This window comes from Thalia democratica, chromosome 4 (assembly GCF_965202585.1).
Source record: "Thalia democratica chromosome 4, ktThaDemo2.hap1.1, whole genome shotgun sequence".
In the NCBI taxonomy this organism is placed as follows: domain Eukaryota; kingdom Metazoa; phylum Chordata; class Thaliacea; order Salpida; family Salpidae; genus Thalia; species Thalia democratica.
Genome location: NC_139168.1, coordinates 47,533,423 through 47,605,511, shown reverse-complemented (window position 1 = coordinate 47,605,511; position 72,089 = coordinate 47,533,423). Strand labels below are relative to the sequence as shown.

General features: G+C 25.0%; 2 protein-coding genes across 2 annotated transcripts; both read left to right on the top strand.

Annotated features, from left to right (window-relative positions):
• The first annotated feature begins 29,020 nt into the window (after positions 1–29,020).
• LOC145833408 (uncharacterized) lies at positions 29,021–30,196 on the top strand. The gene is made up of 2 exons (XM_082940586.1): positions 29,021–29,769; positions 29,928–30,196. The coding sequence occupies exons 1-2, from the start codon at positions 29,199–29,201 to the stop codon at positions 30,194–30,196; spliced, it is 840 nt and encodes a 279-aa protein (XP_082796712.1). The 5' UTR covers positions 29,021–29,198.
• Positions 30,197–36,153: 5,957 nt separating this feature from the next.
• LOC145834177 (ubiquitin carboxyl-terminal hydrolase calypso-like) lies at positions 36,154–49,161 on the top strand. Its single transcript, XM_082941550.1, has 2 exons — positions 36,154–36,619; positions 47,218–49,161. Exons 1-2 carry the CDS (start codon positions 36,260–36,262, stop codon positions 48,172–48,174), a joined length of 1,317 nt encoding a protein of 438 aa, XP_082797676.1. The 5' UTR covers positions 36,154–36,259; the 3' UTR covers positions 48,175–49,161.
• The last annotated feature ends 22,928 nt before the right edge of the window (positions 49,162–72,089 follow it).

Sequence of the window (72,089 nt, the reverse complement as noted above, 5' to 3'; positions counted from 1 at the left end):
GATTCAAGTGTTTGATTATATATTTTAGAATAAGTTTAAATTAAGAGTTTGATTTAGAAAAGTCAGATGGTTTTCTCAGCTTGATCTGTGGTAACTCTCTGTATTTAAAATGTTCAATAAAAAGCCACGCTTTGTTAATTTTAGATTTAGTTTTGTTATTGTTCATCTTCATCAGAAGCCTAATAACTGTTTACTTTAAAATAAATTTTTAACTTAAAACATATGACTTTTAATTTTGTATATGGCTACAAGTTTTTTCCTCTGTTACTAGGACTAATGAATAATATTTCAGACCAGGACTAATTTAGTACGTGTTGATAAACTCTTTCAAATCGTCTATGATCAACAGGAAGACTACTGTACTAAATTTAGAGGAACCTTTCTCAAGACAAGTAACTTTGAATTGTTTCCTCATCAAAATATTCATAATTTTTATTTAGTTTTTGATGAGTACATAGCTAGTGTAACAGTTAGCCTTGATATTTTACTATGTTAAAGTTTTATTATACATCAGTTCAAAGTTTAGGTCAATACTTGCGGACTAAGAGAGAGGGTATCAGTCATTTGTTATTAGTATTATGAATACTGCACTAAAACTTGCTAAACACACTTTACATGTGAAATACTTTATTGAACTGTATATACTTAACTAGGTAAAGAAATAGTTTTTACCCTCTTCATTAGTTGTTGTCTTTTTTTTCCTATGTGCCATCTGATGTAGCTTAGTTCTGTAAAAAAAGTAGTTTGTAATTATTAAAAAACTAAAAAGCTTATATTTGTAGCTCGATCAATATTTAAAAAGGTATATATTTCTTTTTTAGAATGTATTGTTTAAATAAACTAAGTAGTAATTTAATTAAAAAATCTGCATAACTACCTTAAATTAAATAACTAAAGCAGTTTAAGTTGAATTTCTTCATCATACTAACACATGTACTTTGTGATTCTTAAATTGTAGTTAAGTGCAAAAATTTGACTTTTCTTAAGTTTATACTTTTTAACGTTTTAAATGCAAGTTATCAGTTATATTTATTAAAAAAATGTTGAAACGAAGCAACTTTCTCGGAGTATAAAAATTCAGTTCAATACTTAAATAAGTTTAATAATTCAAAGTGTAAATATTTTAACATATAAAAATTAAAAGACACTTTACGTTTAATTGTAGAAAAAATATTAATTAAGTACTAATATGACGAAGTATTATTAAAAGCAAGTTTGTAATTTCTGAAAAGTTTTGCTTAAAGTAAATAAAATCAACAGTTCAATAATCTGAAAAATAGAAAATGTTAATTTGTTACAAATGCTTTAAATATTTGTAATACAAGCAAATTTGGTAAAAAAAAAAATTCAGGATATTAAAAAAAATTAAAAGTGTTTCTATTTTAATTGAAAACTATTAAATAACTTAGCGGGTAGATAACTGCAAAAATAATTAGACATCAATAGCTCTATTTCTTAATATTTAAATATTAATGAGTCACTTTATTATTTAATTACCTTCATTCAATAGCATATTAACTGTTATTTGACTTTAAGCATGAAAAACATTACAACGAATATGAAAGTTTTTTTTTTTTAAATCGGTTTGTTTAGATAAGATAAATTTATTTTTTCATAACCGTCCATTTCAAACCAATTTTAAATTACAAAAGACACCAACTTGGTCATTAGTTTTCTTCTCAGAGGTGGAACATCTACCACTAAATGAATTCTCATCTCTTCTGTTTTTTTCTTTCGCAGTAGTTTATCTTCTATTTCAATCACTAATCTTTGACGACGTTTCTACACAAATCATTTTAATAAAACGTGTCTACTATTGAAATTCAATCACAATACTGTTACATTAATTTTTAATAAGTTAAAAAATTATACTTACTTAGTAGTTTTATTTGACAAATAGTCAATATGATTTATTTTTTGAAAAAAAGTCATTAAATACTTAGTTTTAACATAAAAAACAAAAGTTCAAGTATATTAGTATCTAAATAAAAATTATATGAGGCATTCATTAATTTTTAAAGTATTATATAAATTAAAAAAAAACTAATAATTTACTTTATTTAATAGGTGCTATTTTAATTTAATTACATGTAACATTACAAAGCATAAACAACACGATAGTATGTTAAGAACAGAGTTACCAAAAAACCTGGAATTTAAAAATTTTGGCAAAAAAACCTTGAATTTGAGAAGTTATAAAAAACCTAGAGTTTCTAACAATTTTAAATTGCAAAATTTCGATTTGACCCAAAAAATATACCAAAAAGATAAAAAAAATTGTTATCATCTAATATTTTTCATTTAAAGTAGCTTTAGAGTATTTGAAACAGTTTCTTACCTTAAACTAAACTCTAAACTAAAAATAGACCCAAAAATGTGACTTTTAAAAACCTGGAGGAAATTTTGAAAACCTGTAAGAACTAAACTAAAAAACTAAGTTTTTGACAAGCTTTGAGTATTTTTTTGTTTAGTCATTTTTTTATAAAACTAAGCCTAATGACATTTAAAAACTCCTTTTTTTAAAGTATGTCGTAATATAAAAGTACAACTACCATGAAGAACTTGTAAACAGCCTTATGTTTATAAGTATTATGCTTCCGTTTTATTAACTTAACTGGGTCGTACAAAATCTTCTGCTACACAGAGTAAAATATAAGAGCTAATTTTGTAAGATTTTAAAGCTATAACAAGTTGAACTTACTAAAAGCAAAAAAAAAAGTAGTTAATTTATAGACCTTATGATAAACATTAGTTATAACCACGGATACTGTAACATGCCGCGTAATTCCGCAAGTTGAACAAAGAGCGAAGGTGAACATTAGGAGTGAAGAACAGTGGCAGGTTTTATTTTAGAAATAAGACTAATGTTCACTAGTAATAATCACTATGAATTTACGTACGTACAGATTTAATTTGCACAGACACACAATCAAAATAAATATTTTAGTAGGTAAACATTAAGTAACTGAATGTTTAACTAGTTGTATGTACATTATACAATGACTTTTTAAATGGATTTTAGCATAAATATTAAATTATAACATTGAAGTTTTTTTTGTTTAAAATATCAAAAACACTTTTTATAAACTTCAGTTAAAACATAACCTTTTGTGTAGAAAAAATAGTTAAGTGTTAAACTTAATGTGCAAAGTAAAACAATAGGAAATATTGTGTTAAGAGACTACTGTACATTTATAATCTTACAAAGTTTAACAAATATAGCATTTTGTTTAGTTAAACAACTATAGAGCTGTAAATTTAAAAATATGTTTGTTGCTAAAATAAAGTTTAACAAATTATAAAACTTACCCTTTCAAGTGTCTTAACTACTTTTAAAAGATGTTTCTCACTCAAATCGTCAAGCCAGTCAAACATTTCCATGCAAACTGTTTCAACTTGCAGAAGAAGTGTAAGGTGGGATCTTCGCAGTGTTGTCTTTTCACAAACGTCATTGTGAATCTGTATTTGTTTTAAGCTAAACCATCATATTTTCAATTTACTGACCTATTAAAGGTTTCATAGTAGTTAGTTTGTAGAAAGCTGTTTTTTAAAGAAATAGAAATAGCATAAATTAAAAAGTAGACTTTTTTTCAATCTTGCACGGAAAAAATAACTTTGCTTTTATTTAACTGCTAAACTAAAAAAAAATTCAATATTTTGGTAGCTGATTGTAACATAACTTTAACAAGTGTATATGCTATTTGTATACAAAAAAAATTGTTTTTGTATTATTACCTCTTCAATTTTTTCTAAAATTCCATTCTCACTGTGACTACCTTTACTGTTTAAATTTTTCTCTAAGGTTAAGCATTCCTTCTTTATTTCAATGACATTTTCTTCCCAATAACAACACTGTTCTTTCAGCTCTTTTATTTTTTCCCGTTTTTTTATTGCTAAATCACCTAATGTTTTTTCTTGTTGCTTCATATGATCCTTAAAATTAATACTGTATCTAGGTAGCTGAATGATTAAAAAAATATCCTAATAACTCAATAGTTGTATAATACTTACAGAAATATGCAAACGTTTTTATTTTTTGATAATGTAAGGTAGAATCTCGATATTATTATTATATTGTTTATTGTGCAATGTTGGACTCAGGCATCAAAGTATGTGCTACTTAAACAGAAAATACAAGAAGAAAAAGAGAAAATTAAAATAAGCTCATATTTAACATTTTAATATAAAAAATTAAATATTTTTATTTGTAAATTATTAAATTAAAAGTTTAATCATATTTTTTTAAAATAAAAAGCGATAACTTAGTAAATACATTTTTTTTAGTCAGTACATATTTATATAAAAGTGTAACTCATAATTATAAACAAAAATTCATAGTAATTTAATTAAATTTATAAAAAAATACAGCTAAATGGATGATTTTCTAAGAGCGTTGTTCATAAGGCATAACACATTTGTATTAAATAATACGCTACTCTATTTCTGAAAAAATAAATTACTGTTATTAGAGTAACAAAAGCTTGTTTTCTTTTAAATTTTTTAGCCAATGTAATAATATTAAAAACAAGTATTTTTTTAAATCCGGTAAAATAAAAAGGAAGTATTTAAGAAGTAGAAGTTGATTATACCATAATTATAAGTTTGTTGATTTGATAAAAGTATAACAAAACTATGTGGACGATTTTTTATATAATTAGATTCATAGTTTATTAAAACCTAAAATCTATTAAGTAGTTTCAATGAAGTGTTATTCATTAGTTTAAGTTCAAAAAAGATCATATTAATTTTTACAATGGAAACGTTACATCAAAGTTTAACTTTATTTTGCTAATAACTTTAATTTTACCTTCAATGAGCTAAAAACTTCATCAGTAGTTTGAAATTTTACAACCAAGTTCAAGTTATTAGCTTCGAGTTCCTCCAGGCAGTTTGATATCCAATTTGCATCCTCAAATACTGACTTTGCTTTTACTGATTCTATAAAATTTTCTTATGTTTGTTGTAAGTTGTACAAATAGCAAGTATTACTCAATAAAGTTTTCATTTTATTATGTATCTGTATAAACTCATCTTTAAAACCTTGTGATTTTGTAAATATAAGGAAATTGATTTTAAACTGTGGGATTCACAAGGATAAGTATCAGACTTAAACTGGTTGAAAATTTTTAGATTTTATTTCGTATAATTATACTTTAATATTTATTATATATACTGATGTTAAGCTTGTTTGAAATATTAAAAAGTTGTGTACATTTTTTTTTATGAATAACCAAAAGTTGAAAAGTATATGAAGCATAGAAACAAGTGATTTCTGTTCGATGTGAGTTACTTATATGGTGGATATAAGACCGTTGTAATAAAATATCGCGATTAATAAAAGATCACAATAAAAGATGAGAATAAAACTTTCAAAAATATTTCAATTCCCTTCTTCAATATAGTTACAAGGTATTAATATTGTAAAAATGTTGAAATAGTATTTTGGTGTTTTAGTATGGTTAGGCACAATTTTCACAAAAGACCAATGACTTAATAATCTCACTAGCAATTTTTTAGAAATTCTAAAGCTTATTTAGATTTTGTATATGACAACTCGTACAAATAGTTATCTAGCTGTTTTTTGCTTAATTTTATTAGTCTAAAAAAAGCGGACCATTTAAGTTGTTGTCAATATTAGGCTTTAATAAAAAAAATATATAATGATATTTATTTTTATCCAAAATGAATTCCCATGAAAATAAATAGGTTTTAGACTTTATAATGCGATGGTGCTTTTTTCTATTAGTACCAGTTGATTTTGAATTTTTTTCATTGTATTCTATTAAATTTTAAATTTTATAAAATATTCTTATACTATAAAACTAATATTTCATAATTGATTGGTTTAGTGACGTAGATCACTGTATAAACAAACAAAAGTATTTCAGACTTTTGTTCTTATTCTGTTTTACAGGTGTAAACAAAGGTTTGTGCATAAATTACCTACCAGTTAAACAAAAAAAAGCTAATACGTCTGCTTGATACCCTTTTAATCGCTATTTATACAAAGAAGAATGAAAACTATAGATAAACTCAAATAAAAAACCAAACTAATCTTACGTACCTTGGTCAGTGTATGATGATTTAAGTACCCATTCTTCTGGAAACTGTACTTTGGTTGATGTAACATCATCGTACAACCATTTAAGAACCATTGGAGTTTCTGGCTCTGGAGTTTCTGGTTCAGGAGATGGGGAAGGTAGTGGTGATCTTTTGTTGGTGTGTTTTGATCTTCTTTGACTTATTTTAGAGCCAGTTTGAGTGGAAAAATGAAGATGCTGACTAATATTAATTTTTTTGTCTTTAGTTTAAACCACTTTTTGCTAATCTGAAGTATGTTATGTCTATAAGTATTTTTGTGTAATAACTATTTTAGCTCTTAAAGATTTTAATTATTCGTAAATACTATTTTTTTATAAGTAGGTTATTTGAAATACAAACTATTTTAGACAAAGTTGTTCAACAAAGTTAATTTTCTGTTCGCATGTTAAACTTTAAATACAGTTGTACTAAATATATTGTAGTTAAGACGTTTATTACTACATATCGTTTTTTGTATTCTTATTGCTTGATATATTTAAAAATCTAACTAAAATAGTTATAACTGTTACTTTATTTTGAAACGCATGGTTTTAAGCTAATAATGTAAACCTTCTTTTAGTTGATATCCTGCTAGTGTTTGCGTTTTTTTTCTGTTTACCCTCTTTCATCGATTGCTTGCTCGTAGAGCCGCGGATAATTGAAGTTTGGCTTATTGTTGTTTTACTGGCTACAACCATACTTATCCGTGGTGGTTTGAATTTTGGCTGTAAATTTTTGTTGTAGTGAATCACTTCTTGTGCTGAAGGTTTTTCAATCGGATACAAGATTTTAGGGTAGCTTTTGAGCTTGGTGTACTCAGTCAACTTTCGAAAGTCTTGCCAAGTTTCTGACGTTTGCATTTTGTTTTTTTCGCAGCTAGCATTGTATAGTGTCATCAGAATGAAACTTTTCAAGCTGTCGTTTTACTTAAAATTTATTATTTAGAAATATTACTCCAATTATTGGTTTAAACATTAAGAAATTTAATTAACGTAAAAAAATTATAGACCATAAAAAACTCTTAAAAATTTGAAAAAATCTTTTAAAGTTGAGAAAACTTAAGAATATAAAAATAACAACCTCAATTAAAAATTATTATTTTTTTAAATAAAAGGTATTTTATATCTGAATGAAACAAACAATTTTTTTAGGTTTAACAACAATGTTTTAAAATTTTAGGATTTCAAGCAAGTTGAACATGTTGGTTAAATGTTAAAAACAAGTTGAAAATGATTTATTCTTTTAGGAAACAAATTAGAATAAATTAAAGTGAGGTTTAAAAAACTAGTTTTTAGTTGTAAGTAAAATAAATCTTTTTAAAGGTAAAATTTTTTTTAAACTGTTGTTTAAAAGTTTTTTTAGTTTAATGTTTCCAAAGTGTTAAATTACATGTAATTAACTATATGGAAGCATAGTACTTATTTATTACTATACTAATTTAGTTTGATTCATGTTGTTTGAAAAACCTAAAAAAAATTATATCGTTTTTAATATATGCTACTTCAATTATAATTAAAGTTAGTATCTAGACCAGGGTCTGCAAACTACGACCTGCTGGCCAAATCCGTCAAAACAAGCAGAATTATATAGCCAGTGAAATACTTTTAGATTGAAAACATTATGTGCAAAGTATGCAAAAATAAGGTTTTTGTATTAACATTTCAAAATGAGCTGTTACATTTTAAAGTAGTAAATAGTAAAGCTTTATAAAGGTAGTTTTACTATAAGTTTGATTTTAACAATTGTTCGACTCTTTTTATATATAATTACGGTTGCCCACGAAGAAGTCTTCTTAAATGCGGCCCGCGTAAGGCTTTTTATCGTAAATTTTGTTATAAAGTGCTACCGTCCTCTGACCTAGACTAACTAAACCTGGTAGACTTTTACATTGTATTTCAGTTATCTAAATATCTAGTTTTGTTTATAAATTAAATAAGGTCACAATTTAAAAAAGATTTCAGTTGTACTAAAAACTAGTAATACTTTTAATTTCATTTAAATTAAAGCTTATAGTATGCTAATTGTAACTTGTAATGTTTTTAAGTAAAATAATATTGACTGAGTTTTCTAATTTATTTTATTTTAAATTTTCAAGACATTTTTTGAGTAGCTTAATAATATTAGATTGAAATTATTAAAAAAAAAATTCCTAAAGGTAAAATCAGTTACGAATTAAGTTCTTCTTAAAACTAAAAAGTTTAAGTAGATTACTTCAAAAGCTGGCCCAACAGTTCGTCTTGGTAAGCTACTTTGTTCTTGGCATCAATCATTGTATTCTTTAGAACTTTTAATTCTTTTTTCTAAATAAAACCAAAAATAAATCATTTGAAGTTGACAAATAATATTTAACTGTTTTTATTTGTTCTTAATTTATATAATATTTTCGTAATATATAAAACTGTGGTTGTTAAGCAGAAGGAAAGTTTAATAATTGAGAACTTTGTTATAAATTTAAGAACTCTGTGCAAATTCAGTTAATTATGTGTTTACTTAATACTGTTTTTATCTCATTAGTATTAAATAACTATTAATTTTATTCAAATATAGTTGTTCGATAAAAAAAAGTTTTGTTTTAAATTCTCTAATACCGATAGAGGGTTTTAATTATACTTCTTATTAACTTTAACAATTAAAATACCACTTATCAATGTTTTTACTTACCGTATATGGAGGTTTTAGACTTAATGTATATTTTTTTAATTTTAAGGACCAATATTAAAAAGTATAACTTAAACTTTAATAAAAATAAAACTTTAAAAACAAGCTATAAAACTATTTTTACTAATTGTAAATTGAATTGTTTTAGTTTTTTTATTATGCATACCTATTAACCTTAAGTTTTTTTTGTTTAATTCAAATAGTCTTTTGAATTTAAGTAAAAATTTTATTAAGAATTATAATGCTACTATTTTTGTATACTAAACTGACCGCATTTTGATGGATTTCTTGTTCATTGGTCCATTCTTTTACAGCTTTTTTTACGGAAGCAGAGGTTTCGTTAAGAAACTCACTAAAATTGTTTATGTCTCTATCAACTTGATCAGATCTCTGGTTTAGCTGTTTAGTTTGAATAAATATTTAACTGCATACCGTGTTGCGATGTGTATCTTTAAGTATAACCTAACTTAAATTTCTTATATAAAAACTTTAAACGGTAACATTATAAAAAAATATACACAACAATATAGACAACAATATAGAAGCAAGTAAATATTAGTGATCAATAATTTAAGACAAGTTGTCAAGACCTATATGATTAAACTGTTTTAATTCCATCTTGAATTAAACATACCTTTAAAAATTAAAAAAAAACATATACTAAACTAATTGAAGTGACGTACTACTTTGTTTACAAATTATTACATATTGTACTTCTATAATTCGATATTTTCACAAAACACAATATTAAAGTAAGTATAGAAAGTTTTAAATAAAAACTATTAACAAACTTTTTCTTCCTCTTCTGTTAGTTTTTCTTCCAAATGCACCATTTCGCGTTTCATTTCTTCAGTGTAAAAGTTTTTAAAAAATCGTTTACGACAATCCTCTATAACCCTCTTTTTGTCAGCTAGTGCTAATTTTTTTGGCAAGTACTTTTCGTTACCAAATTTGGCTTGCTTTACTTCGTTTAGTTCCTATAGATTAAATAAAGTACTTAGTCTAAACAAAAACTTTAATAGAAAATTGAAAGTTTTTTTTGAAAGTACACTCATTTACTTCAGGATAATGGTAAGGATCAAATGAATTAAAATATAATAAAAAGTATAATCTTAAATATATAGTCTTACGTTGAAAGTTTTTTTAGAACTTCTCATAAATATAATTCACTTAAAGTTCTCATAGTTTTATTTGTTCCAGTTTTCAATCGAACGGTAAATAAATGATAACATGAAACTTAACTATCTAAAATAAAGATTATTTAAAATTAACAAAACGTTACTAGTTTAACAAGATATATGAGTTAAAGTAATTATATTTAAAAAAAAATTAAAGCTTTTTTGGATACTAATACAGGTTTCAAAAACTATCTTACCTAGGTATTATTGTATTCTTATATCGTTTAAAACAGTTTTGCTTTAATTTAAAACACTAACTTATTCTTTACTTATTGAACTTATACGTCCAACAAAGCTATTTCTAAAAGTTTCATTTAAAAGAAGAAGAAGAAGAAAAAATAGTTTAGTTTTTAAAAACTAGTATAAAGTTTGCAGTTATATGTTTTTAGGCTAATAAGCTTGGTGCAGGGTTTTCCGAACTTATTTTCATAATCGCCCTTTTTTGCACAAATTTAAAAAATATCGTTCTCTACTATTTATTTCCCATTTACATTTTCGCTTTTACTAGTTATTGCCTCTGTTGGCCAAAATCGTTTATTTTTGAAAACCCAGGTTTAATCTGACATAATCTTTTATAAAAAACATAAAACAAGTAGATTTATATAAACTGTTGATGAATAAGAATGATATATCATATTTTTAAACAACCACAATTTTCTACCTTTTCTAGTTCTTTATCAATTTCTTGCATACTTTCTTTAAACCTCTGTCGAGAGCACTTGTAAATTTTTCCAGTATAGTTAAGTTTTTCGTGAATTCTTAAAGTTTTAATTTCTTCCTGGTGATTAAAGTAACATTTTAAAAGCTTTTAAAAGCTAATAAACAATAGACTTTTTACCTTCAATTTTTCAACAATTTCTCGTGGCCTTCTCATATGTTTTTTACCAGTAAAAAATGTGACTGTTTTGATATAGTTTTGGCCTAATGTTGCAGTTCTTTTAATAGCTGGTAACCTTGGTATCTTGTTACAAAAAAAGTTATAAAAAGTTATTTAAAAAAAACTGTAATATGTTATAGCTAGACAAGCGTATAGATAATGTATTACAATTACATGGTTTTTAACAAAAGCTCATAAGTTAAGTCACTAAAACAAAAGTATTCTTTTCAAAAACATTATCATGATAATTGAGTAATTATGAACATCATTATTGTTGCTTTTACAAAATAATAAATAATAGACTAAAACTCGACTTCGGAATTTTAAATATTTAAATATCTTAATAGAAATCTTATCATAAAAGAAATGCATATTCTAAACTAATACTAGTTAAGTTAAACTTTCTTAAGTGTAAATTTGATTAACTTTTGTTTGCGTAATTCTAGCTTTAAATACATTTTTACTTTAAAAACTAATTAAGATATGAAAGTTCAACAAATTCTGTTTTGAGTGTTTTAGTTATGATTTTAGCTTTAACAAATGCTAAAAATATAAGCGATTGAATTTTTAGTTTTATGAAGTTTTCTTACAAAGTATCCGAATAAAACTTTTTTTTTGATTATAATAACAACAATTTTCAAAGTATTTTAATTATAATCAAGTTACTGATAAAATTATTTTTTTGTATTTTGCTAAAATTTCCCAACTTCAACATCGAGTATCTTTCTTGCTCTTTTAGCTATGTCAATAACCATTTTTTATTTGTTAAACTGCATTTATTTGTCTTTAATATTACATTTTTAACTTATTATATATATTATATTATATATATTATTATTATATTTTAATATTTTTTTTTTTTTACCTTAAAACTCGGTTTCTAACATTTTCTAAATGAAAAGTTTATCAAGTTTTTTTCTTACATTAATTCTCTCTGTTTTTAAAACTTATATACAATAAGCGTTATTCTTAAGGTTTATCTATTATATTCAACCTGTTTACTTGATTTACAAATGATTAGTGCGATAAAAAAAACTAAGATTTTCTATTCACAACATAAGATTTTTGTCAACTCTAGTTTTAAAAATACAATAAAGTAACATTCTAAACAGTTATTTTATAACTATATTTTTAAAAAGTGTAATATTTTTGAAAACTAGTAAGTAACATTTAAGCAAAAAATACCTTGCTTTCACCGAAATTGTGTTTAAACTTATGTTGTACTTGAACATCTTCTGATGTTTGATTTTTTTCACTCATTATATTTTTACTCTTAATTGGGCTTATTGACAACTTCACGATAAAATTTTAATTCATATTGCTATAACTTTAAACAAAACAATTTTTATCATCGTGCATTGGCTTGTGCTTAAACTTAATCAAATTAATTAATAAACTTGTGTTTTGTAAAGATTTTATAACCTAAGTACGTCACAATTAAAAATTTTAAAGAAATTTTAAATTTTCACAGATTAAAAATGTTAAAACACTTTCTGTTGTTAAACTCAACAAATTATACAACTGTAAGGCAGGGTACCTTTATTTGTCTAAAATGCATTTTGAAAACGAAGGCTTTTTGAAAACACTATTCTGTGTTTTTCAGACAAAAATCGCTCATCACCTCTACTTAAGTCTGCTCTAATACTCTTTCATTCAATTTTTTTTAGTTTTACCACCAGAACAATATTTCACTTGTTTAAACAAGATCTTTATATACTCTTTAAATGTATAACGTGTTAGAACTTTATCATTAAAAATATTTAAATGGTGTTTAAAAATCTAATTAAAAATATTAAGACTCACACTATAGCAAAAATGACTAATTTTCAAATTTTTAAATTCAAAAGTTGTCATTGCCGCTGGTATTTAATTTACCCAAAACTACAGGTCAAGAAACTCGTCATACTGTGAGGCTTCTGTTTTGTACGTTGACACTTATTAGGTCTCCCCCCCAATGCAGAATATTGGACACGAGCGTTTTTGTAGTTACCCGAATTCGGAAAAATTCTAAATTCATACTTCACTGCATGAAATTAATATTACTTTTTTCGTTAAATTAAATGAAACATAAACTATTTTAATTGAGTATAACTCAACTGGGCATTTTTCTTTAGAAATAAAATATTTGTTTGTAAATTGCTGATAGGTAAAACAATAAACTTTTTTTAAGTCTATATGTACTACTTTAGACCTTGTGTATAAAAACACCTTTTTTATAAGATGATGTAGCTTTTTTATTTTTGAGACTTACAAATCAACCATTGCATTTAGAAGCTTTTAAAAATAGATTAAGAAAAACCATTGTAAGATTGTTCAACTTCAACCAATTTATCTTGAACCGCTGGACATGTAGATTGAAAACAGAACTGTCAGATTTCAAACTGAAAACATCACTGGTCAACACGACAACAAATAAATATAGTTAATAAAAGTTTCACAGTTTAATATATCTGATTGAAAGTTTATAAAAATTTTTGATTCCGTTCATTATCTGAGTATTAAAATTTACAAAAAGTGTTGAAAATACATTTTGTGCTATTTTATTTGTTGCTGCGGATAGTATAAGTGTTTAATTAAATCAAGTTGTTTTTTTAAATCCAAAGGTAATAAGTATCATATACTTTGATGTTTATAACGTTTATAACGTAAATACACTAACTGAAATAGCTTAAGTTTATTTTCACACCAAAATGAAAAATAAATAATTTGACGTATATCGTTTGATTGTTTTTAAACTACGCCGTTAGTCTTATCTATTTTTATGGGGTATTCTACAGAGTCAAAATATTATATCTTATTTAATGTGTAAAAGTATATCATACAGTTAACAAAAAGTATTTGATTTACGCTAATTAACCATTACATAAAACACTAATTTAGTAAAACTTACGTAAAAAAAAACTAAACTAGTTTTGGTTGTTTGTAATTTAGTTTACTTAAATTTTTGGTATAAGTTTTTCTACTTGTAGAATTCTCGAGTTATACAATCATTAACTACTGATCCGACTGACTGATGTAGATCCGGATAGTAAAATTGGTAAATTACTAAAAAAAATTTCATTAGTTTTATTATATACGAATTTTACAAAGGTAAATAGCTTAAAACAATATTACCAAATAAGATGTTTAAGAATTAGCAGTTTAATATATTTATATAGAGTTTTTCAAATAAAACGTTATTTTTTTTCTGTGATTAATTTTACCTATTAGGACGAGCTAAGCTTACTCCTATTTTAGCAATCATTAGAATGCTTTGTTTTGTCGAAATACTTTACATTCTACTATTGTTTAATTTGTCTAAACACTTTTTTGTTCATTATAAAGTACTGTTTTACAATTTTCTATGTTACTGGTTGTTAAAAAAAATCCCTTTAGAAAAAAAATAAAATAAAGTAGTAATTATTGAAATCATGTAAGTTTAGCTTTTACAAGAACGCTTTTAAAAATATATAGCGGACACATCAAAATAATCAACTATATTTACATTAAAACCAATAAATGAAAAAATATTTAACTATTCTTTATAGTTGAATAAGCTTAACTAGTTAGAAACTTTTATATATTTCAGTACAATTTGAATTTTCATGACTATTTAGGATAATTGCTCAAACTTTGACTTGAAATAAACTTAAACGATTTTTATTCAATAAGCATACCTTAGAAGTAATAATTAGTACTTATAGTCAGGATGTCGCGTGAGGTGAAACGCTGGAGCTATTGCACAATTGAGATCCTTAAAAAAATAATCGAATCAAACCCGAATAAAACAATTAAGTTCTTGATTTTTGAATTTATTCAAATCGGAATTTGGCTGGATTTAATTGTATAAAAATTAACCGGATACGGTTACGACTAGATATTGGTTAAAGAAAAACATCTGGATTTGGTAGATCACTACTTATTAGTTATTCAAAACTATGATTGCCATTTAGTTCAAAATAGTTAACAAAAGTTACTCAAGCACTGCGTTATAAGCTAAAAAAAAACAAAAAATTACAAAGTGTTCAGTGCACTGCAGTGTTCGATTGGCATAGCAAAATTCATAACTCTGACAAGTGACAACTATGTTCAGAATAACAAAGAACGTAAAAATTTTGTCTAAGTATGAGTGTAGCTTTACGTTAAACTTTAAGTTTATAACTTTTATTTTATATTTATTATTGTCGTTACTTATTAAATAAATAACTATAAACACAAGAATTAAAAGATACAAATATATTCAAAACGAAGTGGTTTTGCATAGTTTACCAGTTAATCAACGAAGTTCAAACCATTACTAAGTCCAAACAAGGTTCTGCTGTAATAATGAGCTTGAATTTACGTTCTAAATATCAAAGGAAGCTATGCTATAGATCAGGGGTCGGCAGGCAGTTGGTCCTCGAAGGCCAAAGATATTTTTTTTAATTCTTCGCAGGCCGCAATTTTAGTTTTAGTGACATTTTAATAATCTTTTGGCTTTATTTTTAGTCACACACATAAAGTAAAAGAGTTTTAATTTTTTTCAATTTATTAATTTGAATAACTTTTTGGTACTATAAGAGGGCCTATTTAAGTTTTTATGTTTATTAGACTAAAATTTACATTCAATGATAAATTTTTTAAATTTTATCACAATACAATGTTTCACTCGTTGAAAAAACGAGATCTTCAGTTGTTTAAAATCTTATTCAAATAGAATCTATTTGAATAAGATTTTAAACAACTGAAGATCTCGTTTTTTTTTAAACGAGTGAAACATTGTATTGTAATAAAATTTTAAAAATTTATCATTGAATCATTCTCCTTTTTAAGTCGAGAACTTTGATTGCAACCTTTAAAGCAAAAAAAACGTAAAATTTACATTGACTAATTTACCAAAGTCTTAATAAACTTTCTATTATCCTAAAAACTTGATAAGTTTAAGTTAATACTTATATTTTTAAGTTACCACCAAACTCTCTATAAAAACTTAGCTTAATAAAAAGTTGTGGGTCAAATTCATTACTTTTTATAAAATCAACGACTTTTTCATAACTTTTTTTTGAATACAATTTTTGTGTATATAACTTGAATTCTAAGAAAAATTCAGTAACATTTTATAAAGCTAACTAAAATAAATTCGACCTACATGTATTAAAAAAAAGTTAAGTAATTTCTTAAACATAACGAATACTTAAATACTGTAATAAAACACTTAGTTAATAATCAAACACATACTAATACATAGTTGCAACTTTTAGAGCAAAAATGCCTGAGTTACATCAAACCAGACTAAGTTTATTAAAGGTTCAAAAAGACTTGCTGTTAATCAAGCTTAGATACCTTAAATATCATCATCATAAAAAAGTACATAATGTGCAGCTAGACTAGAAAGGAATATACACAAAACAGACCGTTAAGACTGTATTGTTGTATATATTTGTTGTAAGTAAAATCAGTTTTGATTACTTTTATTACTTAGCGAGTCATGGTTAAGTATAGCGTTGTTCAATAAAACTTAATGTTTTTAAATCGGTATTCTACTTTTATGGTATCACGGCTCCACTTTATTAAAGCAAAGGAATACTAGCCTTGGTGACTAAAAACTAGCTTAACTCAGCTAAAGTTTATTAAAATACCTCAAAAAGGTTTTCAGGCTTAAATACCATTTCTTTTAGCCAGTGTGCATATGTATATATTGTTTATTAAACGATAAAAAAAGCGCTCAAAAAGTTTGGTCTAAGGACCTGGTGTACAAAAAAACCTTTCGGTTATCGAGTCGTACACCACATATTTTTACAGTTTCTTACGACCTAAAAACATAAACTTTTAATCTTAAATTTTAAACCTTGACAAATAATACAATCAATGAAAAGAAAGGATAGAAAAGGAAATTAAACTAAAGTTAATTAAGTTATGTGTTTAATTAAGAAAGTTTTATTCATAATGTACTCAAAAACTTGTTTAATAAAATAAAAATGAAAATAAAGTCTAAGCCTAAAACTTAAAATAACAAACATATAAGTAGAGAAAATTTTAGGAATTGAAAAAATAACTTTAACTGAATTTATAAAACGAGATATACAATATTAATAGCAGACATGAAAATACTTGAAAAACAGGTTTACAATTTTTTTAAATAAGGTAAAATTGTTATAAGTAGAAATACTTTTACGTTGAAATTTATCAGTATTTTATGCTAAAAGTTTAATTTTATTTTTCAAAGTTTATTGAAATACTGAAAGGAGTTTATATTTAAATGAAGAAATATAAAAATATTGTATCAATTTTATTCTTTATAAAGAAGTGAATTTAACCATAAACTCAGCTTAACTTTTACAAATAATAATATAAAAATAATTACTGTAACACTGTGCAATGTTTACACCTATATGTATAAAACTAATATAAAAGTTATTTAAAACTATAGCGTCTGCAAGACTTAAATATTTACATAAATTTAAACAAAAAATTAAAATTGAACAAAACATACATCATAAGTTGCCACTATTCAAAGCAAAAAAGCAAGCCTGGGTAACCAAAAACTAGCCTAATATTCAGAAAAAATAATTGAAACCATAAACTGAACAAAAATTACATGTACTTGCCTGAGATTTTAATTAACAATAAACAGACTTAATAAATTTAGCATGCTTAATTCAAGTAAAGATAAAATAGGTACTTCCAAAAAAGAGCATTTGTGTATAGTAGTGTGCAGTGAATAGAAACTATTTTAATTTTCAAAGAAATATTATTTTTTTAAGTGAAAATTTATACTGAACAAAAAAAATATAGTTTTAGGTAATGTATTGTTTAAAATGTGTCAGTACACGAAATACTATTTGTAGAAACAATTATATTAGAAAAATTTGCTTAACCTTACTTAAGTATATTTGTTAAGAAATTGGTTCAATAAGTGAGCATCTGTGTACATTAGCGTGTAAAGAAAATAGTTTTATGTGCATAGCAAATTTAATACAAAAATTAATAATGTATTCTGAACAAAAACTCTGTTTTACCTTATGTCATACTTTTATTTTGTTTGAAAAGTTTATGTGCACACTTGTATATAATAAGCATTTGTGTACATTAGTGTGTATAGAAATAAACTTAATTTGCACAGAAAATTTATTTTTTTATATCATTATGTGTCAAGACTAAAATAAAATTAACTATTATACCTTATGTCTTATTATCATGTTGTTCCAAATGTTTTTCTGTAAACTCCAGTATAAAATATAGTGATAAAAGATCTATAAGATAAATCTAAGTAAAAATTGCATGTTAAATAAAATAGCTCAATTATCAAGAAATGATATTTTAGTTCATTTATTTGCATTACTTTTGTACACAATGGATAATATTTGCATTTAGCTCATTTACTTAATAAGTATTACATTAAAACTTACTGAGCCTGATCACTTTTAAAACTTTGTTTCACTAAACTATTTGTTATCGCAAGAAAAAAGTATTTATCTAAACTGAGGAAAAAATAATGTTAGAGTGCTAATCTCTCTTTTTCAAGTTTTCAAACCTAAACAGTAAAAGTTATTAATGATTTTAATTAATATAAAGGGACTTAAACCAATATAATCAAATTATATTAAATTACATTTGAAAAAATTAAATTAAAATATAGTTTAATTTAGCGGGCCACATTTACATGCTCGCGGACCGTAGATTTAACCTTTGCGGGCCGCAGTTCGCCGACCCCTGCTATAGATGCAGCTCTAACCGAGGAAATACAAAGTTTTTTTATTTAGGAAAGCCACTTTTCTTCAGCCAAACTGGTACACAACTGATATAAATTATTTCTTTCGCAGAAACATTGTTCTTGTAGGTCTGCTGTGCCAGGATGCTGTCAAAATGGATAGCGTATTCTTTTGGCAGGTTTTTATTTTCTTAGAGCTTTAGAATAACGTTATACTGCGGTAAAAAGAGTAAGTCTTGCTATTGTTTAGGCACTTGAGTAGAATTTTACACAATAATATGGTAGCTTGCTGGTTCTGACTGGTTCTGACAAACTACTCTTACGAGACAGAACACTAGATGAGATTGTAAGTTGCTGCCTCTTCCTCTTAAAACAGAGAAGTATTTTGTGGTAATTTAAGACTCAGTATGAACCTGGAAAGTTATATTTTGATCCAATGTCACATCTCCCAGATGAAATCAGTCATAAAACAGAAGATGAAGTTGCTATTAGTTCTTCTGAAATCTGAGCTGGGATACGCTTGCCAAAATATGAGTGTACCATTGCAAACCATAAAGTTTGTCACAACTTCCAAACTATAACTTTCAACCTTGTCAAACAATAAACCTTGAAAGATAAAAATACTGTTTAAAAAAAATATATTCAATTACTATTCTCCGCGAACCTAAGACAACCTACCATTAGAATTGCATGAGTTAAGAGTAATTCGCGAATCTTTATTTTTAGTAAATAGTATCATCATATATGGTTATCGTAAAAGAGAGATTGATTAAAATAAACCTATATCACCTTTCAGTAAATTTTAGAATGGTATGAGTATAATGATTATTCCTCCATTATTGAAAATAGAGGTTCTTAGATTTTGCTCATTCTGCTCATTTAGGGGTCATTGCAGTGAATTAGCGAGTATAAGCAATTGTTTATTAGCCGGAAATAACAAATGATACATAGTTCGGTTTTAGATAGAGTTGTTTAATATTTTAAATAGGTTAGTTTAATTTCATAAATGTAGTAAAAATATCTTAATTACTTTCATAATTTTAGATTTGGTTCATTAGAAACTTTTTTACAAAGTTAAAAAAAACATATTCATTTACTCAAAGGTTTGAACTTTGTGTTGGTTTCTTTTTTTTTTTTATTGCCAAGTATTAGTAAGTTCTTAAATCGTGGTAACCATTTTATTACAAATAACACGAATTTTATTATTCTAAGCTTCAAAATGTTAAAACACGTTTAAAAATATTTTAAGAAAAATATGTTTTCCGACAATTCTATATTTTTATACAATTTTTTTTGCTTAAATTACTTTCAAAAATAATAAAAATAGTTTGTTATTTTAAAATTTTGCTTTGTTAAATTAGAAGACAGTAGAAATATTAGTTAGCTTTTATGAGTTAGATAGTAGTTTATTGAACGACAAAAAAAGCGCTCAAACTATTTGGTCTTAGGATCTGGTACACAAAAAGCCTTTTGGTTATCGAGTTCAGTACTATTATAAAGTGTTAAGAGTATCAATAGTGTTTTAATAGTTTTTAAAGACTTTAATAATTCTGATACAAAACAGAATATTATTAGAAACTCATTTCATCAATAATATTTTTAGTGCAAAAATTATTTTTTTATTTAAATTTTAGACAAATTGAATTTATAATTTATAAAATAAATATTTGAAATTATAAGAGACCTAAATGAACAAAACTGATGAATAGTATTTAGATAAAGTTTAATATATTAGAATAAAAGTGTTATAAAAACTAAAAATCAACTTTCTCTTGCTAAAAAGTTCTATTATAGGCAATAGAAAGTTTGTCTAAGTTTAAAACGCACTTGCTTTCAGCAAAAATCAATGAAGACAAGTTTTTGTTTTATAATAAATCATTACTTATAAACCTTGTCTAGTTTCGACTTTTTAGACAAAGTTGTTTCAAAAAATATTTTGAAACAGTTTTATTATGAGTCCATAAATTTTAAATTATAACAAAACGTGTAGTAAATATTTTTATATTTTCCAAAATTTTTAATTAACGAATCTTCATGGTTATTTAGGTTTTAAAAACTTTATAAAACTTAATCTAAATCTTAGAAACTATTAAGTCAAAGTTTACAAAAATAAAGTTAAGGATTTATAGTATATAGAAATAAAATAGTCATGAAACATGACTGATTTTTTTAGATCAGAATTAAAGCTTAGAAAAATACAGTTTTACATGCGTAAATTACATATGATTATAAAGTTTCACAAATATTCACTAAATCACTAAGTAAAGTTTTTATTTATGTAAAATTTATGCAGGGAAAAATGAAACAGACAAAAAAGTAACTTTATTGCGTTTTTAATTTATCAATTTAATATGATTAAAAGATTAATGTTCATTTTTTTGGTTTTTATATATCAGTTTTTAAATATAATAAATATATATAGTAATATATAAAATGTTTTCTTTCCCCAACATTTTTTTCTCTCTAACTTTTAAGCCTATATACAAGAAAAGCGATATTCTTGCTGCTTATTTAATATTTAAATCCATGTTTCATAAAGATAATTTTTTCAAGGTAGTTATTTTATGCGTTTTTATATTAAAGAAAATTTTATTTTTTGCCTTAAGTCACTTAAGGTTGTAGTATGTATTTTTTTACTAGTTTTATTTAAAAAAAAAATGTTATAACTGCTATCAAGTATAATTTTAGACTTCAAAAGTACTTATTAAAAGTCACTTCTTATGATGCTTTATTATTAAATTATTCATAAATACTTTTGGGCGTATAAATTAATTTAAAATTATATTTACATAATCGTTTTTAAAACACTTAACAAATAGTTAATTGTGGTAGTTTTAAGAAGTTTTTATCACAACTAAAAATACTTTATATATTTTTGTAATCAAAATGAAAAAAAATATTGCTTTTTTCTTAATTTGTGAAAAAAAAAATAACGCACTTATAAACGATTCAGTGTTTTTAAGTTTATTCCAAAACTAGATTTTCGCAAAGTTATTACTACCAGTGCTCTTCAGTCAAAACAAACTTGCAAATTCTCTACATATGGCTTTATTTATATTAGAAATTAAAAAACTAATTAGGCGTTGGTAGTAATACCACTACTAAACTCTAGTTTTTGATAAACTTAAAATCACTAAATCGTTTATCTGACGCTCTTGAAGTTTTTTTAAATGAGCAAAGTTATATTAGATTATTTTAAAGTGTTTTTGAATATAACGTAGTTGGATTGTTTTTAAATTTAACAGCTTATGAATTATAATAGAAAAAATTAAATAGAAAAATTGTTTAGTATAGTGTTAAATTGCAACTAAACTAAATCGCTTTTTTTTGTAGTTGTTTTGTTTTATTTTTAATAACTTTTAAAGTATACTAAATATTTTTTAGTACAAGTAAATTCTGAAATGTCTTTAGTAAAAAAGTAATCTGAAAATAAAATTAAATCTTAGTAAAAAAATGACAAGTCTGTTAGACTAGTATAAAAAACAAACTTTTAATTCACAAGTTTGTTGGTTTAATATAATTAGTTAAAAACATAGTTTTACAGCAAATTTTGTTGAAGTTTAGAGAAGATTTATTGAATAATATTAACACTGTAAAGAAATAAATATTTTAGATTATGAACTTTGTATATAAGTTATAAATTCAGTTATAATAATAAATCAAAACTAACTGTATAAATGTTTGTTGACCAAAAAGCTTCTTTAGATTGTGATACAGAAATACTATTATTAACTAATGATAAATAACTTATTTTAAATACTGTTTTAAGACCAAGTTTGAAGTTTAATATCATTTCTTTCAGTTTAGTATTTTAGAAGTGTTATAAAATCAGCCCTATAATTATAAAACAGAACTAAATAGCATTTACTTACTAAAGAAATGTCAAAGTTTATTTTTTGTAAACAATTTTTGCTATATGGTAAATATTAAAAAAAGACATAATTTTGTTGATAAAGCTACAAAAAACTTGAAGACGTTTATTTTAATGTTTTTTTTCAGAATTATAAGACTTACAAAGAATTACAAGTCTTTTAAATACTATGAGAACTAATATTATATGTTTAAGTAAATAAATATTTACTTTGATATGGTAGATACCACCTGATAAAATTAAATGTTTTTTTCAACAAAACCAACTTATTTTTATGTTATACATGTAAAATATTTAAAAATTGGTATTAATAATAGGCCAAAATACCTTAAATTACGGCAAATAGCTTAAAATTCTATCAAAGTGAATTTTTTACTTAACGCGTTATAGAAATAGCAATGTTTTATCAAACTCGTAAATATAACTCGTAATAAACTCGTAAATCAAACTCGTCTATATAAGGCTCACTTAAACCTCGTGCTTAATAAAACTGTTATTAATATGTAATTAAACACATTATTGGTATTTCATGATAACTTGTTTCAGAAGTGCGTTATAACCATATAAAGACAGGAGTAATTGAAACCAAACTAAAAATATATGAAACTAAAAATTTTAACCCTGAATACTTAAAAGTAAATATGAACTTAAACAAATGTTTCAATAAATAATAAATTTAAAACTCAACACTCAAGTTTATATGGTTAAAGTTTTTCGTATGATTACTTAGTGTATAAACTGAACAATTGGAACGTATAATTTTAAAAAGAGATGGATAATGTAGTTGTTAACTATATTTGTGTTGTATAATAGAATTTTGTTTTAAAACTTTACAATTATTTTTTTGTTAAATTTTGATAGACACAAAAACTACTTGTAAGTTTAACGAAAATGAGTCATTAAAATAGGAATTAAATACTTATATATTTTCTAGAAGAAAAAACTGGTGCTAAAAAGTACTTTCAAAAAGAGTTCTACATAACCTTTTTATAAACAATACTTTTAAATTTATAGTTTTTTAGTTAAAAAATTTAACATAAGATTAAAACATTAAAAACTAATTTCGAACTAAATAAGTTTTTACCCCTGGGAAATTAAGAAAACCTTTATAGACGTACTACAATGATACCATATTTTTAATTATTTATCTGTTCTACTATTGAGTTATTTTTAATTCTATTCTTATACACAGAAATTAAATTGCTAATAAGTAAGCTTGTAGGTAGGATAACTAATCGCATGTAGTTTTAGGTTTTAGCGTGTTTTTAGTCAATATTTTAGTTCTTATATGTCACTTTTTCTCTATTTAAATTTTCAATTAGTTTTTAAAAATACAAAAGTCTTAGGCTAGCACTAAAAGTATTTTAAAATATGTTCGATTAACTAAGAGAAATTCAAACTAGGATTTTCTAGTTTTTAAGATATTGAATAGTACCTTACTTATAGCACTACTTTTCAATATGTATTTTGAAGTAAGAATATTATAGTTTTAAATAAATTTGTAGATTTTTTTTTTAATAAAAATATTTTTTTTATTTAAAACGAATATATATTTTAGTTATGTATGAAACAAATAAATAGTTAAAATTAAATGACTTTAAAAAAATAGTATTGCAAGTTTTTTACTTAGACTATTATGTATAAATTATTTCAAAATTTTATACTGTAGTATTTTTTAAAGCTCTAAAGTAAATAAATTGTATTAGGCTAATTAACTTTAAAAGTTTTATCGTTATAAACACAAATTATTATCGAATAATACAACGTAATATTGTTTTAAAAAAATGAAAAAAAAAACACAAATATTATATAGTACTAATTTTCAGATAACAGTTTAAACAGATACAAACAAAATTTTGTAGTTACTAAACTTTGTTGGCCAGTTTCGAAACAATGAATTCGCTTGTTATTATCAAAATTAAAACTGTAATACACAAGTAAAATAGCGTCAAAATCAAAAACAAAACATCTTTTTTACAACATATACCACTAATTGTTATACTAAAAAAATATTGTGCAAACTAAAGAAAGTTCAATAATCATATAAAGGAGTATAATGTACACAAGAAGCAAATTATTAACAATGCTAAACTAAACTACTAATCAAAATTCAGTGTATTGGTAAAACCCTGTCAAATAATATTTTATTAAAATTAGGAAAGTACTTTTTAACAAACATTGCTTTATTAATATAGGTTTTAAATTTAATAGCAATTTCTTGTACTATGTAAAATATTCAGCTGTTAGCTTTTTTTACACATTTTCAAATGTAATATATAGTCCTAAACAGCTGTTTTTCCCAAAATGCTCTTTTGTTTTTTCTATTAAAAGTTTTTAATGTACTGGATGGTTTTATCTTTTAAGCATGTGTGCTCATAGTCTACGTTCGATTTTAATATATAACGTACTTTCTAACTTTAGTTACGAACTTATTAAATCTAAATTCTTCAACATAATTAATTTATGTAATTAATTTTCAACTTTCTTTTAATTTTTTATTTTGTAAAATAGTTTACAAGAGTTTCTCCATTCTGCTTGGCTTAATTTTTGTTAGAGTTGTTTCATATTTTTCTAACCTTTTTGATAAATCATATCACTTTGTAAGATAGTTATTATTCACAAAACTTTCTCAATAATTCTTGTCTGTAAATCGTTTCACTACGATGAGATACTTTTAGCATATCTATTAAGAAACCATAAAATTAATGCTCCTTTCCATTTAATTAGTGTAACGGAATAAGAGTTTGAAACGACATCTGTACTCGTTTCTTTTTATACACATTTGTTTCTGTTTTATAACTGAGTTTAATCTTAACATGTAAATAAGGAAGTTCGTTTCTTTTTAGCTTATATGCAAGTTCAATTGATTTCTGAAGTCTGTTCATCTTACTCCAGAATTTTTCAAATAAATCAAATATATTTTTAAAATACAAAAAGAAAATCTAATTGAGATAAATTGAGACTGAATTATTTTTGTTATCTTCGTTTTGTTTAAGTATAATGTTTACTTGTGTTTGTTATAAAAAAAAAACTTTTAATGTTAAATTCAACTTTATACATTTTTTACAGTTTTTATTTTGATAATACAACTTAATAAGCATAAAGTATAGTAGTGAAAGCAGTCTATAACTTAGTTATGCTTTTATGGTTTATAAATTAAGTGAACATATCAAATTCATTTATAAAAAAACTATGCAGCTTTTAAAAGAGTTAGAGATCAACTTTAATTGTGGGACATAAAAAAAGCAAAAACATAGAACTATTTTAAAGAGAATTACATCATACTAGCTTAATAAGAAACAACTTTATGTTATAAAAAAATTAATTTTCTTTTAAAAACTTTAAAAAATACTCAAGTTTAAAAACAAATACATAAGGTATAGAAAAATAGAAAACATTATTATATTCATTGTAACTATATTTGTGGTATTCTATAAAAAATTGAAGTATTGAAAAAATACTTTAAAAAACGAATCTTATAACAAATAAGATACTTTTCTATTTAAAAATATCTTTCGAATGTTCATAAATTTTAATTGAACTATAAATTTATTAATAACTGTTGTTAAATAAAAGTTTATGTTTTTAAGCATTTTTTAAAAGTATTTGATAGGTAAACTTTAACTATTGTTTAAAATTTAACATTTTATTACATAATAATATTTTTTTAAATGATTTTTAAAATTTATAGCTAGAAAGTTTTATTCCAAAAATATTTGACTAAAAGTGTTTGAATTATTGATGAGTTTGTTTGCGGGTGTATAATACTTTTAAATTAAGATGCGTCAATAAAAATTATGATTTTCAAATAATCAATAACAAAGAGTGTCATTAAAAACTTGAAAAGCTACATACTTGTTCATTAACACGTTTAATTAAATAAAATGTTGTTTTCTACACTATATCAAAAAATCAATAACTCAAATATAAAGTAACAAACCTATTTTTTTATATAACTAATGCTTTATTTTCTTTAAGTAACATTATAACTACCATAAAGTTATGATATATTGAGAAAAAACAATTTTTTAAAGCTTGTCCAAATATTAGATATGATTTTGTTTATAGTTGTTAGAAGTTTTTATTGTTACTACATCACCAAAAGCTACAATAACTAAAAGTTGTTTTTTAGTTAATAAATAAATCCTAAATACTATTTAAGTTAAAAACTAGCCGCTACAAACTTACAATAGTGAATCAGATTGCTTAGCACTCAGAGTTTTAACAGCGCAGCTTTAGTAAATGTGTCTCAGTAAAGTATATCTACTATTATGTTAATTAAAATAAACATTTTTAGAATTAGGATTGAAAATAACTTTTAATGCCGTACTAACTAAAAAACAAACTTATGTAAATTTGAACTTTTTTATAACTTAAGTCTAACTTGAGGGCTGAGAAAAAGATATGGCTAAATAAAATGTCGCTAAAACTATTTAGTTTAAAACAGCTAAAATGGCAACTATTAAAACTTGAGAGATAAATTATGACAATTTTATTTACAGCAACTTAACCAGTGACAACTAGTTAAAAAACTACTCAAAGTACGGTAGTTAAAATTATTAAAGTTCAAATTAAGATAACTAGAGCCCAAAAGTGTCGAAGCATTTACGTATACAAAAGTAATTTTAACGATTATAAGCTAAACTAAGAACCTGAATGTGCTATTTATATCATTAAAAATTTGAAAATTGTGTTTAAGGGAAACGGGTCAAAAACGAACGGAGTCACTTTTGCACGAAGCGTCACTTTTCATTAGCTTTAAATGTTCTAATTTAGAACTTTTGTATTTAAAAAGTTTTTTTTTGTCAATAAGTAAACAGTTTGTTAGTTCATTTTAAAAGTGTACTTTTTTGGTTAAACTAAAATGCAAAAGTATTATTTCGGAATTTTTAGCTTAGGGTGCTCAGATTTTTTTAAGTCTTTTATGCACATTTTTTTTTAAGAAACACAAATTGATTTAGCAACTTATTGTTTTTATTTTTTATACTTGTAGTTTAGATAGCTTTAATGCTTGTCTTCACGGTCAAATACAAGTGACTTCAGTATAATAAGTTTTTACCATGAGTCATAAGTATAAGTAAGTATGATAAGGTAAACTAACTTAGTTTATTATAGAGATGGGCAACGTACGTCCCGAATGCCATATTTTAAGATTAAAAGTAACTTGTGCAATACTTAAAATAAGTACGTAGTAATCCAATCTTAGTTTTATTAGCATTAGTAGTGCTTACTTCATTAAAGTTTTGCTTACAAAGAGCTTTAATTATTTTTAAAGCATAATTTTCAAAGGTTTTTGACCTGTGATGACGTCTTTCAATAACGAATATCAATAACGAATGAAATACCATTTTATAATTTTAGCTGACTAGAATAGTTAACTGTAGTTGTCTATCTCTAGTTTAAAACATTTTATTTCAAAAAAAAAAGCATAGATTAAATTGATAAAAATTATGAAGCTTTTTAGGACTACAAGTTTGTTAAGTTCAAACAATTTTTAAATGGTGAATACAAAATATTAAAATTAATAAATGAGCTTTATATGTGACTCTTAAGTTTCAATTTAAACGTGTACAAGTATAAAAAAATAAAAATTTAAAATATCATATGTTCTATATATGAAATCATCAATAGATATTTCTAATTAGTCATTATTTTTTAAAACATTTGACAAAGCACATGGTATGACTTAGATAATTTATTTTAGAGTTGATCAAGGTTCGTAGTAAAATATGTTGTTAAATTATATGAAACTAAATTAATTCAAAAAAATGTTTGTACTAAACTTAAGTTATAAATAATTTAACAAATATCGAAACTTTGTTGGTAAATTTTTTGACTGGCAGTAAAATAGAAAATTTTACATCCTCAAAATTACTGGTACATTTATGGTTTTCTGTTAAGTGTTGGCAAATTGCAGAAAAGTAATTTTTCTTTGGTTTTTCAGACAGACCCTTAACCAAAATTTGACTTTCGGCAAAATCTGGCTAAATTGTAAGTGCATTTGAGAAGTTTAATCTAAGAAGTAATTTTTGTACTTTATCTATTTATAATTAAAAATTAAATCAAAGCTAAACGTGAAAATACAGTTTTTTGTTTTTTTGTTTGAATTTTTTTTAGATTTTAGTAGAAAACACAGTTCGCCATTGTAAAAAATAGAAGCCATTTTTGTTATTTAGTAATTTGTAACTTTAATTATAATCAAGCTTCTACAATTTGTACTTAAAATGTTTACGCTTTTCTTGAATTCTTGATTAACAGTTTTATAAGTATTTAATAATATAATGACATTGTTTATTTAAAAAGTTCAACTTTCTGAAAAAGTTTAAGTGGTCAATTTAACCAACTTTGTCCAATATTAGATTAGTAAAATAATAGTCACTATTTTTTCTTTTAGTCTTTTTTTTAAATTTATTATATATTTTTTGACTTAAAAACTTAAAGTTGTTATAAACTTAATAACTATTAAAATACATAAAATAATACAAAAGTCAGTAAAAAGTAAAAAAAAAGACTTAAATAAAGTATTGGAAACTTACACTGTAAAATAAATTTATATAAATATATGTAAAAAACTGGCTTACATAGTATGATCAAAAAGTTTTTTATTTAAATAGACAATTATTTTGTATAAATATGAGTGATTTTGATCTGTTTACAAATTTTTCTACGTCTACTTCAACTGAAATAACAATTTTGCATCAAAAGAATGCATCTTTGCAATGGCTTCGAAATACATGGAAAGTTTCTACTGCCGTGGTATCTGTATTTTTGTTTTGCTCAATATGGACTTGTTTTTCATTTTTCTTTTATGCCCGTGAAATTTATAAAAACCGTCGTAACAAAACTTCATACCACTTTGCAGCAATGATCTTGACGATCTTGTTACCCTTGATGATGTCATTTCATTTTCTTTCGAAAATTTCATTAATTGCTGTTGGTCAACTATCACCAATTAGTGCAAAGGGTGATAAAAACTGTAATATTATGATGGCTGTGTCATCATTTACTTACGTACTTGCAAGCCTTCCCACTTATATGTTATTGTGGATACGTCAGAAAATTATGTACTCGAAACCAATATTTTCCGAAGTAAATAGCAAACTAATCAAAGTGGCTAGCTTTATGTCGATGTTCCTTTTAGTTTTTGGAGGATTCGGTAATTGGCTGATATTTTTATTAACTATAACATACCAAAAAACAGAATTAGGTTGTATAAAAAAAGAAGCTCATTTTGCTAGCAAAATAGCTTATTTTTCAATGCTAGTAAGTAACATAATCTCTCATATCTTTTTATTCTCTCTTTTTTGCTATCCACTTCGAATGCACTGGCATAGAACCAAAAAAAGTACGCTTAACCAGTCCAAGTCATCAAGCATAAAGTCAACGAAAACCCAAATTTATGAACTAGCGAAAAACGCCTTAATTACACTTTTAGGTAAGTTGCTTTTGGAGATTAAATAAAAAAACTTAATATAAGTTATATGAGAAAAAAAAAAGTTTAATTTTTTTTTTTTTTTTTTAAATGTATTCTTTACTTTTAGTATATTTTTGTTTTCAATAGTTTTCTTAAACTAATAACTTTAATTTTTTTAGTCTGCTCACTATCAGACACACTCCTGGCGCTGATTCCCACTTTTGTCTTACCTCAAGAAACTCCTAAAAACTTCACTGGAATGTTCTTCGACATTACGCTATTTGTAAATATTGTTTCTATTGTATTTATGGAAAACTTTAAAAAACTAACTTTTGGCTGTTGTATGAACAAAACAACTCTTACTTCGTCGTATAGTTCCAGAGAAAAAATAAAACTAGGGAGTGTAAGGTCAAGGCATTCAAGTATTAAGAATGATTTAAAAGTTTAAATACATCAGTAAGTATATTTTTACTGCTTAATAATATTTTTAGTGCGTTTATAGAATTTGTTGAGCATAATGACTAATGTTACTACATTTTGTGCGTATGCATAGCTTACGTAACTTAATAAACGTTTATGCAAGTAAAACAGTTTTAGTCTACAGCAGGGTTTCCCAAACTCATTTTGATAAACACCTTTTTTTAGAAATTCAAAATTAATCTCCCCTATTTTTTAGATACGGCCCCTCTATTAGTTATTCACCCTTTTACTTTTTCGTTGCCTTACTAATTAACGCACCTTGATAGGCAAAATCTCAATTAAATAGAAAATATTGCCCACTTTTGGAAACCCTGGTCTATAGTATAATTTAAACTTATTTTCAAAATGTTGTTTTTGGTTAAAAAAAGTTGATTAAATTAATTTTTTCATAAATTTGTTAGATAGTTACTTTTTAGTAAAGAAATTCCGAAAATTAATAAAAGTTTTTCATATAAAGTTTTGTAATAACTTAAGCATAAACAGTTTTATCGTTTACTTTTAATGCTTTCAGTTCTTTGAATTGCAATATTTAAAAAAATAAAAAAGGTTACAGTTTAAAAAACTTATCAACTTACTTTTTTATGATCTGATTACTTTTTGAGTTCACTATCTGATAACTTTTTTTTACTTTTTATAAAAACGGCTTAACTTGTTAAAAAATGATTCAATGTGTTCGAAAATAAAATACTTAAAAATATACTTTTGATTTCTGTCATTAAAATCAAAGAAAAACTGTTTTTGAATGCTTATAAAATATTATAACTTTTTAAGTCAACATATATTTAACATAAAAAATTTTCAGTTTCTTATAATTGTTCATTTAATGCATTTATGAATTGTATCATTGCAAGTTTATTTAAACAACAAAAAGTTCAATTTTAGAGAAATTTCTTAATATAAAATTTTGCCACTATATTTTAAGTTTCAAGTAGAATAAAAACACTTTAATTTTTTTTCTATTCATATGGCACAATTAATTTTATAATAGACAGTTTAAATCTAAATACAACATTAAGTTTAAACTAACAATATAATTGACATCCTGTATTAAAAGTATACAAAGAAAAAAGAGAAAACTGATATATTTGTGAAAACTGTTTGATAAATTCAAAGAAACCTTTTAAAAGCGCAAAACAATTTTTACAAATAAAATTTTGAATACATATTTTTATAATGCAGTATCACATTGTATTGTAGTTTGATAATTAATTTTACTAAGATATTACTATAAAAATTACTTGTATTTTCTACGTTATAAACTTTTTTATGTAGTTTATATTTTAAAACAGCTTTGTTTCTATTGTTCAAAATTTTTTAAAATATTGAATAAAAGTTTAATAAACAAAGCGGTACACTAAGTTAAAGAAGTGTTGAGTTGTTGTTTTTTTATTAACTTAAAGTTGCTTAAAAGGGTTAAACTTTTAAAATCAACATGTTTTTAAATATTTTAAAATCGAATATTTAAAAACTATTATACGCTATGTCTAAGCACTTATAATCGATAATGATTTACAATACTAATAAGTCAGACAGAAAGTTTTCTAAATTAGTTACTGAAGTTTTTTTTAGTAAAGTTTTAAAATGAGTAAGTTATAAGAAATATAAGAAAAAATTTACTTAACCTTTAAGAGTGTTTATAAATTATAATGTTTTGTTGTAATAAAAACTTATAACAATTTTCTTCTAAATGTTTATTTAAAAAGTATACGCTATGTAAAACATTTATAATCAATAATAATTTACAATACTATTAAGTCTGAAAGAAAATTTTTAAAGTTAATGCATGAAGTTTTTTTTTAGTTTTTAAAGTTTAAAAAACAGTTTTAGAAACAAACAGCTTATAAAAAATGTAATTATTTTTTAATTACAAGGTTTTATTTTTTTCGTAATTAGATCTAGTTATTCATACAAATACTTAAAAAAAAAACTAAAACTGGTCACTCTTAGTAGTTATTTTTTAGAATAAATGAAAATGTTTAAATAAACAAACTATATTTTTACTATAGTGTTGTGTTTAAATGCGACAGCTTTTTTATGGTTTTTACAATGTATAGTATAAAAACATGTTTATAAAAAAACAATTAAGAAAAAAAAAAAACTAAATATTTTCTAAAATGAAAGTTGTTACTCAAGAAACAACTTTGTTTACTTCATGCATAAACTTTAAAAAAATAAGAATTTTTTTTAATTACTTATTCAACTTTAAGTTATAAAAATAGAATGTACGTAAAAACCTTATATTTATTTACTCAATATTTAGTTATAAATAAAAAATTGCTTACTTTAATTTAACGGAAAAAGTTTCAACATAGTATTTAAAGATTATTGTATAAGTACGTTTTTTAATACACCAGCACCTAAAATTTTGAAAAAATTATTTACTCTTCTTTAATAACTGTAATACAGTTTTTATAACATTTGTTATAAAAATGTTGAAAATCCAATCACTAATTTTTTACATTTGACTTGTCAAAAAAATGTATCTAAACAGTTATGAAATACTAATAAATAAATATAGTTTGTTTACATTAAAAATTTCTGAAACAGATAAGCTATAAAGTTTAAGTAAAAATAAACTACATAAATAAAAAAAAACAGAAGTAGTTGATTTATAGAAAGAATAATTAATTTGTTCTATTTGTATTAGCTAAGTTAACATCTTTTTGATAGTCGTAGTTTTTTTTTTTTAACGGTTTTTGAACCAAGTACTTATATTAATAAATTCATACAGAAATGTACTATAACCAAATTAATATGTTTAACTTTTTTTATAAAGTACAATAGTTCCAAACTAATTTTTAAATGTTTTTAAGTTTTGTAGGGTTATGAAAACATAGTTATAGTTTTAGCAAATACATATTCACTAGGTCAAACTTTGCGATTAAGTATTTATAAAAATGTTTAAATTCAGAACTAATCATTTATTTTAACTTAAATTTCTATTTATTGTGCTAATCAACAGTCAAAAAAATCGTATTATTTTACAACTACGCAATTTTTTAAGTTATCTTGAATATTAATGTTTATCACCTTCTGTTTCAAATATTATTTATTTTATAATTGTTCTACCGTCTTACTTAAAAGACTTTGCAAAAAATACTTTTTTCCTATTTTGTCAATTTTTGTTATCATATGACTTTTGAAACACTGTATACTTATGAAATAAAATCAAAAATACTTATGAATGATAAACATAAGATCATAACTATTAGAAAATATAAACTACATACTATATAAGGAGTTTATTTTTTTATTTTAAAATTCTTAAGTTAACTTTCAAATAAGTATTTTTGAAGTAATATTAGTTTTACAATTTATTCAAAACTTTAACATAGATGTTTAAAACTTGTTAAGGTTTAAAACCTATACATTTACTACCTCCCTAGATCATTAGTCTTTAAGCTAATTAAAAATTGTGCACAGTAAACTCCTAAAAAAATGCTGTGCACCCAAAGTTATTAAAGCACCATGTGGTATTTTCTACGGTTAAGGCTTAGATAATTAAACATTTTTTGACACTATAATAAATTCTTTCAAACAATACAAATAAGACTTAATTTTTCAGAACAATATATATTTCATGCTTTTTTCGTCAGTTGTATACTAATCAATAAAAATAAAATTTCAAATCTAGCTTTTATAGTGAAAATGCAATCAAATTAATTAATAATTAAGCAAAGAGTAATTAACAATACATTACAATGCAACTAGAAAAATTAACAAAACAGAGCAACAACTTATAAAACAATTTAAGAAAACAACGAAGCAGTATAATCAAAATATTTATGCTTACACAACTTAGGTTTTCTTAACAAAATACAATTATCCTCAAGTTTAATTAAATCAGAAATAAGTAAACAATTTTTAATAATTTTAAATCTTGTTAAATTATAATTAGTAGCACAATCAAGATTATTTACTAAGTGTTCAGCAATAGCAAATCTTTTTGAAGCATTTATTACTCTAATAGATTTAATTTTCTTATTACTCATACAAAATTCATCGATACTTTTTTGAATATGTTCCTTTATTCTTTTGCCAAATTGTCTTGAGGTTATCCCGACATTACTAGCTTCACAGAAGCAGTTAAACTGGTAAACTACCATACTTTGTTTAAATTCTGCTATCGGATCTTTGCCCCCGGGTCTAAACATTGGTTTGGATACGAAAATACAGATCGGCTTTGCCGAATGATCAGTCCTACTTACTAGTTGACAGATATCTCTTTCTAAAGCTCCTGAGTTCTTATTGACATAAGGCAGTACTAAAGGAATCAAGCATTTCTCCGGCCCTGCTGGCTTTATTTTGTTTAAACTTTTAAGATGTAAATTTATCATTTTATTAACAAGTTCTTGTGGATAGCCATTTTTATTTAGTATCTGTTTTATCTGATATTTTAGCTACCGACCGAGGTCAAGGGTTAAGGGTAACAGTGATAGTGTAAAAAAAAAAAATAAACTAAATTATAAAAAATTAGTTTAATAAAGCAATTATACAATAAAAGTAAATAAAGAACTCAACTCGTGCAAAAATGTCTTCGTGCAAAACTGTCTGCTCGTGCAAAAGTGTCTTCGTGCAAAAGTATCCCCGTGCAGTTTTGTACGCTCGTGAAAATTTGACAGCTACCCACAAAACTCATATACATTAAAGCTCGAACTTATAATTTTAAACCAGTTGATTCTATTTTAAATTAAACTTTAAGTTTATTGAACTATTTTGTACTATTATATTTAAGTTATATTGCTCATCTCTTTCATACTAAATAAAAAACATTTACAATCACTACTAAAACCTAATGTTTTAAATATATGTTATTAAATATCAAATACAGGGTTTGCTAAAAGCCCTAACAAAATAGTTTTAAACTAGTTATTATAAAAATTTAGAAAAATATAAATTGTACTTTGTTGAAAATTTATAATATAAAAACTAACACTTTTTATTTTTAAAAAACCTTGCGTCCTTGCCTTCTTTTAAATTATATGTTTAATTTTTACTCTAAAGTTACTACCTGAAAAACGTAGTGTTTAATCTTCTAAGTATTTTTGCTTATACTCTCAGAAAAGAATTTTCAAAATATCAATACTTAGGTAAATAACAAAAAAAGTCTTATTTTAATAAAAAATCCATAAGATTTTAACTTGGCTATAAATGCGGCCTTATCTCTATAATCTTAAAACTTTAAAGTTGAAGTTTTCAATTAAATAAAGCATAAATATGTTTTTATCCAATAACAAAGAAAAAGGGTCGTATCGAAAATAGTAGTTTCTTTTAATCTTTTGTAAGACTTGTATATAACATCTAAAAACTTTTCTAAAACTGATTTCATAATGTAACACACCGAAACTAAAAGACTTTTATTTTAACGCTTAAAAACAAATAATTTGGTTTTAAACAATCTATTTTAGTAAAAATGAAAGATCAGTCTGATTCGCATATTTGCTAAATCAGCAAATTTTTTAAAAGCATTTATTATTTTTTTTATTTATACCTTTATCCATAACTCACCTTATCCAAACATATTAAAAACTATCTGAAAATTAAGTTTTATTAATAAAATTCAAAATAAAGATGAAAAAAAAGCAAATATGTAATTCAGACTGAACTTTAAGTATACTAGCCGGGAAAAATATTGCGAGTTTTTTTTTAAAACTTTGAGTTTATTAAAATCTATTATTCGTTTACTTATAAATTTTTTTTATACAGATTATATTATTTCGACTTATTTATGGGTGTATGTTTTTTCGTGTCCACAAATAAACAAGCGATACTTATCTAGGTTTGTAAGCTATTTTACTAATATTTTACTAGCTCTATATTAATATGTTACATTATATCTTTAACATTTTGAATGTCAAAAGTTTAAAAAATACTCTTTTTGTATTTACGGGTTTTGTGTGTAGTAGAGCATTAAAAATTAGTAAATACTTTCAAGTCTTTTGTTTTCTTAAGTGGCTTTCATCTAACTATATTAACTAACCTGAGTTAACTAAATCAATATTCAAGTGGTTGTAGTCTGATATATTACATAATGACACAACTGAATGGAACACCATGGAAAGAATTAGAAAGTGATCCTGGATTGTTTACTCTGCTCATAAAGGATTTGGGTGTTAAAAATATAAAAGTTTCTGAAGTTTTTGAGATTGGAAATCCCATTGAGGGAGATGTTTTTGGATTCATTCTTCTGTTTAAATGGGAAGAAACTGTTAAATCAAGAAGAAAATCACATACTACACCAAAAGAAAACTTCTGTACTGATGGGAATGTTGTCAACAAAATGTTTTTTGCAAAGCAAATAATTCCCAACTCCTGTGCTACTCATGCTTTGTTGAGTGTTTTACTTAATTGCAACAATTTGAAGCTTGGAAATTTACTGAGTAGACTTAAAGTAGGTTATTTATAATAAATTAAAGAAAAGTAATAGTTTAAATAGTTATAACTAAGTCCTAAAACTTTAGATTATTATCATTTGTTTTGACTTAATTTTCTACCTTAAAAAAAACTTGTAAATAGTTTATAAATAATTTTGTAAATATAATTTTTTTTAAAACTAGAAACTAACTTTTATGATTGTCAGGGTTGCAATAAAGACAGGACAATTAGAAAAAGGCTGGAAAAAAAAAGTCAGAATAAATTGAGGGTTTTAGAAAAATGGCAGGAAATCTCAAGAAACTTGATATATATATGCTCTAAATAAAAAGTTTGGTAATTCCCTAGGATGATGTTGCACCAATATCAAAATGAAATTATATTATATTTGATGTCTTTTTAACCCTATTTTTAGGCTAAAATATATGTTTTATAAATACATAAGTGTAATTAAACTTATTTATCATAAACTAATAAAACTTAAACATTTAATTGTTTTTATTTGACAATTTAAAGCGACTATATAAATACAAAAACTTATATTGATTACAATACTGTTAAATAAAGTAGATTAAATATTTTATTTTATCATAAAAAAATTTAATTCTTACTATGTATTTATAAAGCTTATTTAAAACAAAATATATTTTTAGAATAAACATATTTTGCTTAAAACATTGACTTTTTGACTATCATTATGGTTAAAAAACGCATTGAATATAATATATTTTCACTTAGATATTGGTGCAACATCATCCTAGGGATTTACCAAAAGTCTATCATCACTAAAAGCTGCATTTTGCTAATATTATTAAAAAAAAATTGCGTTTGTAATACATCTTTTTTCAGGGTCTAGTTGAATTTTTGGATTAAATTAAAATTCTATTATCTTAATTAAATTTTAAGTCTTTGGTTATGTAATTTTGAAACGGTTTTAATTAAAAATTTGATTTAGAAGAGTCAGGATTTTTTTTAGCTTGGTCTGTGGCAACCCTGGTTTGTTCTATTTACCTTATGTTACCTTAATATAGGTGATTACGAGGTATATTTTTTGCCTAAAGAAAATTAACTTGGAACTATTTTTAAACTTTAGTTTTACAGGTTGGGCCAGAAGTCCTCAGTATTTAAAAAATAGATTATTTTAAAAAATTACAACAAAAATAGAAAAGTATCATTAGTTAGAAGTAAGGAAAAAAAAATCAAAACTATTTTTTAAACTAATGTACAAAGTCTTAGAAATTTAAGTTTGGACTAAAATTAAGCAATCTTTATTTTCCAAGATTTTGTAGTAAGAAGGTATGTCCTGGATAAGACGTTAAAAGGTATCCATGGTGTGCAACTCAATAACTAAAACGTTTTTTTGTGCACTAGGTCCTAAGACCATATTTTGTACCTTTATTTTGTTCAGTAAACTATAATATTACCTTCTTTATTCTGTATTTGAATCTAATAGGTTTTTGGTAGAATCTTTGCTGAAAATTGTAGAATGTCTCTTAAATTGCTCATACAAGGACGCTTTAAAAATTGTTGCTGCAAACTCATGCTAGTTTTAAAAATTTGAAAAACTAATTCTGAAATAACTAATTTAGGTTTTTTTTATTTGCAAAATTTAGGCAAGATTCAGGGTATACTTTGGATACTTAGTAAAATCAGGATAATTCAGGATTTTTTGAAAATATCAGGACAATTCAGGATAAAACTTAAGAAATTGTCTATTTTTATAAAAAACTAACATTAGTTTTAATATTTTTAGAAGTCCCAGGACAGATATTTTTATAGATCTTGAATGAAATTTAGTTGATCCAGTTTCAATATTTTGTTATTTACCTAACCAATTTTGTTCAAAACTTGTTTTATATTGTTTTGAAAATGCTTATTTAAAAATTACTTAGCATTGCTGCTAGCTCTTTACTACCCTTAAAAGTAACAGTAAAGTTTTTGTTTTAAGTTTGAAATGAAGGCAATAGGGGTCTAACTTTTTTTTTTCTAAAAATTAACAATCGACCTTATACGAACAATATCATTGTAAATCTACTAGTAGATGCTTTTCACACAATAAGAAAATTTTAATTAACTTTTGAAATATCTTAAGTTGTGTAAAAATTTTCTAATACAAATGTGAAAAGATAAAAATTGTTATTGCCAATTTCTTTAAATATTGAACAATTAAAAAAAATATATTTTTTCTTTATTTTTTGGTCAATAATCTCAAGTTTTCAGTAAATTTTCTTTCAGTTAATAGAAAAAAATGTATATTGGGCTATCTTCTTAAAAGTTAAAATTCAAGAATTTTATGACAAAAAAAAGAAATATTTTTTTTACTCAAAAAAAAAAAAAAAACTACAATAGAAATGTTTTTTATTTAGTTATAATTAAGGGCATAGAGGAGTAAATTACTATTTTAAAACTTGGTCTTTTTTTTGTATAGTTGGATATAAGCTACAAGAAGCAAAATGTAGTAAGTAACACAACTAAAATAAAAAAGAGAAAGTTTTTAAACAATTACTTAAAACTATAGAAATAGGCAACAATAGGTTCCTCATGGGAGGAGCAAACTAAAACGGCAAATAACTAGAAATCACTAAAAACCTATCTTCTCCTCAGGGTTGCCACTCGGTCAGGAAAACAGGAAAAGTCAGGAAAAATTCAAAAAAATTTCAAAAGTCAGGAAAAGTCAGGAAAAAATGGGGGGTTTTGAAAAAAAGTCAGGAAAAGTCAGGAAATTTGATAAAATTAAATAAAAAAGTCAGATTTTGTCAGTTCAAGTTTACAAAATTCCTTGTTTTTCAAAGCCTTAATATTGTAAAAATTAATTAAGGGCATAGGGGGGGGTAAACACCCTTTTTTGGTTTTTGATCTTATTTTATATAGTTTTTACTAAGCTACAAGATGCTTTTTACAGATTTATAAAATTCAAAATAATTTTTGAGATATAGCCGGTCAAAGTCAGAGGCAACAATAGGATCCTTATGGGAGGCGCAAACTAAAACGTCAAATAACTAGAAATCACTAAAAATCTATCTCCTCCTACGTTTTTTGAGATAACTACCTCAAATTTTCAGGATATGTTCCTTGCAGTATTTAGAAAATTCTGTCGGAACAGAATTTGAAAAAATTAAAAAATAAAAATTTTATAACAAAAAAACAAAAAAAAAACTGTTTTTTTTGTTTATTTTTTATATAAAATTTTTAATTTTTATTTTTAAAAAAATTCCTTCCGACAGAATTTTCTAAATATATCAAGGAACATTTCCTGAAAGTTTGAGGTAGTTATCTCAAAAAACGTAGGAGAAGATAGATTTTTAGTGAAATAGTCTATTTTTGCCGTTTTAGTTTGCGCCTCCCATAAGGATCCTATTGTCGGCTTCGACTTTGACCGGCTATATCTCAAAAACTATTTTGAATTTTTTAAATCTGTAAAAAGCATCTTGTAGCTTAGTAAAAACTAAATAAAATAAGATCAAAAACCAAAAAAGGGTGTTTACCCCCCCCTATGCCCTTAAAAGTCCTTTAAAGTCAGAAAAAAATTCCAAAATTTTCCTAGAAATTTACAAAATTATTTAATTTTATTTCCAATGCCTTCATCTGGTATAAATTAGTAAAATATCCTTTATAAAACTGCAAAAATTTTCTTTTAACATATTGAACAAGTACCCTACTTGAACAAGCAGATTTTTTAAGCTTTTTAGTATTGATGATCTGTAGCAAGGACTCTTCCATAGTGAAACTGTGATATATACACAAAAGTTTATCTAGCATAATTTTAGAATCAAAGTGGTTTTTGTTTAAGTAAATAATTGAGTTCTTTATAACTATTTCAGTTAGGGTTGTATTTTATGTAACTTTACCTCTTTATAATTTTTTCAAAGTTGTTTAAATTTATAAATTAAGTTATAAGAGAGGTATATGCCAAGATTAAGTTTTCTTATTGTTTGTATTTTTTGTAGAGTAACTTAAGTCTTAAAGTAAATAAGAGTTTATTTATTTGTTACAAATTTTATACTAAATGATAAGAGGAAATATTTTATAAAACAGATATATAGTTTAGTTTTAAGGTTTTAACTGTAAAATCTGTTGCTGCTTTAAGATGTTAGTTGTGAAAGTTAGTTATTAATTCAAGGTTTTAATTGTAAAAGTTCCATATATGTCATTTGTTTATGTAGATAAATTTATGCTAGGAAATGCTAAAAAATTGTGTTTTTTTTCAGACAAGCTGTGTTTATAAGGTAATAATACAAGCATTTGCTGATAGAGCTGTTTATTACAAACATCAAACATACACAGATGGTTTAAGTGATGTACTGGAAGTTTGATGATAGAATTTAGCAAAAAAAACTGTTGTTTTTAACCTGTATTAAAATTAGATTGAAAGCTTTATATAGTTTCAAGTGTCAGATTATGTATTTTAGAATAAGTTTAATCTAAGAGTTTGATTTAGAAAAGTCAAGAAAATTTTGGTAAAAAGTCAGGAAAAGTCAGGAAATTTTTCTCAGCTTGATCAGTGGCAACCATGTCTCCTACATTTTTTGAGATAACTACAGTAACCTCTTGCTTATTTACGCACATTGTATCCACAGAAAAAATGCGTAAAGATACAAGAGATTGTAAAGATACAAGAGATCGTAAAGATACAAGAGATTGTAAAGATACAAGTTGTACCAAATATACTTACTATAATAGCTGTTTTTTGATATAGCTTCTAGTTAAAAGCAGACTAGGGACTTTCCCACTTTTAACAATTTGTTTACTTTATTATAAATATGAAAACAAAAGATAAAACTATACATATATTTAAAAATAAGAATTTAAATTTATATAAAATAATAACACTTGTAGAAAAATTTTACTAATTTTAATGTTAAGAAGATTTTATCTTTATCCTTATTTATATGTGACTTATTAGATACTTAACATTTATATTCTATTGTTTTAAGCAAATTCAGTTTATAATTAAGCATTTGTTTACAATTAAGAAAGGTGTGGTGTCTATATTAATCTATGTTTATTCATTTATAGGGCAAGAGTGCTGTATTATCTATTTGTGTTTTAAATTCTCACTATTTCATTATACTTACAATATTTAACGCAGTAATATTTCTTACAGAATTTTAATTTAATCTCTTATTGTTAACAAAATTTCTGATATACTGAGGTATATCTAAATGTTTATCAATTAGTCAAGGGACATAAGTTTACAAAGTCTAAAGATGTAGAGGCTAGTTAGCAAATAAAAACATATTTTAAATAAAAATTATACAATAAACCTAATTTGTGCAATACTGAAAAAAAGTAAAAGTTTTATTTTTTGAATTCTAAAATGCGTAACTAAACAAGAGTGCGTAACGTCACGAGTGCGTAAAGATGCGAGAGGTTACTGTACCTCAAATTTTCAGAAACTGTTTCTTGCAATATTTAGAAAACTCTGTTGGAACAAAATTTGTAAAAATTAAAAAACTAAAATTTTATAACATAAAAACAAAAAGAAAACTGTGTTTTGTTTATTTTTTATATAAAATTTTAATTTTTTTATTTTTTTAAAGTACTTTCCGACAGAATTTTGTAAATACATCAAAGAACACTTCCTAAAAATTTGAGGTAGTTATCTCAAAAAATTTAGGAGAAGATAGATTTTCAGTGAAATAGTTTATTTTTGCTGTTTTAGTTTGCCCCTCCCATAAGGAACCTATTGTTGCCTCCGACTTTGACCGGCTGTATCTCAAAAATTATTTTGAATTTTTAAAGTCTATAAAAAGCACCTTGTACCTTAGTAAAAACTATACAAAAAAAGATCAAGTTTCGAAAAAGAAGTGTTTAACTCCCCTATGCCCTTAATGATTTAAAAATATATGACAACTAGGGCTAGTTGAAGGTCACTCAAAGTCAAGACAGCCATTTTTGATTCAAAGAGTAGCAACCCTGTAGTTTTGAATTTTTTTCTTAAATCTCCTACTAGTTTTTTGAAACTTAAATCTTTTATTCTTAAAATTTTGTGTTTTTATACTTATTTGGTTTTATTTTAGTATTTTTCAGGTATCCAAGGTTGATTAACATTATTATTTTTTCAGTTTTTACATTGTAGTATATTTTTCTTAGAAACTAAGGCCAACTACCTTGATGTAATCAGACTAGTTTTTTTTCAAGAGTTGCAACAACCCTATTTTAAGACTTCTCTTTTGAAAGGTTGGACCAAGATATTTTAGAAAACACTGCATGCCAATTGGTATTTTCAGAGAAGGCGTTTAAATCCTAATCAAAAATACAGGACAGAAATCACATAGAAATAAATAGTTTAAATTTATTCTTAGTTTCCTTAATTATAACTTTTAAAATAATTTAATATCTCTTTTGTATTTTAAAATATTTTTTTTCAAAATAGTTCAATAGTTTTAACCACCTCTATTACAAGAAAGAATTGGCTATACATGAGCTATCCATCATGTTAACCTTTCTGACCTAATGTAGTATAAAAAAAATTCCTACAACACAACTATTATTAAAATAAGATTAGACTGAGGAAGTTTGAGAAACATTCTTTAAAAACTGTAGGAGAAGATAGGTTCATCATAAAAAAGTTTTTTTTTGTCTTTTGAGTTTGACCCTTCTACTAAAAGGCAAATTAATGTATACAATACATAAATTTATTTGTATTAAAACTATATAGTACTGTGAAATTACAAAACTAATAGTAAAATTCAACAAATAAACATTTATAAGCAGTAAAAAATGTTTAATCATAGGTTATCATACTGTTTACAAATATAACAACTGTGATCAAGTGTAAGATATTTAAAATGATATTAGCATGTAAAAAAAGCTTAACTTCATAAACTTAACTTAATTTTAGTCCACTTCTTTGGGAATTTAAAATTTTTATAAAATCCTATGTTTTTTACTTGCTTTTTAAATTTTACAAAAAAAAAACTGTAATTTTCAAAAGACTCCAACAGTTATATATTTAATTAGAAAATATATTCAGCAGTCTGATTAACCATTTACCAGAATTTTTAAAAATTTTCTTGTAAAAATTTATTTTGATCAAACACCTGTTTTTTAACTAACATACTTATTAAAGATTATATTTTTCTAATATTGTTAAGATTCCAAATTTGTCTTAAACTGAGTAAGAAATGTTTCTTGTAAGCGTTTCTATTTAATACAAAAATGAGAAATTTTTTAGTGATTTTTTCTTAAATTACTGAAAAAAAAACTATGAAAAAGTTGAAGTTAGTGTGTAAAAATTTTGATAATTTGTAAAAAATAATATTGTGTCTCAAAAGTTAAGTAAAGTTTTTATATTCTCAAAAAAAAACTTTTAGTTTATACTTAAATCTTTCATATTACAGGCTGTGTTGGTTTTTGTCATTTAATGACTTCATCAATCTATAAGCATAATATAGGAATTGGCGGCGGTCTTTTGTAAGCAACTGGTCAATTTCACTTAAATAGTTGCTTGCGGGCAGCACTTGTTAGAATGAATTGTGGTAATTAATAAAATAATATTATAAGTTGTTTGAAACATCAAAGGTTTATAACTTTTTGTTGCTTTAAATTGTTCAACAATTTCCAAAAACAAAAAAATTTGATTGACAAAAATTTCTATAATTTTTTTTATCTTTTATCTTTGTATGCTCAAGCCTTAAAAAAGAGGAGGTTTCTGATGGGTTTTTATGAGCTATATAATGCCTAATATACCCTTTAGTTGCCCATAATTTTTTTTTGATAAAAAAATTAATAAATTTAAATAGTTTTTTTAGTTTTGTTCAAATATTTGAAATTCATAATTTTATTTAAAGTCAATTAAACCTAAGAAAATTGATAAGTTTCTAGTTTTTCAAGTGTTTATTTAAACTTTAGTACTCATTATTTAAGGACTTTTTATATAATCTTAGATACAGTAACCTCTTGCATCTTTACGCACTTGTGACGTTACGCTCTCTTGTTTAGTCACTTATTTAGAATTCTTTAATACTCAAAAAATTTTTTTTTTTTGATTTTGCACAAACTAGGCTTATTGTATATTTTCAATTTAAAATATGTTTTTAAATGCTAACTCATCTCTCTATATCTTTAGACTTTGTAAACTTATGTTCCTTGACTAATTGATAAACATTTAGTTATACCTCAGTTTATAAGAAACTTTGTTAAGAATAAGGATTTAATTAAAATTCTAAACATAAACAATTTTTATTAAACATTTTTTTTATGTTTTACATATTTTTGTTCAAAATAATAAATCCATTACAGCACCAAATGCATATTTTTGTAAAAGGCTACAGAAACAAATTTTAATATAGAGACCACACTATTTCTAAATTGTAAACAAATGCTTAATTATAAATTGAACTTGCAAGTAGAATGATATAAATGTTAAATATCAAATAAATCACTTATAAAGAAAGATAAAGATAAAATCTTTTTTTTTAATATATGTATAGTTTTATCTTTGGTTTTCATACTTATAGATAAATTAAACAAATTGTTAAAAGTGGAAAAGTCCCCAGTCTGTTTTTAAATTGAAGTAATATCAAAAAACAGCCATTATAGTAAGCATATTTAGAACCTTTTGTATCTTTACGCACTTTCTCTGTGGACAAAATGTGCATAAATAAGCAAGAGGTTACTGTAACTATTTTTTGAAAATTTTAATACGTTTTAAAAATGACAAATTTTAAAAATTGTGACAAGTTTGTTGTTTTTTGTTTTTTAAAGAAATCTACTTATCTATTTTAAATACAGGGCTCCTACTTCTCTATAAATCTAAAATATTCTGAAAAATCCTTATAAATCCCTAGAACAAAATGAAAAACATGTGAAAATCCCTGTAAATTACGTTTTTGTTGCTTTTGGTTGGAATTTGAAAGTAAAAACAGTGACACCATGCGGTGAAAAACACATAAAAATATTAATTATAAATCAAAAATTCCAATCTCATTACAAAAATATGACTCCATGGCGCCACCAAATGGATAATATTTTTTCCTATTTACATTATAACACAATTTATCTAAATTTTGCTTATTTAACTAAAGTTAGATCTTAAAAACCTCAAACTTTGTAAATTTTTCATTAAGACTGTGCTTATAAATGGTAAATGACATATTTTACTTTATTTACTTTGAAAGTATGTTTGTAACGTTTATAATCCATTGTTTTTTTTTTGTTTTTTTTTAATTTCCCTATAAATTTTCTATATTTTATGGATTTCCCTACATATATATATATAAGTTTTAGTGGGAACCCTATAAGTACTGTATTGGTTTGATGTATGTTAAATTAGAAATTAGAAGGACATAAACTTTTATTAATGTTTTACTAACTTGTTGCATGTCCATTAGTGTGCATCTGTTGCCCCTCAAAAAAGAAAATACTTGAGTAGTACAATGATAATTTTTATCAGCGTGGCAAATCACATAAAAAAAACAACACAAAAAGTATTAGCTTCCTAGCTTTTACCACTGTGGCGGACTTTAAATTTCTCTGAAAACAACCCCTATGTAAATTGTATAGGACCTTAAAAATTCAACCTTAAGTTTTTAGCTGCAAATTTTTGTACATGTACATGACAATTTTGTACATGACAATTTTTAAGCTCCCATACAATTTAATAGGCGTTGTTTTCAGAAATATGTAAAGTGCACAACAGTGGTAAAAGCTAGGACAATAATAAAATGAAAAAAAAAAACTATGATTGTAAACTTGAGGGTAGGGGCAACAAATGCACCCTAATGTCCATAAATAAACAAGTCTACAAAAATTCATCTATAAGCCTCCTAAATAGTTTTACACTACTATAATTTGGTAAAATAAAGCTATAAAGTTCAAGTTCACCTAGAAGCAACTGTTCTATTTTATATTTATACTGTTCATAGATTTTTCTTGTTTTTCTTTTAACCGCTTTAAATGATTTTCAAATATATATGAATTGTTGTAATTAAATAGGTTATATGAGCATAAAAGGTAAAAATTTTTTAGAATTAAGATCACATCATAAAAATCTGTAACTTTTTACTATTTTTTTAAACTCAGATAGTTTTTTAGAGATAAGCCTACTAAGTCAGAGAGTTTAAAATACTCTTTGTTTAAGGACCAAATAGAAGAGGCAAAAAATAATATCTATAAAAGTCGAATATATCCTACAGTTTTTAAGCAATTGTTTTCAAACTTACTCAATCTAATTTTAACTTAATAACTATATTGTAAAAATTCTACATTGTAAAAATATTGATAAAAAATAGGCTTCTTTTAAAACAATAAAAAAACAAAGAAAATGTTTTTTATTTTTATTTTTATTTTTTTAAATGGTTGTTATAGATTTGATCAAGTAAAAAAATACATATCCTGAAAACTTGAGCTTAATTGTTTGAAAACTAGTTTTGAAAATATTTTAATATCCTAAAAAATACAGGTTTGTACAGATATAATTTTTTTTTACAATATGACTGTCTCAAAAGTTAGTTAAACTTTTTATAATATTTAAATACTGACTATTTGATTATTCAAGCTTTCATATAGAAGTCAATACTAGTTTTTATATTGATAAATGCCATACTGCCATATGTGCATGATAGTTCAACTAAAAACTGAAAAATTATTTTAAATATATATATGTACTTACAGACTGAGACCAACAATTTTACGCCAGAAATGAAAGGAGAAGCAATAAGCAATATGCCAGAAATTATGCAAGCTCATAGTAAGCATGCAAGACCAGAGACAAACCCATTTCCTGAATCTATGCAGGGCGACTGTTCGAAAAATGTCTCATCAACAACTGCAGGTGAAGCTTTCCATTTCACTTGCTATTTACCAATTAATGGTCATCTTTTCGAGCTAGACGGCCTTAGAAACTACCCAATAGACCATGGCCATCTTCCTAAATCAGGTCAATGGCATGATATGGCCAGAAAAGTTGTCTCAGATAGGTTCAGGGAAACTTCAGACTTTAGAATGACTTTAATGATAGTGCAGCCTTGCCCAATTGAAAACATGAAAAATGATTTGAAAAAGTTGCAGTTTGCTATGGAAGAAGTTGTTGAGGAAATTTCTTCTCCAGCTTACAAAGAAACCGTTACTAAACTCAATCTTAATACTAAGATATCAAGTTTTAAGTCTTTTACTGACGTTTTTAGATTAAATTTTGCTGAAAACAGTTTAGTGAAAGAAAAAAAAGAAACAATTTGCAAAGTTAAGTTATTGCGACCTTTGCTAAAAGCTCTCCAAGATAAAATCATTCTTCCCTTTATAACAAATAAACCACTCCTAAAACTAACTCAAAAGTCCAAGTCTTATAACGAAGAAATGGTAGTTAAAGAAGCTGTTAGTGCAATGGAAAAGTTAAGATCTAAAATGAATCTAAATTTAAACGAGTATAAAAATGAGCTCTCAACACTGGAAAGGTACGTTGTTGAGGCTGACAGAAGGACCCATGACTACACGCAGTTTTTGTTTGAGTTCATTGCCATCGCCCATCATCAAGGTCTTCTTAATGAACACATTGAACACATATTTGCTTCTAAAAAAAGATCAGCAACTCCGCTATCTAAAGCAAGGAAAGCAAAAAAGAAAAGAAAATAGTTTTGTTCTAATAAATATTAATATTATTTAAGTATTGCTGGGTTACTGAATAAAAGTTTTTATACTTATAAGGGTATAGAGTGAAAAGTTATTAAGTTGTTTGGGTACAAATGCATACTACTCGTTTTTATAACTTAGATATAAACAGTTTATTACAATATGAATCAAAATATATTGATACTTTAGGTAAACTCTAAAGACTTTTTAGTTTTGATAATAGAACTTGAAAAATAAGTTGTTTGTGCAATAAGCTGTATACAAATATTGATTATAAAAACATTTTTGTATACCACCTAACTGTTTTTGTACTTCTTGTTTGCTACTTTCAAAGTTTTTTGAATTTTTTATCAGAAACAAGATAAATTAAATAAAATTAAACATCTGTTCGGTTATAATAAAAAATGTTTATAATGTAGAATCCTTCACATATTCGATTGCTTTACTTAAAATTTGTTTTAATTTGTTTTTTTAAGAGTGGCAACTTTCTAAGAGATTTCAAGAGTTGGTTTTTTCAGAAGTATGTACTATCAATCTCAACAATTTGTTCACAAAATTTTCAAAAGTATCTTAGTTACATATTGTGTTTTCATTTAAATTTTTGTTGATAGTTTTCATTCAAAAATTTTATAATTTTGAATATACATAATTCATGTTTTTGAATTTAAATACATATTATTATTATTATTTTTTTTAGTGAATTGAAATCTATGACAAAGTTCTTAAGTTCTTCTTTTTTGATTTATTTTGTAAGTCTTCAAGATATATATGATAAGCCTTTTATCAGTCGAATTCGGCTATGCATAATGTGGTCAAAAAATTATCATCTTAAAAATTCATAAAACTAAGACCAACACAACAACTAAGCTGTAAGATATTAAATTATTTATTAAAATGTTGTTTTTTTTAACATTTCTAATTATATTAATTTGAACTTTTGTGTTTTAATAATAAAGAAATTAAAATTAGTGTTGAAAGTATTATGATATTTTTAAAAACTGTCATATAATTAGATTATAATCGTTAGTTCAGAAATATAAGTTTTTTTGAAAGTTGTTAAAATATATATGCTTGTTCGCTGATGAAATAAAGTATCAAGAGTACCTGACTTTAGGTTTAAAAGTTGATAAAAATCAATTGGTTGAACAACTTTTTACTATAAAATATTAAAATAAAGTTATTATAAGCTTATTCCTTCTTTGTTTATTTAAATTTTATTATAGTTTGTTGAACACAAAAGGAAACGCTAAAAAAATTAGGCCTGAGAAAAAAAGAAAATTTAAGTAAACGTTACCATAGACCACATACTAACTATCTTCAGTTAAGAAAAGTTAGTTTTGAAAATTGCAAAACTAAATAAAAATAAAAACACAAGTTTAAAAAAAAGCGCAGCTTTTAACGCAGTATTTTTTATATAAAACCAAATCTGTATACAGACCACAAAAAAACTTTAGATGCATTTTTTTAAACTGAATTATTATTAGAGTAATTTCAGATTTAAATATAGTTAGCATCAGTGTTTAAAGATGTTTTTAATCTTATAGCAACTACTATGTCTAAAGCTAGTTAATATAAATACCTAACTAAAACTTTTAAAAAGTAAATTCATGCTTTCTTAGAAAAGACAACACATACTAATATATTATACGTAAATATAATTTTTGATATATTTAGTAATATAGTATCTACGTACAATATATGAGCATATAAATGTAATTTTCAAATATAAATTTAGTGGGTACACGACAATTCAAAGGGTCAGAACTTAAAAAAAGTATATATTTAAAAAAATATCTATTAATATATCCAAGAAATTTTTTCTTTTCGTAATATATTAAACGATTTTTTTGATATGGCTAAAATAAGTTTTAAAATATACTTTTTTTTCTTAAGAAATAATTAATATTTTACCAAAAGAAATAAATGGATTGTAGATATTAACGAGACCGACATACAAATTTTTTTCAAAAATATAATACTTTTTAAGTTGTGGCGCTTTACATATAATTTTTAGAATTTGAATTGTAATGTAACCAAGTTTAGTATGGCATACATATTTTCAAATAATGGATAAGTGTTAGTTAATTTTTATAATTTAATTAGTAACTTAGATTAAGCATATAAACTTTTTCATATAAAAATGTGTTGGTTTTTTACGTTTCAAAATATTATTTTAGAACACTTTGAGTTTTTATTCTAAGTAGTCTATTTTTGAAGAAAATAATTCTTGATTTGAAGACTTAAAAGTATATTTATTTACAGGGTGAAAAATAACATTCAGCACAACTTATTTATTTGAAGCGCTACTACAACAGTAAATTAGTATGTAAAACATAAGAATTTTTGTTATATTTATTAAAAATTGCTGTTAATTCTTGTTGATAATCGTAGAGTGCAGTCCAGTGCTTATTGTATTTGCATATATATTGTCGAAAATATCTAAGTTTTGTTGGCAATAGTCGAAATATTGCTCTTAAATAGTTTTAGTAGCACCTAAAACTCTTCTTTTACATTCGTTATATAAATTTTTAAGGTTTTGTATTTTAATTGTTTAAAGAAAATTAAATAAACTAAGAGGTTTATTTTAAAATATTTTTAAATAAAATTAGTTAACAACATGTTTGATTATACCGACCATTAGACCAAAGCTCTCGGTAAACCAAGATCTGGGTTTCGTTCTAATTAAAATTTGTCTTATAAAAGTAACTGAAGAAAGCTGTAATCGTCAGCATACAAACAAGATATTATGTTTTTACGAAATTACTGTTTACTTGTTTTCAATTATATTATTATACAAAAGACACATATCTAAATGACAGTAAAAATTTTAACATATAACTAAATAAGGTAGCAGATTGGCTTATGGGTAAAAAATTAAAATAAATCTTAATAAGACCAGAAGCATGATTCTATTTCAATCAAAAAATAGTTTTTGGAAAAATAAAGATCCTAATGTAAAAATAGGTAAAACAGTTATAACAAACATAAATAGCTATAAATATTTAGGAATAATTATAAGCAGAAATTTAAAATGGTCAGAAAACATAGAAACTATAAAAACAAAACTACAAAAACATTGGGTATATTATATAAAATCAGACACTTCTTAAATGAAAAAGCATTATATTTGATCTTTAATTCTTTGCTTATGAGCAATGTTAGATATGGCTTGTTGTGCTGGAGAAGAGCAAATAAAAAATGTATAAATGATATCAATGTTTTTATAAACAGACATACATTACACACATATGATGGTAATGTAAGAGAATTAAAAACTCAGAAAGAAAAAAGATGTTGAAAGTCTGTATCTGTATGAATTAGGTCTGTTTATGTTTAACAATAGTTTGTTACCAGATAACTTTAAAAATTACTATAAAAGTTTAAAAAATGTCCATAATTATCATACCAGGTCTTCAGAAACAATTTTTTTCCTACTTAGTTTCAACAGCAAAACAGGTCATAAATCACTATCCTTCCAAGGTAGTTTTGGATTAAGCTACCATTATGTTTAAAAAATGCAAGTCATTTTGGAAAATTCCAGGATGAACTTTATAAGTTATCTTTTAAATAGCGGTTCTCAAGGTCATTAGTGATCATTCCTACTCGCCTATTTACTTTGTTTAATGAGTTAGTAGTGTTTTTCATTTGATATCCAAATTTTCATTTATTTTTTTATATTATGTTTAATTTTGTTCGAAAGTTGATTTGTTTGGTTACAGTAACATTGGTTTAGTCTAGATTTTAGCATTTTCTATCTAGTTATTTTGAAGATTATTGTTTAAGATAACTATTTAAATAAAGTTCAGAATACTTACAAACTTTATTTTTCTGCTTACAGTTTTTTTATATACTATTATTATTATTACTTTTTTTTTTGCATGCAAATGTAAAAAAAAGTTATAGATATTTATATTTAAGCAGAAAATAAAGTATTGAAAAAGTAAGGTGAGATAATTGTTTCAAGCAAACTTATGTTAAATAATATCTTTTTTTTTTGAGGAAATCAAAGAAAAAAATCTTTTTATTTATGTTTGAAAATGTTGTATTCTTTTTATTATTATTACAGTTAAGACTTAGATAAGTTTAAAAAAAAAAATTTTTTTTTTTAAGTGGAAAGAAAATTGTTGTTGCTGGTATCATTATTGTTAAAACTATTATATATATATTTTTTCTTATTAAAAGCAGAAGTTTTACAGTACTTATCTTCATATTTTTATTTATAAAAGTTAAGTTCAGTTATTGTAATAATCACTTCTTTATATTCTTAAAAAATTTTACAATATTTTATGTAACTATTCAAATGTAATTTTTTTTTTTTTCAAGTTAAATTATTTAATAAAAAATAAATTACCTTTTTAGCACAAAATACATAAAAAAGTTTTGTAAAAATCTTTCAGCGTATTACATTTTACTTTCTTTAAAGAGGTTGTAACCTATAATTCAAATATACTCACGTTTGCTATTAGTGTTGTTTATCTCCTTTTAAAAGTAAATTTTAAGTTATATAGATTTTTTGTTCTTATGTTACTAGACAAGATTCATCGTAATTATTAAACACAAAATTCAGTTTATTTTTGTTTAGTTTTATTTTCTTTCACTTTTCATTTTGTTTAACTGATTGTTTTATTAGTAAAGATTTAAATATTTAAATGATTAAAAAAAACTATGTGTATTAGTTCGTAAGAAACTTCATAAGCATGTGTTGTACGACTCGATAACCAAAAGGTTCCTTTGTACACCAGGTCCTTAGACCAAACTTTTTGAGCCCTTTTTTTATGGTTCAATAAACAATATATTAGTATGATCAATAACTAATTAAATATTTGGTTGTAAATTTAACACAATAATCAATTCAAACTAAAAATTTATATATTTAAAAGTATAGATTATTAAAACGATTACAGTTACTCAGTTACAGATTTTCAAACTGTGATTCTTAATCAAATAGATTATATTTACCACAAAAGATAAACTTTGCAATTGCCGTAAAGAACCTTGCCCTTTAAACAACCAGTGTCTAGTGTCAAAACATAATATATAAAGCAACAATAACATCAAATAAAACAACAAAACGGTACTTAGGATCCACAGGAAACACTTTCAAACAAAGATACAGAAACCACAAATCATCATTCAACAATATTAACAAAAGACACACAACAGAACTAGCGAACTATATATGAAATTTAAAAGATAACAATTCAGACTAAAAAATTAAATGGGAAATATTAAACAGGAAAAAATCAAAATTCAATACTAAATTCGGCTGCAAGCTTTGTAACTTAAAAAAAAAGAAGTTGATAAACCAGATAAGAGCATAACACTAAAAAAGAAAAGCAAAAGCAAAACATATGCATTGATTACCAAAAATACTTTTTTAGAAAAATTAAAACAAAGAAAAATTTAAGCCGTAAACACGAATAGTTTAAAACATTTTTCTAATAGTTTAAAATCATTCTTTCTTATATAATCTTTTCTAAACTTTCCAAAATGCATAAATTAAGAACTACAGCGTATTTTTAAAACTCAGCTAACTGTACAATAAACTGCATTATTGCTACGTCATAATTATTATAAAAAATTTCAAAATCTAAATTTCTGTTCACTATTGTAATAAACTTTAGCTTACTGAGGAGTACATGAAGTTTTATATTTGATGTACGAATCAGCTGTCTAAACTATTGTTTTTATGTTATTAAATAAATATTTAGCTCCAATTCAATTTGTCGAGCACTATCGACTAGAACTTTTTATAAAATCTGTAATGTATAAATATATACATATTACACTATAATACACAAAATAAACTTTTGCTTGGGACAGCTGTTTCTGCGTTTAATACGCGTCTTCAGCTAAGTTTTATTCAATGAAAAGCAAACTCCTTTATATATATATATTAATAAAACATAACAATTTACAAATGCAATTGTTTCACTAATCTCTTAAACAGAACAGTTTGTTTATTGTGATAATATTTTTTAACAAAAGTCTAAGTGTACATAAAGTTAAGCGAAAACTTTAAGGATCGTTATGTCACTAAGTAAATGATAAAAAAAATAAGACACACTAAGACTGCATATATGTTCTAGGTAAAATGTAAAATAAAAGCTGGAAAAACATTTTCGATTACTAAACAGTTCATTTCGCTTATTTAAAAATAGATTTGAGTTTATTTTAAGATCTCGTGTTTTTCCATATAGCAGAGAGTGCAGAGATATTTTAAATTGAACTTGCCTTGTTCGTGCTAAAATTTCCCAGTTAATGCTAAAATATTTATTCCTATACTTCAAATCCCAGATATATTTTGAAAGCGTAGTTTTTAGTCTGAATTTACTGTTGTTGAAAGAACATTTATGCCGTGTGACCTACTTTTAAACGATAAACCTCATGAGCCAACATACTGCTTACTTTTCTCTGATGTTATTACCGTCGCTTTATAGATAACATTTGTTAATAAACAATTGCCATCCATCATGCATTTATCTCTGCAGTTGCATTGCTTTCGTTCCTCTGCTTTATTTCCAACATTTTGCGATTATGAGACAGTATCTGGATCTTCATGTTTTGCATGCACGAGTACGAAATTTTCAACAGTTATCTATTGAAAACTTTATGGTACGGGTGCGTTGGGCATATATATATATATATATATATGTATTTATAATATAAAAAACAACTATTTTTCGAATGGTTTACTTAGTTTCAATGCTTTGTGCATATCCTCAGAACGAAATAAAGAACAAAGTAAAATTTTTTAAAGAATCACACAAAAAAACACATTGTGAAGTTTCAACTAAAATTGAATAATTTTAGTTAGCCTGTTTTAAAAACAACTTATGTACAGGTCAACTTATTTTTGCTTTGTTTGTTCTTGTTTTTCGATTTTTTTGTTGTTATTTTTTGTTATTATTTAGTGGTTTTTTTTCTTTTAAAATACATGTTTTGATTATGGAGGCAGATTTGCTGCCTTTCTTTTCTTTTATTTAATGATAAATATTATTTAATTTTTTCAATCTTGTACTTTTCCAAGCAACATAAATGGCATGTTTTATATATATATGTATATAATAAGGTTATTATTCAAACTTGAACACCTTCTACTGGACCACTTAAAGGGCTTTTAAGAAGTTTATTGAAATGTACGATTTTAAAAATACTGGAACATATGGTACATATGAAACATATGGAACATAATCCCCCATTCTGTGCTTCAGTTAAAACAAACATCGGCAGAGAATTTATAAATCTAGTAAAAAAACATTTCAACAAAAATAACCCATTATCAAAGATATTTGACAAACATAATATGCGAATCAGTCATTTATGTATGGCGAATTTGGAGAGATTAATTAAGTCACACAATCAAAGGATTTTAAACAAAAGTAATTTAATCAAAATAAGTGCAATTGCGCTGGTGGCTATAAAAATAATTTGAAGGGGGGCAATTACCGGTCAGAGAACATTTTTTACAAGGCAACAGTTAACTCTGACCTTGAAAAGAAGTTCTACATCGGCTTATGTTACACTCAATTCAGATTTCGGTATGCTAACCATAAAAAATCCTTTAAAGGTAGTGTATACGAAAATGAAAATGAGCTTTCGAAGTATGTTTTCGGCCTTAAGTGCAAAAGCATTGATTTTAAACTAACTTGGGAGGTGATAAAAAGAGCACAGCCAATAGCAGATGGTAACAACCCTGTTTGTAGGCTGTGCTTAAAAGAATCACAGCCGTTATGTATGCGTTAAAAAAGGAAGGTTGTTCAAATAAGAGGAGTGAATTCATATCGTCTTGTCGACATATGAAAAAGCTCCTCTTAAAATACAACAAATTTTCAAGTATTTTATAGTCACTTAACTGTTGTTTTTGTAAATTTTAGTTGTTTGATAAGTTAGATGGTAGATCGATTTTCGTACTGAATATTTGTAATGTACAATGTTTAATTTTTACGTCATATTGTTTTTGTTTTTTTGTAAACTTTTGCATCTTTGTTTACCAAAGTGCTTTTTATTTTAAATTTGAACTGGCTGAAGATAAAGACAATTTTTTTATGTCTTTATAAATCATATGTTCCAGTATTTTCAAAATCGTAATTTCAATAAACTATATATATATATTGTTTATCTAATTATATAAAAATTAATATTATACAGCTGTTTCATACATGAAATATAAAATTTCATGTACTCCTCAGTAAGCTACAGTTTATTACAATAGTAAACAGAAATTTAGACTTTGAAAATTTTTATAATAGTTGTGACGTAGTAATGATACAGTTTATTGTACAGTTAGCTGAATTTTGAAATAATACGCTGTAGTTCTTAATTTATGCATTTTAGGAAAATTCAGAAAGGTTATTTTAGAAAAAATGTTTTAAGCTATTAGAATTTTTTTTTAAACTGTTGGAAAAATGTTATAAAATACTCGTGTTTGCCGCTTAAATTTTATTTTATTAATATTTAGTTGGTTTTAATTTTGTTAAAAAGTATTTTTGATAATGGATACATATGTTTTGTCTTTCTTTTTTACTATATATACATATATACATAATAATTAATATATATTAAGGAGATATAGAACGTAAGACAATTTTTACATGGTGATCTTATTTTAAAGATCCGTTTTGTAAAATTCAAATTAGTTGAGAATAAAAAGTAAGAAAGCTCAAGAGGTTCCTTTTGGAAGCACCTAAGTAAAAAGTCAAAAAAGACTATTTTATTATTATTACTATTGGAGTTTATTGTGCGAAGATGGACTCGGGCATTGAAGTCTGAGCCGCTTAAACAATACACACGAAAAAAGAAACAAACAAATTACATTCAACGAAAACTAAAAAATTAATCAAAACATAGTAAAAAATTACAATCAAGTAGTCCTGTATGATCAATTATAACTTAGTATGCACAAAAAATAAAACGAAATAAATTCTCATATAAAAACTTATGCATAGACTATAAAAGAATACACATTAAAAAAAAATTATATATAACAACATATAATCTGTAGGGGGAAGGCGTAGGGAAGAAAATTATTCTTAGTGATACTAATATTTTAAAATGAACTTTTATTCGATAATCACTGTATTTTACTTGTGTTTATACTACTTAAATCTATTTTTCTTAGTTTTAATCAGAATGTTCTACCCTTCCACACGAAACCACATCCTTCGGTAACCTATTCCACATATTTATTGCTCTGCAGAAAAAAGAATTTTGACACTGACTGTTATTAAAATATATTTTTACTTTACTTTTTTATCATTTCCTCTAAAATTGTAATTGGTCTGAGAAAAAACAAAAAAATGATTAAAAAATTCTTTATATTTACCATTAACAATTTAAAAAAGTGTTATCAAGTCAAACTGCCATCTTCTATACTCTAGAGGCTTCAATCTGAGCTTTACCAATCTATCTTTGTATGAGGTACTTGAAATGTTGCATCTATTACAAACAAAACGGGTAAAATTTCTCTGCACAGACTCAATCCTCATAATGTCTTTTTTTAAATAGGGGGACCATATTGGGGTATTGTATTCGAATTTAGGGCGAATTTAGATTTTAAATAATTTAGTAAGAATACTAGCAGAACTGGTCTTAAAACTTTTAAGTATTTGATATGATGAATTTTAAGCAATTTTGTATAAATAATTTACATGTTCGTTCCATCTTATATTTTCAGATATATGTATTCCTAGGCCTTTAAAAAATTTTACTACTGGTATTTTAGTTTTATTAATTAAAAGCTTAAAAGGGAAGAGTTTATTTTTATTGATGGTTAGAACTTGGCATTTTTTTGGTTTTAAGTTTTCTTGTTTTTAGCCATTCGTGAATATTATCTAATGTCATTTGTAAAGAAGTTTCTGACTTGTCAAATACTTTTGCGTCATCTGCAAATAGACTTATTTCGCTTTGAACGTGAGTTTGAAAAGTAATGTTGTTGATATAAATTAAAAAAAGAAGAGGACCAATGACTCCATTTTGTGTTAGTCCACTGTGAATTTTCAGTGGATCTGATAATGTGTTGTTAATGAGTACACTTTGTGTCCTACTACTTAAAAATTCGCTTAAGCAATTCACTAAGTTATCAATAAAACCATATTTAGTCATAATTTTTAATAATCTAATGTGTGACACAGAGTCAAAAGCTTTTTTGATGTCAGTATAGATCACTTTGACTAATTCATTTTTAAGTAAAATATTAACCAAATATGTAAACATGTCAATAGTTGAATTCCTGATTATCGGTGAGGAACAAAGCCAAATTGTTTTGGTGTTAATAAATTAAAGTCGAAGAGGTGATTAAGTATTTTTCGGGGTTTAATGTGTTACAAAATTCGGGAAATCGTATTGGTTAAGGATATTGGCCTATAATTTAATGGGTCGTGTTTGATACCTTTTTTGTATACTGGAACTACATAAGATGTTTTCCATTGTTTATGTACTTCTGACAATGCTAGGGAGCAATTAAAAATTATAATAAAGGAAAAACTAATGATGGAATAGCATGCTTAATAAAATAAGGTGGAGTTTTCTCTAGCGTTCTAATGATTTTATCTTTAAGGTGCTTCGTCGATGTGTTAATGTCTTCATAACTTATAATAAAACTTTTCAATTTACTGCATTTTTTTTAGGTTGCTTAAAACTTTGATGATTTTGATCTTGTTTAAATACATTTTGAAAATTTTTATTGAAAAGTGTGGCTCTTTCAAAATCTGAAATTACTGTTTTGTTTTTATAGTGATTAAATAGGGGAGGCAATGAGGATTTAACTTAATTTTATATTTAACGTAGCTATAAATTTTTTTTTAATTTGGATTAGTGCAGAAGTTTTTTTCATATTCTAAACTGTATTTTCTAACAGCTAATTCATATTCTTTTGGTTTAATTATATAGTCTATGAAGAATAATTTATTTTTCTTACTTTTTTTGTAAAGAATAAGTTTTTCTTTTAATAATTTTCTAATGTTAGATGGATATTTTTGCATTTGTTATCTTAGGATAAGATGGAATAAATAGTTTAATTAAAGTTTGAATTAAGTCGATAGTTTGGTCATAAAAGTTTTGGAGATTTTCGATTTATTAAATAATGAAGAACAATCAATGTTTGACAAGTATTTGTTAATATTTTTAAAATGGTTACATGACAATTCAAATTCGGACAACTCAAATTCCGACAATTCAAATTCTTAAAAAAATATTTAAATGACTATATCTCAATAAATAATACAAATTTTAGGAAAATAAAAAATACATATGTAGATCTTATTAATACCTACAAACCACTTTTTCCTTTTTTAAAAATCTAAAATACTTTTTAAGATATTTTAAAATTACTAAGAATAACTATGTTTTTTGCTTTATTTAAGCCATATCTCTAGAAATATTTAATGATTTGCAAAAAAAAACTAAATGGCTTGTAGGTATTAATATGACTTACATATGTATTTTTTATATTTGTCAAATACACATTACTTTTTCATTTGTGGCTGTTTAAATTTCTCTTTAAGAATTTGAATTGTCGGAATTTGAATTGTCCGAATTTGAATAGTCGTGCACCCTTTTAAAATCAGCCTTTTTAAAATTATATGAAACTACTTTAAAATTAGGAATTTTTTGACTTTCAGTTTTAATGTTAAATGAGATCAAGTTGTGGTCACACGTGGTTGTAAATGGGAAACTAGTTAAAAGAGATGTTATTTTGTCTAAACCAAAATGGTTGCAAATTAATAAATCGAGTATGTTTCCGTTTTTATGAGTTGGTTTTTCAATTACTTGAGTTAAGAAATTATCTGTGCAGAAATCAAGAAAAAATCATGGAATTTATTAAAGCTTGTACAAGGAATTTTCCAGTTTATGTTTGGCAGATTGAAATCCCCAAGAACAAAAAAAGAATAGCTATCCGGCAAAAATATATCTCCTCCTTCACTTTTCAAGCAATCGTTCAAAAAAATTTTAGTTTAAACTTAAACAAATAATAAACATTTCTGTTGTAGGATTTTATTTATTCTGAATTTTTTAAAATAATTAAAAATAACATTTTTTTTTTGTTTTTGTCACAAAATTCATAAGTTAAATGTTTTATTTCTAGTTGTTTGAATATGATTTTTTAGATTATTGCAAAAATATTTCCTAAAAATCTGAGTTTAGTTGACTAAAAAGTTAAGAAGAAAACATGTAGATTTTTCAAAATTTGGAGAAAATCGGCATTTATGTGTTTTTCGTTTTTCCTCCATACATTTGTATAGAAAGCTTTTTACACAACTGACGATATTTAAAAAAAATTTTTTTATGTAAAATTTAAACACCTTATAGTATATAATTGTAGCTTTCATGTAAAGTATAATACTATTTAAAAAAAAGTTAGATTCCTCTTTATGCTCTTAAACATACAACTGTATCTCTTCACTTGTAAAAAGTATAAAATAGATAAGACTATTAAGTTTACGTATAAAAAAACTAAAGCAATAAAAAATTGTTTAATGAAATAAAGCAATATTTATTAAACTTCTAACAAAAAAAAAACTGACCTAGTAACTGTAATTAATCAGCCGAGATCGGCTATGCGTGTTGTGCACAGAGAAAAAAATAAAAAATTACACGTTAAAAAAAAAGACATACACAGTGATGCAATAAACAAAAGACAAACACACAAAAAAACAATTAAATTCATTCTGCTTCTTATTTCTTCATCTTCTTCTTCGTTTTTCTAAAATATTCCTTTTCTCTTTCTTGCAGTCTTTTGTGTATAGTTGATCTCCATTTGGCACGGTCATTTGCAAGCAACTCCCAATCATCAGTTCCAATGTTCAAGCTTTTTAGGTCGCGCTTGCATACATCCTTAAAACGTAATTTTGGACGTCCTCGGTTTCGTTTGCCAACGACCAACTCGCCATACAATAGAAACTTTGGGATCCGTTCAGTATTCATTCTCAGGGTATGACCGAGCAAGCGAAGCCTGCGCTGACTGAGGGTAAAGTACATAGTGGTAAGACCAGTACGTCTCAATACTTCCTCATTGGTGATCTTTTGCTGCCATGTAATTCCAAGGATGCGACGAAGGCATCGTAGGTGGAAGGTATTGATTTTCTTCTCCTGTACGCTAGGTAACGTCCATGTCTCGCTACCGTAAAGCAGAGTACTGCAGACACAGGAACGGTAAACGTTAGCCTTTGTTCGGATGCTTAGCTTTTGGTTATCCCAAACTCTTGCAGTCAAGCGAGCGAAAGTGCCTGATGCTTTGCCAATGCGACTATTTATTTCTTTGTCCAATGATGCGTTTGACGCAACATTTGAGCCAAGGTATACAAAGTTATCTACATTCTCGATATCCTTACAATTGATCTTGATTGATGGTAAAATATTTGTTCCTTGACTTAGAATTTTAGTCTTCTTAAGGCTTATAGTAAGGCCGAAATCCGAGCATGCCGAAGAAAACTGATTCAGCAGTGTCTGCAGGTCTTGGGCAGAGTGAGCCACGAGTGCAGCATCGTCAGCAAATAAAAGATCACGTATGGTGACTTTCTTCAGATTTCGCTTAGCTCTTAGATTTGAAGGGTTGAAAAGGTGTCCGTCAGTTCTTGTATGAAGCTTGATTCCAGTGGTTAATGAATTAAAAGCATGCTTTAATAGCATCGAAAAGAAGATTCCAAACAAAGTTGGAGCAAGTACGCAGCCTTGCTTTACCACACTTTTGATTTCAAATGAATCAGATACACTACCATCATATTGAATGGTTGCCCTTGTGTTTGTATGAAAAGACTTCACAATATTGAATAATTTTGGAGGACATCCAATTTTCAGCAGTATAGCATATAGTCCTTCTCTACTTACCAAGTCAAAGGCTTTAGTGAGGTCAATGAAAGCGATGTACAAAGGCATGTTCTGCTCATTACATTTCTCTTGTAACTGACGTACAGAAAAAATCATGTCGGTGGTAGATATTTTAGATCTAAATCCACATTGAGACTCAGGATATACTCTTTCAGCCACCTTCTAAATACGAGGAAGAACCACTCTTGCAAAAACTTTACCAGCAATCGCAAGAAGAGAAATTCCCCTGTAACTATTGCAGTCCGATCTGGAACCCTTGTTTTTATATAAGACTATGATAACTGTAATTAAATAGAGTATAAAGCTTATAAAAAGTTAATAAAAAAAAGTACGCATTGCTTCTAGACCCAACGGTAAATAAAAGTTGTAAAACATTTATTTTGCCAACCTTGTGTTCTATCATTTCAGAGTCAGCATAAATATTTCAACACTTGTAGTGAAAATAATTATAGCTTGAGACTTCGAAAAAAGTCAATTTAACTAAAAGAGTTATATATTACATTGAATTTAAAATTTGAGTAACAAAACTAATTTTATTATTGGTTACTTAGGCACTTTAATATAATTTTTTTCAGACTTATCGATGATTAAAAAGATTAAATAGAACATAGTTGTGTAAAAACTTCAACTAATAAAATTTTATATGTAAAACTTGTGATTTTCTATTATTTCTAGAATCTATCCTATTAAATAAAGTTGGTTAAAATCTTCAGTTCATTTGGTTTAGAGCTAACATAAATATATTTTTTCTAATACTAATTTTAAAGATTTAGTTAAAGAAAATTACAGAGTTTTTTAAAAGAACATATGCAAGCCCTCAGTTAAAACTATTTTTAAAGTAAAAGTATTGATACTATACTAAATTTGAATTTGGAGAAATAAAACTTATTTTGTTTTTGTTGGCTGAGGCTATCAGACAGCAAGTAGGGTGAGGCATGTTACAACTAGAAGAAAAAAAGTTTTTGCTACCGAGCATGTTTATATTACCAACATGCCGCGTGTCTTCCAGATTGAAAACAACCGCGTAGTTCCTGAACTCAGTGTCAAACACCACGTGCTTCTCCCCTAAAAAACTCGGGTTCTTAGTAACAGCAGCCGTATGGTTGCCAAGCAAAAGGGGGCGCATGTTTTCAACGCTCGTCCCCGCCGCAGGAGCCACGTACTGATGAATATTGAAGCTCAAAGAGCTCGTCAAGATCAACTTGTCGCCGCCGGGGTTATACTTGACGTTGACGAGGAAAGAATCGAAGCTGTTGAGAGAATTTATGTCGACGATTCTCGTCGGTTGGGACTCGGCCGAAGATTTCGTCAGTCTGCGATCGTAGAACACCAGTTTGCTAAGATCTCCGACGGCAATCGTTCTCTCGTCAACGGGGTTCACGTCGAAGCTGCGCCAGTTGGTAAAGCTCGGCTGCCTCTGGACCTTGCCGAGCTTGATTATGTTCAACGAGGCAGTTCTTGTGTCCGCTTCCGCCAATTTCTGCGCGTTCCGGTCCAGGTTGAACCAAAATTGGTCGGGCAGCAAAGTTGAAGTTGCCAGTTTTTTCACTACCCCTTTCAGTCTGTACTTTCTGGTGAGAGTTCCTGCCTCCACGTCCCAAACTTTAACATAGTCGTCCGGTTTGCTTTCAGAACTACACAGGAACGAATCCAGGTTTCTCGAGGACATGACCATCGAGCTTCTTTGCTTTGGCATGAAAACTGCGTCAGTCATGCGGTGGTCGCGTTGAATCGGCACGTAGGTTGCTTCGAAATCCCGGAAAGGTGTAAACACCTGCACCCCTTTTTGGGGCTTCCCGCATGCAAGCAAAGTTCCGGTGGAATTCCAGCATCCGAATTGGACGGGTTGTTTCCACTTTTGGGAGGCGTGCAGGAGTTCGCGTTCAATTTTCATTTTGTTGATCATCGACTCGTTAAAGTATTTGACGCTGATGAAGTTTTCAATGCTGAAGACAGATTGTCGTTTTTCCAGCTTGTTCACAACTCTATTAACCATTTCGTCTTTTATTTATTTAGAAAAAAAAATTTTTGGATAAAAACAGCTTTTATAGATAATTTGGTTCCAAAAAATGTTTGAACTGTCGTTTTTAATGATTTATAATATGGTTTTTAATTACTTGTTGTTATATATAGTAAAATAGTTTAAAAGAAAACCTGTTTCAATATTTAACAAATTATTTTTATTTTATGTTTTTTGCCAACTAAAGTGTTCAGTTAGATGTTACTTGAGTAATTCCTTAGTTTATATAAAATTTGGAATTAAAAATCACTTATTCAAAATATTCAAAAGTCTTATTATAAATCAACAATTATTTATATTGCAATTGAAAGTTTCTAAAGTTTATGCGTTTTTTTGTATATAAATATTTATGATTATCTATAAAAATACTTATGAAACGTAACTATGAACAACTGTAAAAATACTACCTTTTATATTTTTTTTGCCTTCAAATAAAATTAAATAAATAACGTATATAGAAGATTTCAACAGTTTTATGCTATTTTACCAATGTTTTTTATATAACGTATAACCGATAAACTTAAAAAATAGTCAAGTAAATAATAATTAACGATATCTTTTAATTAACTTCGAGTTAAGGTTTTATATAAGTATTTTATGTAAACATTTATTAGTAACTAAATTATGTTTATCCTTCAAATAAAACTTATAACTTTTTATTAAACATCTTTGTAGTATTAAAAGTTTGTTGGTTTATTAATATACTTTTAAAGCTAACTTTAGATTTAAAAGAAAGTTATTTTAATTGTTCAAGTAATTACGTTTTCATTTGTAATGTTGTTTACGTATTTTAAGTATTTAATAGTTATAACACTTTGTTGTAGTAATAAGCCTTTTCTTTAGACATAATCGACCATAGAAAAACAAATCAATTGAAATTCTTCTAAACAACACAAAAAACTATCAAAACGCTAAAAACCTAAATTGTTGTATTTTTTTTATATTAACCAAACTTTTAATATCTATTTTTTATTATAGAAATTTGTAAAACATAATAAAATATTTTTACTGCTAATGTGTAATTTAAGAAAGTAACAGAAACGTTTTAAGCTTATGCAATATAAACAATAAAAATTTATGACTTATACATATTATAATATAAATTTAGTATGTAATAGTTTAAATAAAAGCTAAAAGTAAATATTTAAGAAATTGTAAAAATGAGTCTTATTGACTTCTTAGAACTTTGTTATAACAATAACCTTAAATTCTTTCAAACTTGTAGCCTACAACTTAAGAAATATCATTATTGTTATTATTACAAACACTAAAAAATTATTTATAGGCACATTTTTTGATTTATTGTTGTATAAACTTGATGTTATGAAAATTTTAAGAGAATATTCACAATAAAAAGTTTATGTTTGTATATAGTATTTCTTAGAAAAAATAATTTAAAAACTAATAAATCAATTTGAAAATTATATATTTTTCATTTATTGTATATTATTGTATATATAAAATTATATATAAAATTGTATATATATTAAATGAAATTATATATTCAAAACTAAAAGTCTTCATTTATTGTGATCAACCTAAATCTAACAAATTTAGAGGTAAATAAAATTGTTTAATTCAGTTTAAAAAATAGGTAAATTGTATGACTAATGAAAATACTTTCCTACGATACGATTTAGTTTTGTTATACAATATTTTTCCTTGAATTATTTTTTTTAATATAAATTTAAACGCTTTCATAAAGTTTTTAAACTCATAGTTTTTAAGGTCATTAAAAACAAGTATTTATAAAAACCTTTGTGAAAGGTGTATCATGTTTTGAAATAATTCTTTTAAACTTCTAATATTATTATATGCATTTTCTATTCTTAACTTTTCGGACTAGACATTAAGTTTGTTTGTAATTTTACTTTAAATTTACTTTTCAAAAAATGTTTTTGTATTTATTGTTAGCTAGTTTAGATTTTAAAATAAGTTAATCATTAAATGCTTCTAAGTTATTTATTACGTGTACAAAATATATTTATAACAAACAATGAGCATTCTTAAATTAAAGTTAGAATCTAGGTGATCTGCAAACTGTTTAAAAAAGCGCTTACTATAGTTCTTTTATTTAGTAAACTAACTAAACTAAATAGTTACAAATTTATTTTTGATTTTTAGCTTTGTCAATATTGTATTTGTATGTTTTTACATTATAAGTTTTTAAGTAAACTATTGAACTTCATTAGCAGGCAATATAAAAAAAAAGTATTTAAAATAAAAATTTATAGGATTGTTTTAAATTTACGTGTAAATTCCATCAATATCACAATTTTTTATACGTTATAAGTATTTCGTGAACTAAACTTTAAAGTAATGCATTTTAGACTTTATTTCTTTTTTTATTATATAATTTTTTACTAAATAAATAAACTTTTTATAAAAGTTTACTAAGATAACTTGTGACCATTAGAGACAAATTGGTAAGCGAAAGTAGAATTTTGTGGTATCTGTAAGTAATTATTTAGTTACGTTTGACTAATATTGTTCAAATTATAATAAATGTTTTACATTATTTAATATCAGTTGTAAAATTTATAGCAAAGATAGTTTACTTTTTAGTTATTAAAATTATCGCGCTTCAAAAATGTGAAACTAACAAACTGATAAAAATCAATTCTCTAAAAATTAAGTGGTTACAACTCAATGACCGAGAAGTCTTTTTGTACACTTACCTTGGACCAATTTTTTTAATCATTTTGGTTCTTTTGTTTCGTTTTTGTTCAATAAACTTAAACTTCTTAGTATTTTTCATAACATTAAACTATTTTTTATTGAAGATTCATTAAAAATTTTTAGCATAATTTTTAATCTAATGACTGCAAAAAGACTAAACTTTAAAAACCGTAAAACTTTAAGTTTTTATAATGTCATCTTTTTTGAAAAATTACAATAATGGTTAACAAACTTAGATACCAGCAGCCTGCTTTATTCTTGAAAAGTTGTGATTTTTTTAGCCTTTAAAAGCTTCAAAAATAAAACTTACTTTCTCTTCACTAGAGTGTTCCCGTAATACGAACAAATTTTTAGACTTTTTTGCAATAAACAAACTGACTTGATTTGCTTAACCATATTTCAAAATAAATATCTTTAACGTTTTATAAAAAATAGATGTTGACTTTTTTTCAACAGAATCATCTTGTTAATTTTTTTTTCCCTATTTAGTAACAAGTATTATTTTTGTGACTATTTTTAACAAGTGAGTTTAAAATTATTGCTTATACTGTTTACTTAGATATAGCTTATTAAACAGTGTTTAATACATTTAAAATTATTCAAAAGTCATGTTGTAAAGATTCTAGGATTTTAAATATTGCATATTGTTACCTACATCTTTGTTTTGACTTAATTAAGAGATGTCTTAAGTTAAACAAACAAAAAAAGCCGAAAAAAGTATTGCAGCTCTTGCTGATAAATATACAGCTCTTGCTCAGCTATCAATATTAGAAAAATTATACCGGTAAAGACCTAAATTTCAAACATTTCGAGATTCAACATATATTAAAAAGCTTGACATGAGTTTCGCATTTCTAATAGAATAGACGTTGACAGAATATATTATTTACTGTAATAAACTACACGATAAAATAATTAAGAAATATGTCATTTAGTGTTACATCAAAAAGGACTTTCATGAATTTGTTTATACTGTTTAAAGTTACAGCTATACGTAATATTTTTGACTATCACTTTGATGGGAACGGGTCTAAATTGCACGAAGACAAAAATGCACGAGGTTACTAAATTGAACGAAGCCAAATTTGCACAAATCCAAAATTGCACGATGACGATTTTGCAACAAGGGTCAATTTTGCACGAGTTACATTTTTGCACGTGAGTTAAATTTAGAAAAAAAAATAAACAGAAAAAATAAAGTTACTTGATAAAAAAATAAAGAAAAAAAGTTACTGACCGAGGGTAAGGGTTAGGGGTAACAGTGATAGTAAAAATAAATAAACAAATAAAAATAATTAAAAAAAACCATTTATAAATTAAAAACAAATAATAAAAACTTACCGACCGAGGGTAAGGGTTAGGGGTAACAGTGATAGTAAAAAAAAACTAAAAAAACAATTTATTAAAAAATTAAAAAAAAAAATCAATAAAGAAAAAAAAATCAACCCGTGCAAAATTGTCTACGTGCAAAATTGTCTGCTCGAGAAAAAGTGTCTTCGTGCAAAAGTGACCCTTCGTGCATAAGTATCTTCGTGCAGTTTTGTGAACTCGTGCAGTTTTGTACGCTCGCGCAATTTAGACAGCTACCCCACTTTGATATGTATTATTTCATTTATTACTACTGATTAAAAGTATATATACTGTAAAAAGTATATTAAACTAGCACATTTGTAAAAAAAATTAGCTAGCTTCTAGTTTCTCGATTCATATGTTTTATTATGCTCTTTGTAAATTTTTTTTAATTCGAATTTCTATTTTTGTTTTATGTTAAACGGTTGTATTGATAAAATAATTACATTTTTACCTAAATGATGATTGTCGTTTTTGTCGTAAAAATACTTTTTTCTACAGTTCAAATTTTAGATTCTTAACAAGCCTAATTGATATTTTTTTTATTTTTTTAACATTTTTTTATTAGTTAAATAAAAGTTAATTAAAAAAAAACTGTTAAAAAATGAATAGGCATAGAAGTAGTAACAGTTAAGTTTTGGTACATAGGTAAAAAAATTTACAAAAAGTAAACATTTCTAGCTATATCTATAGAATGAAGCTATGAACTAAATATATAAACATTTGTGTGTACTAATCTTTAAATAAACTTAACATTACATTAGTTTATTTTTGAAAATAAAGAAAATTAGGTTGTGTATAATTAGGCTTCAACTAGTTTGTAATATTTTCATTTGTAATGGTTAATCTCAAGGCACAAGAAAAGTAATTAATAGTACTCATAGGAGCTGTAAAACTATTTATAACGCAATTATTAGTATTAGATAAGTGAATTAGTTAAACTTTTGGTATAAAAAATGTAGTTTGAAAAATAATACTTAATATAAATAACAATTCGTGAAACTGTTCAAATATGGTGTGTAATTAGCATTAAGTTAGATTATCAATCCTTAACTTTTCTATAAAACACTTATATACCTTGATTATTCCTATTATTGTTTGCATTATAAATTATTTTTGTTTTAAAAATATTCAGTAATAGTTATAATTTTGTTAGTTTTTATTATGTTTACAACATTGATAAAAAACAAGTTTTTGTAAAAAAACTAAAAGAACATTTAAGAAAACTTGTTACCAGAATAGACTAAACAAAATATATTTTGTATCTAATTATTAGCTTTTTTAGCCGTCATTTAACGGTAAAAAACTTTCAACATTGTTTTTACCAAACTATTGAAATTAAAATCGATGAAAAACAATTTGAAAACAATACTATCCAATTCATTCAAAAATACGTTTAATACTAAAAACAAAAGTTATTTTTTTAATTTTTAGTGTTTTGGTTGTTAGCTAAAGTTTTGAAAGATCTATGTGTAGTATAAAACTTATATAACTAGAAACTCGTATACAAGCCATAAAAAATATTACTGTTTATGAAATTCTTGTTAACATAAGTAAACCTTTTTGACAAAAGTAAAAACATCGTGTGTTTTATTTATTTTACCAGTTAATTATACCAATTTTCCAACTTACAATTTGTGTATCTTAGTTTTTAAAGTATAATTCTGCTTGTCATTTTGTATAAGGTTATAGAATTTGATATACAAAAACTTTTAAATATAGAAGTAATCAATGTTACAAATAAACAATAATAAGGTTTACTTATCATTTATATTAAACTAACTATACAAATTAAAACTTAAAAACGCTTTACTTTTGAATATTTTAATTTAATTGCAATTTTTTTAGATACGGTTATGTTTAAATAAGTAAATGTTAAATTAAATTTAAACTACATAAAAAAATATTCATATAACTTATTAAATAAACTAGCAACTTAAACTTGAACTCCGAGCTAGACAAACTTAAAATTTACGTCTAACATTGACAAGCTAACTACACATCAGACCTAGAGTATACACAAGAATTAAAGAAGTGTTTCCTAAACAAAAGTTGGGGATTATCACATTTTAATTTTATAGCTTATCTATTACATAAGTTAAGTGATCGTAGCTTTGATAATAAGCTATTTTGAAGTCTTCAATTACTGGTGTCTTAGAAGTGTCAATATATATGTTTTTTTTCTGCGAATTTAGATTAATGACTGCACCGGTGTAAAGTTGTAGCACGGGATTGATGAAATTAATTTCAAAGTTCATGGCCTTTAGCACCTAGTACATATTTCAACTATTTCACTACTTATGAAATATTTTAAAAAATGTCTCATAAGTAAATAAGTAAGTTTTAATGCTTTTTATAGTTTTATTACAGTACAATTGCTTACACTTACTTGCTTTTAGTGAAATTATATTTAAAACAGTACTAGAACACTTCTAATTAATGTATTTTTTTATATTTAGTTAAGTTTTATAGCACCTTTTTTATTACTATTAAAAGTAATGTATTAATTTTATTGCTAAGTTTTAATTTTATAAGGATGAATAAACTTTTTAAACTTTTAAACAGTAAAAAAATATTAAGAGTTAAATAAAATGTACAAGAATTTTCTGTTATAAAAACTATTTTTCATAAGTTTTTTATTTATCACTGATAATAACAAAAAAAGTTTTACTAGGTATAATAAGAAGAAACTTATGCAAAAACTTAAAGAAAAATAATTAATTTACAATAAAAAATGTGTTTTAGGAAAGTAACGTCAAGCTAAATAGTGTTAAGAAATTAAAATAAACAAATAAACATGAATACGAACTTTAAATTTACGTATTTTTTTAAAATTAATAAAAACAAAACGTAATTAATCAATTTAAAATATACCAGTTGCGTAATTTGATATTTTTGGTTTTGTTATAAAAATGTTGTAAATATTTCGTTTAATATGCTATAGGTTAAGAAACTTTAACACGATTTATTTGTCTGACCTACAGTTGAAAACTTTTTGAATTGTTTAAAGTTAATAAAACAGTTTAAAATTTAAAAAAAATAAGAGTTATTAAAACAGTTAATTCACTGTTTAAACCTAATTTTAAAATAAAACCATCTAAACATAAACTGTTGTTTATAAAGAATAATATTTTCAAATCATCGTAGAACGTTTTTGTAAGATTAAAATATTTAGGTTTAACTTTTTAAGTTTTATTTATGTACTTTATATAAAATTTAAAGTAGATACTTTAAAAAAACTTGTTAGTTTTTAGGTCTGGTAAATACTTTGATTGTTGGTATTTTTTTTAAGTATTAAAATTCATCAATGATTGATTGTAGATTTTCATAATTTAACATAAGTAGCTTTTATTTCTGTTGAATACTTTTAGTAATAACCTAGTCATCAAGCGTAAATGATGTTAGATAAATTTTTTAAATACTTTAGTGAAACTAGCTATAAAAATAGTTGATAAATGATTTTTTTAAACATCTTTTTTTAAAACTAACTTAATATTAAAATAGAATTGCAATTTTTCTTGTTTGAGAACCATTGAATACTACATATGTTGTATTAAAGTAATACTAAATATTAATATTTGTTTTAGCTACTTAAACGATTATTTACTAAATTATAGTTTTAATTTTAAGTTGTTTGTTAATTTTAAACAATTATTTAAATCAGGGTTTTCTAAACGCGTTTGCATAATCTTCCTATTGGTATAAAATTAAAGTACTATCGCTGTCCGTTTCAGTGTTATAGTGTTTCAGAGATCGGCAGAAATTTGGTAGTCGCGGGCAAAACTTCGAAAATAAAAATCTTTGTGGGCCGCAGTTGTAGTTTCAGTTACGCTGCAAACTTTTTTTTTTTACTTTTCTATCGCAGAGTATTTAATGTAAATTAGTCAATTATCAGTTGATTTTTCGCCACCTTACTAGTAAGGTACAAAGTAAGAAGTAAAATTAAAAACCTATAACTGCCCAAAGTTTTAAATAGCCGTACCCTTTTGCCTCTTTTCTAGTTATGGTTTTCCGACTTACAAAAATAGACTAAAATTGGGCG

Bases quoted from the DNA above. Each gene is read 5' to 3' on its own strand.
- LOC145833408 (XM_082940586.1), top strand. From the start codon at position 29,199: ATGATCTTGACGATCTTGTTACCCTTGATGATGTCATTTCATTTTCTT. The intron at 29,770-29,927 runs GTAAGTTGCTTT...TAATTTTTTTAG, and splicing joins CGCCTTAATTACACTTTTAG to TCTGCTCACTATCAGACACA.
- LOC145834177 (XM_082941550.1), top strand. From the start codon at position 36,260: ATGACACAACTGAATGGAACACCATGGAAAGAATTAGAAAGTGATCCT. The intron at 36,620-47,217 runs GTAGGTTATTTA...ATGTACTTACAG, and splicing joins ATTTACTGAGTAGACTTAAA to ACTGAGACCAACAATTTTAC.